General features: G+C 40.8%; 1 protein-coding gene across 1 annotated transcript; it reads left to right on the top strand.

The window, feature by feature from the left end:
• The first annotated feature begins 8,123 nt into the window (after nucleotides 1-8,123).
• LOC148033471 (uncharacterized) lies at nucleotides 8,124-48,683 on the top strand. The gene is made up of 8 exons (XM_087681386.1): nucleotides 8,124-8,261; nucleotides 43,439-44,546; nucleotides 45,993-46,080; nucleotides 46,170-46,306; nucleotides 46,453-46,549; nucleotides 47,346-47,486; nucleotides 47,576-47,654; nucleotides 48,308-48,683. The coding sequence occupies exons 2-7, from the start codon at nucleotides 43,633-43,635 to the stop codon at nucleotides 47,597-47,599; spliced, it is 1,401 nt and encodes a 466-aa protein (XP_087537512.1). The 5' UTR covers nucleotides 8,124-8,261; nucleotides 43,439-43,632; the 3' UTR covers nucleotides 47,600-47,654; nucleotides 48,308-48,683.
• Nucleotides 48,684-72,089: the final 23,406 nt, after the last annotated feature.

Genomic DNA, 72,089 nt, shown 5'->3' on the forward strand with positions numbered 1-72,089 from the left:
GTAACTTTGGTACATTAGGATTTATATCAAATAAATCAAACATCCTAAGTAGATACAAGCACACGAATTTCTTTTCCAAGCAATATTTCTATACAAATAGAGAGGTAATCAGAGTAAGATCTTGACTTAAAGACAATTCTTTCCAACTTAATCTTATTCCATTCTTAGATTTCTCCTAATTTCCCTTCAGATTTTCTAAGTCCCCTTTTGAAATCTAGATTCTAACCAGTCTTCTTTCATTGGATCTTTCCTTGGTTATTATTAATTTTCCTAACTTGTTTTAGTCATTGCTCATAATCATCCTCACTATAACCCTTATTGAAGATTGATCACTTGATCTTATTACGAGTCTTGACTATTTTTCTAGACTTCTATGTATTGGGAAATGGTTAGAATTTGTCTTAATTTATGGAAACTAAGTTGGAACCTTGGAATCTTGATTTTTACTTTAGAAGCTACATAAGTCAACAAAGCAAGTATTTTTCCTAGGAATTTTGGGCTTATGTTTTCTCAAAGGAGAAGGTTGCTTCATGACCTAGGGCCTGTATTGGCAAAGTGAGTTGATTTGAATATTGGCCTATTCACTTTGTTATATAATAACTGATAGCTACATATGTAATTCAATAATTTCTTATGGCTATGTACGTAATCTGATAATTTTGAATTAATTAATAACAATAAAATTTTCTCTATTGAAGAGGGCACTTCTACTCGAGAAACTTAATGATCTACTTTTAATTATCTTAATTCACTTTTTTCTATACTTATATAACTCTTAAAACTAAGAAAAATATTTATCTATGTTTACATGATTATAAATGTCAAGAAAAACATTCATGATGCAATTACTTGATTCCTAATTTGTTGTGGATTTTTCTAATAGATATTTTCTAAATTAAAACTTGATTCATTTTGATACACTTTGTTTATATGTGGCTAAAGAAAGAGTTAGTGCATTGCAATATCATGCAATTTATCCTACCTTTCAAAATTTGAAAATCTAAATTAATAGTTCCTATTTCATTCTAATATTCATTTCTTGTCGAATCCTCATTTTTTCCTATTTGTTAATCTACAGATTTTTTTCGTCAAACATTGAAATATCTTTTATTTATGTTCCTAATCCTTGTAACAACAAACATTAATTTATGAAAGAACTTGGTTTTGTGTTGTGTGCAACAAAGTGTTGTCCATGTTCATGACCACATTTGTAGCTCCTAAGTATCATCTCTTCAAGATCATCATGAATATGAAGTTCTCAAATGCTAGTTTTCGAGCTTTGTCAATCTTGATTGGAAACCTCGAGTGGCTAGGAAGATTTCTTACAAGACAAAGACCTTGTGGAGAGATGAAGGAGTTGTTCCCTAATGCTAAAGGCAAGAGGGTGGATGAAGTTTTCGTATACTGGAGAGGCGCTTCTTATGCAATGGATGTCGATGATGATCATCTCCTCTTGCTCTTCTTTTCTCTTTCTCTCACTCCTCCTATCTTATTTTCCTACTATTCTCTTCTCTTACTCTTCTTCTTCTTTCCTCCTACCTTCTCTTTATTTTTCCCTTCTTCTCCTACCTCTTCCTTCTTCTTTTTTCCCTCTCACTTCTCCTCTCTTCTTCTCCTTTTCCTCCTCCTCCTCCTCCTCCTCCTCCTCTCTCTCTCTCTCTCTCTCTCTCTCTCTCTCTCTCTCTCTCTCTCTCTCTCTCTCTAAGAAAACAACTAGTGGCCAATTATCAAAAGAAACATTTGCTTTAAGCCTTTGGTTAAGGCTTTATAGCCTAAGCTATGGCTATTGGAGTTATTAAATAGCATCCCTTCCTATTGCAAGATATCAACGAGGCTTCTCTTGATTGCGTAAGTGTTTGGCAATTAGTGAGGCTCAATTATCCCAAGGCAGTGATGACATATCCTAGGAGATGGTTGCGATGTTGATCAGTTTAAAGGCGAGCTTTGACGATTTTTTTTTCTTTTTTTGATTCACTAAGGTTTAATGACCTTATTAATTTCCCCTTTAATCCCCTCTTCATGCGCAATTTTTGGATCCTCACATCCTTTCCCCCTTAAAGAAATCAAGATGTCCTCATCTCAAGGGAAGCTAGGGGTTATTGGTTCTAGTATAAGTGGGGATTGCAAAGTTTGTGAGCTAGGCTCTTTCAATGCTTCTACTACACTACTTTGACTACATACAACATTGAAAGATTTAAAGCAATGTAGTGATTACAAAGGCAAGATAAAATAGCCGTTGCAAGGTAGTTCCTATTAAAAGTGTAGGCCTTATTATATCTCACAAATTTCTTTCTAAGATTTCTAATCATCTTCAAGATTTCAATGTACTCTAGTCCTTCATTATGCAATAAACTAGGGGTGTTGTTTATATAGAGTATCTTTGTCCATCCAAGTGGCATTCTCTTCGAGATAGTCTTTCCACTAGATGAGATACACGATGATTCTACTTCAAAGGGTACATTCTTTTACATCAAGTATTTTGTTAGGTTGAATCTCAAGGACTCCTTGGTTGGGAATTACAACTTGTTGATCATCAAGAACATGATCAGGATTAGGCAAATAATCTTTTAGTAGGATAACATGAAATATGTTGTGAGCTTTTAAATTTCAAGAAGTTGTAACTTGTAAGCATTGAGTCCCAGATACTTGATAATCTTGTATGGTTCACAATATCTTGGGCTTAGCTTCTTGAATTGCCCTATATTGGTGGCCATCCATTTTCCAATATGCATTTGTGTATGTTAGGAGACGTGATACATATCAAAAACATGATTATAGGGACAATAGAAAGCATCCACTAGCTCCCATTATAGCTATACTACTATTTGAGAAGTGGGCCATTGATTTCATTGGACCTATACATCCTTTGTCAACTACATGAAAGCATTATATCATTATGGCAATAGACTATTTTATGAAGTGGTTTGAAGCTTGTGCTGCGATGAAGGACAATGCTAAGAAAATAGCTAGTTTTATTTTGGAATAAATTGTTTGCCATTTTGGTCCACCTAAGGAACTTGTGTTTGATCGTGGGACACATTTTTTGAATAAAGTGATTGATGCTTTGATAGAAAGCTCTAAAGATTAAACATAATAAGACTATGCCTTATAGCCCCTTAGCTAATGGGAAAATAGAGAGTACCAATAAGTAGCTTGTGGGGATTCTATTCAAGACTATATTAGAAGGTAAGTTGGATTGGAATAAGAAGTTGTATGTGGATTTTTGGGCTTATAATACGACATTCAAAAGAGATACATGCCATACCCTTTTTAAATTAGTGTATGGGGAAGAGTGTGTTCCACCCTTGGAGATTGAGCTGCCTACAATAAGGTTCACTCTAAATCATTCCTTGGAAGAAGCAAAAGCGTTATACGAAAGGTTCATCTCCCTTGCACATCTTGACAATAGTAGATTATACGCCTTGTTACATCAGGAAGTAGGGAAGAAGCGAATGAAAATGCTTCATGACCTTTGAACTAAGAATTATAATTTTGCTAAGGGTCAATTGGTTTTATATCATGATGTCTGTCATGAGCTTTTCCCAGGCAAGTTGAAACCCAAATGGGATGGTCCTTATAAGTTTGTTCATATAGGAAAAAATGCCTCTACAACCTTTTTAGCAGACTTGCAAGGGATAAAGTTCAATAAATTGAGGCCTTATTATGTATAGGGACTAACGTCAAACTTGGTGCCTTTGTAGGTCCTTCAATATTCAACTTAAACTTGTAGAGGGTATCAAGACTATTAGATGGGAAATTTTATTCCTTATCTTGAGCATCCATATTTAGAGCTATGTTACCACCAAGGCACAATAATCTAGTGGAGTAAGGGTTATCATATTATTGAGTGGCAAGATGGATATTTTATGTGAAATATTAAGGTTTATTTCCACCATTGTCATAGGGTTGTTACCGGCATTCCTATTGAGTTCAGTGAGGAAGGAGGGATTGTATCTCTCTTACACCCTCTCTCTTGATTGGATTTTGATGATCATAAGTACGAGTAGGTTGATTGCCATGGTAGATTGTATCAATGAAGTCTAGGTTTATACATTATATTTTGATGGAGCTTCTCGAGGACTTGCTAAGCATGCGAATGTTGGGGTTATCATAAATGATCCCCCATCATTGAGTCGTTTTAAATATGGGAGCATATTTAGGCACTACTTTTATAAATAACATGGTGGAATACAAGCCCTTGATCGTGGGGTTAAATCTAGCTAGACATGGTAGTATTTTCTGGTTATTAGTGAAAGGTGACTTGAAGTTAGTGATCAACCAGTTTAATGGGACCTATAGTGCGAGAGATCCCATTCTAAGAATGTACTATAGTGTAACCTTGGACGCCCTTGAGATCTTTAAGGTAGTGGCTTGTCAGTTGATTCCCTGATAGTGGAATCACTTTGCAAATTCCTTGGCTAATTATGCCTTTGTTGAAGATGTCTTTCTTAATTGTGGTCCTGAGGGATTTTAACAATTGCCTCCTAATTTTAGTCTAGGGCTATTGTGGGGACTGCTTGGCTAATATATCATGTTTTGGTCACCAATGGGGTTGGTATAAGTTATGAGTTAGGTGGCAATTGACCATCTTCCTATTCTGTCATGGACGCATCGGATTGTTCAACAACATATTCGTAGGACACCCCTTGCTATTTATGTAGGGGTTAGCGAATAATTTGATGCATTTAGTGTAGGGCCCGAGTAGGCCATCCCCTTGGTCTAGTTTTGTGTTTCAATATGGTTTATGTGGGGGCGCAGGGTTTATTTTTAGTAGTAGGATGCTGAATGGTGTGTTTTATGGGTTAATTTCATTAGGCTAAGATAACCCTTTATTCTTGTAGAAAGTTTGTTGGATCTCCTGAGCCTAAGAGGATTGTTCTCATTGGATTTAATGTTGGATTTCATTAGGTCAAGAGGGCCATTTATTTGTTTGGTGCAAGTATGGTTAATGGTTTTTTGTTTTAATGCTACATTAAACAAATTCGACGAAGTACCTGCAGAGAGTCTCTTACTGTGTAGAAGCTTCTTGTGGCTAAGTCTAGGTGATATCCTTCCTTTACAAACTCTTTCCCTTTATGCTTTATGGTTATATGTATGTGGGGAAATTTTTTCTTTTTGGTGAGGGATCGGCATACAAGGCATGAAGTCCCAGGTTTAGGTTCAGCGTGTTTGGGGATTAAGGGGAAAATTTTTCAAAGAGCAGATAATCACTACCTTGCAAAGGCCTAGTAGGTTCCTAGGGGGAACGAGTCCAATGCCTTGTCTTCCTAGGGGTGGCATCTAGCCAAAAAAAAAGTAAGAATGGTTGGAGCAAAAATAAAGGTGAGCTGAAGAAAAAGGATTTAGTGTCACCTTGTGAGAGCTTGGTAGGTTCTTGGGTATCGAGACAGGACCTAAGGCCGATGCCCTATTCTCCTTGGGTCACAACATACTCAGCTCCCTCCTTTTTACACGCTCGAGTATAACAAATTAAAGGAAAAATGTGATCAAATGAAAAACATATGTGGCTTTTTATAGACCAAGCTATAGAAGTCCTTGCCTAGTATGAGTTCTTGGTCTAGTTGTCCTAGGTTAGGTAGGTAGGTCAGACCACCACTTAGGATGACTCCTTTGATAGTTCTTTTCAGTGAGTCTGTGTTGGAGAAATTGGTTATTAGCGACTAGTTTCAAATCTGTGTCAGATTATTCTTGGCCTATCCCTTGTGAACTTCATGCTTTGATCTTGTCAGGGGGTAGGGTGAGAGTTGTGGTTATGTTTTGTTGAGTATTCTTCTTTGTATTAGCTTGATGCTCTTTATGGTTTTTGTTTGTGTAGATCAATTCATGACTTTGATAGGTTGAGTTGCCCTATCTTGTGGTCATCAATGAGAGTAGATTTTAAAGCTAGAGTTCAAGTGTAAAATAAGTCTAAGACCCATAAAATAGGCATTTTTAATACAAATTAAATGGTTGCAGATCAAGGAGCTAGAGTTTTCCTAGATGCATTGTGACACTAGGAATCTAATGCAAGTATTCGTTCGTCAATTGAAATCTGTTTAACCTCCCATTTAATAGCCACAAGGTTTGGCATTATGAAGCAGCTATTGGATCCAAAAGTCGAAAAGCATGCGATAGAGGCCAAGGTGATAGATTTTGACACTAGAAAGTGGCCCATCTAGTCGTTGGGATTGCAATTCCAATACTGTTTTTCCCTCAACTTGGCTGAAACCACTTGTAACCAAGTGTAAAAATGACAAACTATGAAGTAGATAATTTAAAGCTATGATTAATCATGCTTAAGAAGAGCTTAACTTCAAGAATTGGAACGACATAAGAGGGGGGCATTTTTTTCGACGCCTCCTCCATCCCCCAAAAATTTGGATTTTCGAGATTGCAATCATTCTCTTCCTACTCTTGGGCATTGAATGCTCTAATTTTTTGCTCGTCAATGCTCCGATTATCACGAGGAATGATGTAGTATTCATCAAGGTAGAAAACGAGTCTTTCTGTCTCCTCCTTGTTCCTTGTTCATATTGTTGCTTATGAAAAAGAGAGGGAGAGTTGATTTGATGAATTTGAGATGGAAAATGGTTCAGAAGTATAGTGAACATAGATCGGGTGATTTGGAAGCATCAATCGCTAGGAAATTACATACACAGCTCCATTTCCTCGGCATACACATGCAAATTTTTGAGTAAGCGATCTTTATTTAGTTTCTATGAAAAAATAGTTGCGAATGATTGAAACATGTTTGTTGATATATACAATGTTAGAAAATCATTCATTTCCTTTTTGTATATGAAAAACAATAAAATCGCAAAACTTGAAATACGAGATTTAATAGAAAATAGTGGATTTCTTGGGATTTATGGATCAAATGATATTCATATGGCATGAAATTGAATATGTCGATGGATGACACTTCATGTCTGTCATACAAATTAGAAAAATAAAAAAAATTAATAATTTTTGTTGAAATAACTGAAAAATTTCATGAAAAATAGTCAAAAGAAGGAGAAAATTTCGAGAAAAATAGTTTATGCATATTAAAAATAATGAAAAATTAGGAGAATATTTGTGAATATATAATAAAGGTGAAGCGTGAAGTTTTGCCTCAAATTTCCTTTATTCATGTATTAAAGTGTATGTTTTAGGGCTCGTTTCTACGAAAAATTATCACGAAATCTCTCTACATTTGCACAATTTGAATGGTAGAGGGTGTGGGTCTAAAATGGAAAGATATCTGATTATATTGTTGGTTTCTTTACATATCTTTGCATATAGGATATGGTTTATACAAGTTTAAGAGGTTCAATGACACGGATTAGCCCAGTGCTATTCCTTAGTGATGTTGCACGACGAGATTAAAAAGAATTCATTAAAAGATTGTTTGTGCACTCCACATTGGCTAGTTTCTAGTTAGGTAGGAAAAAGACAATTGATGCCTTAAAGACCCTTAATATTCACTAATAACTAGAGCTTCCTTTGTTGTCATTGCAAGGATTCTAAGGTCCCCGTCCATTGCTTACTCCATCCCTTGCATGTCCACAAGAGGATCTTTGATAATGCCAATGCCATACACTTCCATTCCCTCCACAATAGGTCTATGCAATTTAACAATGTTCTCAGCAGGTGTTGCTACACCCCTTGCACGTAGTTAGCACACGTGTTAGTTTGAATGTTGCAGACTAGTTGCCACTTTTTCATTAAGCAATTTGTTCACCATCAACTTTTGAATAATTCTTAGTCCATAATTGAAAAATCTCTCAATTTCCACCTTTAAAGAGTCCTAGCCCCCTTTCCCTTTCTTCATAAGTATGGTTCCTTTGTCTCTTCAAGATAGAAAAAAGGTTATAAACATATCACTACTAGGTGAAAGTACATTTGCTCAATATAGTCTTATGTTTAGGGCCTACATGTAAGATCAAAGAGTCACATTTTGGCAATTAGGCAACATAAATCATGTATGATGATGGGACCTTTTCCGAAGGTGGGGCCCTACTCAGACATAGTAATCATTGGCTGGCAACCGGTGACAATCTCTTATACCAAGGCCTAGTCATACATCGCCTTTACTATAAAAGGCACATGGAAGCTAAGAGAGAGAAACGCTACTTAATTGAGTTGAGGGGTGACGAGAGATCTACTTGGCGGAGATCTACTTGGAGGGGAGGATCCCCATTGGTGGTGGTCATAGCAAGAGAAGACTACTTTGTTGGAGGATCCCTATCGTTGTCTATTGCGAGGAGCCTGTTTGGAACGGCCAACAAATGTTTTCTCAGGTATGCTAACCTCCTCCTCCATTCTCCTGTTCTCATTTTTGCAGAGAGATCTTTGTATTGATAAGCATCATGTGTTGCACAACGCAAAACTTTGCTAGGATGCATGATAGTCTCAGGATTCATTTCATTAGTGGCCTATTGCAGAGTGCTTGATCGAATGCTTTATTGGCAGGCATGATTATCTCCATGAATCGATGATACCATGTGTGTGTGATTATACATATGTGAGGACCAAAATGATGATGATGAGAGAGAGAGAGAGAGAGAGAGAGAGAGAGAGAGAGAGAGAGAGAGAGAGAGAGAGAGAGAGAGAGAGAGCCTATGGGAACCAAACAATCAATATGATTGCTAGTGTTGGGTCATCAATGAAGAACAACAAATCAAAATGAGTGACAATAAACGAACTGACTGAACTCACAGTTGTATGAACTGTAAGTGTAACATCCTATAACCAAAGCATGAAAAATTGATAAAAATTTAAAAGTATGTAGAATGCTGATTAGTTAGAAAATGAACTGATACTGATCAGTGGGGCTGCTACCATCTCCAGTTGTTGAGGATCTACCTCGTAGGGTGATCCGAGATAGATAGGCCACTGAAATGAGGCATGTGTCTCCTGTGGCAGGTAGTAATTACTCTGATTTGATGAAGGTATGGTGGTTGAGGGCAAGGTCCTGGTGGTTGTGGGTGATATGATTTGTATAAGATAATAGCCTGGTTCACTATGACTCCCCTATGCTGTGTCTGCTGTCCTATGGCATGGTTGATGTGGAATTGGTAGTAGGTGGTGTGCTGACTGGAGTGCTTGAAGAAATCTGTGAGGGTCCTCTGTACAGGTGGGTCAACATCTGCTCTCATGTCTTTTACTAGACTATCCTTGTACCTCTTGATCTCTGAGAGGAACAGACCCAGGAATGTCTAATCCTCATACTCCATCACTCTGAAAAAGAGGTAAAAAAAACCCTCTCAGACTTGACAGTGGTATCTACCTCTGATCTCAGAACATATTGTGCATCAGCATACACAAGGTTCCCATTACTCTACCTCCTCATGTCATAACTAGCAAATATGGTCTGCTACAGCTGCATGTATGTGGCAGGCTATCTCTATCCTCGACTGGTGCAAAGAGATGTGGATTTATCCATTGACACTTTGTATCCCATGTGAGAGGTGTACATCTGTGTATGTGGGCCCAGTGACAAACCCATAATGTGAGATATGTAGGAAATGGTGCTGGTAATGAGAAATCTTTGGAGCGGGAGAGGTGGATCCATGGTATTTGCCCAAGCTCCCTAATCGGCTATTCCAAGTAGTCATCAATCCTATGTGCTGAGATGCTTTGGTCCTCCCCCAATGGTGCTGGTAATGAGAAACCTTTCAGTCAAGTGGCTCTCAAAGGCTGATCCAAGTTTTCTCCATATCCAATCTAACAACGTCCATCCTAATGACCACGTTCCTTTTGGGGGAGGTGAGCTCCAAATGTGGGCAATCCAAGCTGCTCTAGAAAGGTGGGAAGTGATCAACTTGTAATGTATGCGCCCCAGGCCACATCTGTATTTGAGCATACTAGCAACTGGCATCCCCTCCCTCTATTAATCATCTCAATGAAATCAATGCCAATTTAGGGTATTTGTGTTGCGGAGCTCCCAAATTCTTGTATGCATTTCATAGCTTGAAACAAAGCCTCCGTGATCACTGGAGTTGTTGCCAACTTTGGTCGAATGATTTCATGTGCTATGGATGACTTGCTCTATATCATGCCAAGTAGTCCTCATAATGAGTGGTCTCTCTATACTCATGTATCGTAATTTAGGCCCAATCAATAGTTGCCTCCTAGCTCATACTGGGAAGGGCATTTGCATATGTAGTGTGATTGTTTCTCCACCCCCTCCATTTGGTATCCCTAATGCATCTTCTCCCATGTCTCTTTGAAGTATCTCTATACCTCAACTCGAAGCCATTGTAAGGGAGTCCATAGATGATGTACAACACATCTCACATCCAAGTGCCCTAGTTCGATGAAGAGGCCATCATTTGAAAGTAAGGAATGATGTCCCTTATAGAAGGCTGTCTTTGTGCCAAGTGCTACTGCTAGTGGAATTCATGTCCTTGTAATGCCTATCTTAGTAATGTCTATTGTGATAACTTAGTTTGGGTTTGTGTGGCTGAGCTGCAATGTAGGCGCACTTAGTTTATTTATGGTCTAAGTGGTATTGCATCCATCAAGAGGCCATAGTTTCTAAAACATGTGCTATTATGTGCAAACCATCAACTTGTATCTTGTATTGCAAGCTACATGTGAGAAAAATAGTGCCAATCCAAGAAACTTGTTTGGGTTCAGCTCCTATGGTGTGTGATATATATGACAACATAGAAGAGAGAGTCTCAACTACCATTCATGTAATAGCTAATTTTGCTCATATGATCTCATGTCGTATAGATGTTTGTTGTGTCATCTTGGCAATCATCATAACTAACGGCCTCACCATCCTTGGCCATATGCTATGAAGATCAAGTCCCTTGATAATAGCTCCATACCTCATGATCGAAATGGTTAGTATGTAAAAAAATCAAATCTTTGTTGGTGGTTCTAGCAATTGGATATGGGTAGATTGTCTCCTAGGGCAATTAGCGCTGCAAACCTCCATGCGTCTATCTTTGTAGCTCTCCTCATGTAGAAATCGGGTCTAGAGAGAGTGACCTCAAGTGGACATAGAAGGATACTTGCTTCGTTGTATTGCTAGTCGGTAGGTGAATTGAGGTGCCTAGTTGGCAAATCAACTAGCAAAGGTATCAAAGATTATGACCTTGGTGTTTTGTACATTCACGGTTAGGTCCTCTTTTAATATTAAAGGCATGTAGTGTAAAGAAATACTCGTCTATCGTCTATAGTTAACAAAAACAATAGTACAACAATGCTTACATTGATAAAAGAACTTAGTAGGATTAGGGTGACTTAGAGACAATGAACACTGAAGATGAATGAATAAATGCAATGCTCAATTCAGCAAACACACTATGCAAGGGGCATATAATATATTGAACCTCGAACTCCCTTGTCTCTAGGATGGGGACAAAGAGTATGAGCTAGAGAGTTTGTCATACCCTGAAATGCAGTAGACAACATCCTAACGTGTTTGATAGCAGCAAACCTAGATCAAGGAAGTTTGGATTAGTGCTAGACGAAGCTGGAAAGCTTGAAACAATAGGCAGCTGGCTGAAAAAGTGTCAGATGATGCAGACAACAGCAGCTGGAGTGAAGACGCAGCCGTCAGTGATGATGTGGCCATTTGAATGGCAGCTTGGACAGCAAACACATATCGGTTGATGACATCAGCTGTAAATGTATGCAGATTTGGAGTGAACAGCAGTAGGCGATAGTTAGAGAACATTGAACACAGGCTGAAACAGGGTAACAACAGCAAATGCAGCCAAATCAGCTGTTGTCAGTTGTAGAGGAGTGTCTAAAGGCAAGCACTGGTAGTAGAATGTAGCTTGAATTGAGATATTCTCCATAGACTTCTTGAAGAACCCTCTCCCTCTCTCTCAAGAGTCAAGCCTCTTACTCTCCCTCTCCCAAGCCTCTCTCTCTCTCTCTCTCTCTCTCTCCATCAGCATCATGACGCGAGAATCTTGAGGCCTTTAATTTGCATGCCATCCATGTGGAGAAGGACACAAAGAAGTCAAACTCCCACCATTGGACGTACAAGTGTTATGAGAAGTGCTATACAAGTAGTGTGACCTTACTTCTCCAACATCTTTCCAAGATGGAGGGGCAAGTTGCTCTATGCAAGGAAATCCCTCAAAATATTGTGGACGAGATTCTTGCCAAGATGAGAAGGGGATTCACTAGAGGAGGAGGAAGTGGCATATTGGCATAAACACCTATCCCTACTCATGAACTAATTTACAGCAAAAATTAGGGTTTGACAACTCCAAGGAGCACAGGGGAAGGCCAATTCCCTAGCAAATCAAAGGACAAATTGATTTGAAGTCTTGTTGGTCATTTATGACAACAAGAGGCACTTGGATTAGTGGAGGTTGAAAAATCTCATTTATATTCCATTCACTTGTAATACAAGTTAAAGAAATACTATAAGGGGTGCCAAGTTTTGTGACCAACTGGGTTGGCTGTCCAAGATAAACTAGTAAAGTGTATATTTCATTTTATGTAAGTTTGCTTTTTGTTGTAATTAAGTGTTAATTAGGTCATTACCACCCTTTTGAAGGAGGAGCGTTGGTTTTATGCGGGCTTGCACAGTGATCAAAGATAGATAACATGCACACGTTCTAGAGATAGCAGAGAGAAGATAGGGATGGATGTATAAGCCATCCATGGTTTTGTAGCAATGGTACATTGAGCCTACGAGTCACCGGCCTTCATAGATGATAGATAGCTCTGTTTGTGGATGACCACAATGAAGTGCTAGAGGAACTAGGCTACTATGTAAATTAGAGAGGGTACGTGGCGTTTACTTCTTCCACTTGTTAGAGGAGAGAGTCACTTGTAAAGCATCTCTTTTAGTGGCAGAATTTTGGGTATGTGCTGGAGCCTCTTCAATCCTTGGCCATGAGAGTTCTTGCTTAGGATGCTTTTCGGGTGCATTTGAGAGAAACTAAAGTACCTATTCTCTTATTCACACAAAGATTTGCAATCAGCTTAGCACATGATATGAAGGGAGTGAGCCTTGAAGTGGAAGCTCGGAGTGGAAGCAAGAGCTACGGTGGAAGGAGCAAGAGCAAGAGAGAGAGAGTGTGTTATCAGGACATGCATTTTTGAAACCTCAATTATCATGTGGATTAATTTTTAATCACATGATTAAGTAAATGTTGCACATGTGGGGTGCAATTGGGGTTAAAGTAAATTTATGAGCTCGGGACCTGAAGAAATCATGGGATGTCAAAGGGAAAAGTTACTATAAGTTATGCTGCACAGATACTTGGTGGTATCTCATACCAGTTGTTGGCCTAGGTCATCCATTTGGCCATAAGTGTTAGTTGGTGACACTAGAGAAGTGGTGTTTAATGGTACCTAACGCCAATCTGATGGTCAAAGATGGCGTAGAGACACTCGGGATTGGAAGTTGCCTAGCCAATTTAATTATTGGCTAATCAGATTATTTTTCAGGGCATCGAAATAATTATTAGATTAATCTTCAGTATTCAAAGACTAAAAATTAATACTTAATTATGAAAAATGCTGAAAAAACCATTTGGGAAGGCTGCCACTTGTCAAAAATGCCCATGCAAGATTGAAAAACGTCTTTAGAGGCTAGAGAGAGGCATTTTTATAAATTCAGTCTGCAAGAGAGAGGGAGGGGAGGTTGCTGGTCTGATTTGCAGCCATTGGAGGACCTTCTGAGGCTGCCAAGGACAGAAGAGGACCAATCAATAGCAGGAGACAGCATCTATAGGCTGTTGAGACAGGGCAGCAGCAGTAAATGACTGATTTTCTTCAGTTCTTTGCATCTACAAGCTGTTGTGGCAGGGCAGCAGCTGCATTTGACTGATTTTCAGTCATTCTTCACGACAAAACTCTGAATTTTCTCTCTCTACAGCTTTCCCTCTCATCTCCCAGCCATTTCACACCTTTGCTCCGAAGATCTCAGCATTTGGACCCTTGGAGGCTGAGAAATTTCAGATTTCTCTGTTGTAAACTCAAATTTGCAGCAGAAATTAGGGTTTAGCAGCAGCCTTAGGAAGCGTGCCAGAAATTGGAAGCTCTGAGACTTGGATTCAACAGGGCTGAAGTTGTTTTTAGCCTTTTCAAGTGGAGTGACTAGCAAATAATTGAATTTGGGACATTTTCATCTCCATCAAAGCGGGCAAAGTGTAACGTGTCTACCTATCTATTTGCCGAACACGCCTTTAGTACTCCATCGAGAGATAATCCTAGAAGACGCCGCCTGGTACTCCCAAGGAATGACACAGGGTTTATTAGCTAGAGTCTCCGGAATATGTTTCGCAACGAAACGTATCTAGGCGTCCCCACTAGGACCGACCTAAAGTCAGGGTTCCTAACAGTCGGGTCTCCTAACGGACGTCTAGCGTCGGATTTCAAATGCCCTACTTTGCGCAGAAACTCTTGAACCGAAGCGGATCCATGCGCACTTGGTTCAAGGAGAATGGGAAACGAGAGAGATGTGTCACTCAACCTCTTTGCCCATAAGGCATAGTCCCATTCCGATTCCCTAAAACAGCATGAATCGGGTTTTAACTTACAAGTTTTAAGGTCCTTGTCTATCTAACGTTCGCATCGATAAAATCCATTGAGGAAAGCTCTCGGCTAACCGAGACCACCCTTCCGTACGATGGACCCGATGGTCACATCCACACCTGACGGTCACATCCACTGTGCTTTTCTCGAGGTCTTGTGGCTGTCACTGCATTCTCGAAGGAGGCGGGAAGAACAGTGCTGAAGAGCCGTTCAAAGTCTTTCACAAGTTGACGATACTCTATTGCTAGTCCGGGAAAGAGTAGGGTGATCGGTGTCTAAGGAAATTGTTGTGGAGCGCGAGTGCCTTCACTGTGAAGCCACTGTACCAGGGAACCATATGTATGATCCCCTTCGCGGAGGCATAGGGTGAGCTAGCTAGTAGCTCCTGTGCTACGTCTGCTGAGGTGAGTTGTACCATGAAGATCCCTTGATCCATTAGGACCGCCTGCCGATGCGCAGCGTGGAGTGAAGCCAATCTTGAAGCTGGACCCTGGATGGGGAATGTCCTACTACCTGACCAAAGATCACTGTTTCTTTAAGCTCCAGTTCTGTGGCACGGACTGCTAAGAGTTGTTCCTCAGAGAGGGCGATGCGCAAGGTATTTGATTGGGGGGCACTCGTAGAATGCATCGGCGTCTAACTAGAGGTTTCCATTGCGCGCCCCTGTAGAGGACCTACCACTCACGTTGCTGTGCGGCCCGGGGGGGGAGAGGGGATGTTGCTGCAGTCGAAGGGGCACTCGTAGAATGCACCGGTGTCTGACCAGAGGTTTCCATTGCGCGTCCTTGCTGAGGACCTACCACTCACGCTATTGTGGAGAAAGGGAGCAATTGGAGGGGAGGAGGCCGATGGCGAGGGGGGGGGGGGTGAAAAATTCTTTTTACATGGTGGGGGAGGTGTTGGACACCGCTATAGGCTAGCTCGCAACGGGCAAATGCGTGTGTTAGGCCTGTCGGACAGAGTTGGGCCTTTGTACAATAAAAGGCGAAGGGGCAGACGGTGGAGGCGGAGGGGTTAGGGCGGAGAGGCGGGAAAACAGCTCCTCAGGTGGGAGGACAGGGCGGGATCAGGCGGGGGGGGGGTGGGTTTCCAGGCGGAGGTGAGCAGGTGGCGTGGGTGAGTAGGCGGGGACGGAGGCGTGGAGCAAGGGTGGAGGCGGACGGGGGAGTAGCGGGACAGATGTGGGGGGGAATTGGGGCAATGGCGAGGGTTGGAGCGTAGCGAACGCGACGGCAGGAGCCCATTTTTTTGTTCGGTCGCTCTACTTAATAGGATATGCCCAAACTTTATGCGTATAGTCATCAATAAAAGTAACAAAGTACTTCGCATCACCTAATGACTTCCAGGGCATGGGACCACATACATTCAAATGAACAAGAGTCAATGGCTCATCCATGCGTGTCATACCAAACTTTTTATACATATTACATGTTTACGTGCCATATAAATTATGATCACAAGACTCAAAGCACTAATAGTCAAGGGATGGAAGGTACTACAAACGAGTAAGCATTTTCATTCTTTTCAAGGATATGTGCCTAAGGCGATGATGCCAAAGAGATATATGTAGAATTGTATCCACTGCCAAAATATGATCAATTGACCCAGATACAAGCAAGGGGTAGAGAGTATTGGACTTAGCACCATGTGCGATGACAAGATTCCCATGGGTAATCTTCCATGAGGAATCACCAAAAGAAACCACATAACTTGCATCATCCAAAGTGCTAGTAGAGATAAGGCTCTTTGTGAGAGCTGGTACGTGACGTACATCATGAAGAGTAAACATGCAACCTGAACCAAATTGCATGGATATCACCAATACCAACTATCTCCAATGCTAGGCCATTATCCAAATGGACAGAGCCAATTAAATTGCAATAGAAGTGAAACCACTCTCTATGAGGGGTCACATGAAAAGAAGTCCGTGAGTCTATCAGCCAACATTGAGTATATCTTAACAAAGCATCAATCAGCTGTGGAGTATCAAGAGAAGAAGCTGCAAGTATGAAATCATCATCATAATCACTCTGTATAACATTAATCTCTTCAATCTTAACATTGGACTTGCTAGGGACAATGCTGCAATCATCATTTTTGTCCTGTGCTTTATCCTTGCCCTTTTCTTTGTGCTTGTCCTCGTGCATCTTATGGCATTGTGGCCGAATATGCCCTGCTTTCCCATAGTAGTGACAAGTCAATGAGGACTTATGGCCACGGGACTTATTGCGAGACTGTCCATGTGACTGAGAGCGAGATGGTCCACAGGATTTACTGTGAGACTGTCTATGTGACTAAGAGTGAGATCGTTCAGAGTCTCTCCCACGGCGGTCATTACCACTCCTATTATTATTGCCTCGAATTGTCAAAGCACGAGAGGTGCGGGGAGCATCGGTATTTTTTTTGTTAACCTCTTCAGTCAAGGGTGCACCCTCTACATCCTACAATTGTAACCCATCAGTAGGTATGTTGGCACACATAGCAGTACGAAATGCGTCCCATGATTCAGGTAGTGTAACTAAGAGGAACAAGGAAAGAAGAGTGCCCTTGAATTCAATCCTCTATGAAGACAAATGATTGATAATGGAATGAAACTCATTTAAGTTTGTAGATATAGAAGTCCTTCATGCGAAGGTCCATGAGTTGCTTCAACCAATACATTTGAGAAGTGGGGTTTTGCTTGTCATAGACATTGTGAACCTTTCCCATAATTTCCATTCGGATTGCCCATTAGAGACAACATTATAGAATACTTGCTTAGAGAGGGATAATATGATGGTGGACTTACATAGTTCATCTAATTTGCCCAATCATGTGCATCGATAAGTTTGGGCTTGACCCTTATGTTTCAAAGGCCTAACCTACATTTTCTGCATTAAAACTTGCTAGATTTGGGCCTTCCAGTAGTTGTAGTTGGTGCCATTCAACTTGTCAATATCAAAGATAGCACTATTAGTTGAGCCACCAGCCATAATGAATGCAAACAAGTACACAAACTATCAAAGAAGGCTGCTGTAATCACTACAAACAGCCCTTAAACCATTGCCAAATCAAGCGGAAACTAGGGGTACTGACCAAGTAATGAACTGTCCACGAACTCAAGGCAAAGAACTGTCAAATGAAGGTGATTGCTTGCATAAACAGTGTAGTAAACTCTAATTACAACATGTTGAAGATGAGGTACATCAGTAAAAAATCAATGCGAAAGAGGGGCAATCATTGATATAAGACAAATTGCAATTGCTAGGGAATAGCTCCAACTAGTAGCGAGTGAAGATGTGATTGACACTGAGAATTGTCAAAGGATCGGGGTGTCAGATTGAGATATATCCCATAGGCATAACCATCATGCATAGAGTGGGTCTCACGGGTAACGGAGGAGACCAACTAAAGGCACAACGAACTGAGCAATGTAATGGAAGCTTAATACATAACCAACCAAGATGTATACATCATTAACAACATCGTGACATAGTTAGGTGTAGGCCCAAGAGGAATGTGAGATCAGCCCACTAAGCATCGACTCTGTGTACATAAAGCATGACAAGAGCATGTACATGTCACTAAGTCCCACGGTCTCACTGTGAGACTCTCAAGCTCAATTGCATAACCAAATGCTTAATGTAACATCCAAGTATTAAGTAGCGGCTTCCACTGGAATAAAAGTCGAATGCAAGATGAGCAAACAAAGCTCAAAGCATCATGTGGAAGGCATCCATACATCCAAGATCCAAGTAGCATATATCTGCGAGCATCCAACCCAAGTAACTTGCAAAGCGCTTATACTGGAGCATCAAATAACCATACATAATAGTGAATGACAATCAATGTCAATATTTAAAGCTCCAATCTCAGCTCAAAGGCAATCTGGAAGCATAACCAAGTATATAATATGAACCATAAGCATTGGTACATCACCTTGAATAATCGGTAAGCACCCAGGAGCAATAGGCATATGTTTCACTGATAAAATCACACTTAGTCCTGCTTATTACAGCAGTAAAAACCTCTGTAATTCCATAGCATTCCAATAAATTGGCATAACATCCCTTTATGATTCGGCATCGAATAGACATCTCAAGAAGCAAAAATGACCTCTTGACAATGAGTGAAGGACTGTCCAAAACTGTAGTACAGCAAACTGTCATAAACTGTGAGCTAATGGTTGAACCCAAGAGCTCCAAGTGATGCGCAAACTCATACCAAAGATTTCGGGAAAGATTCCAAAGATTGCCAAGAGCCAAGAGGAGTGCTAAGAGCTGGAGGATGGGGCAGACTGATCAGGAAGGAGGGGGCAACAAATAAACACAAATCACGCTGATGTTGCTGCTCCTATTACTACTCCTGCTGATGGTATTGAGGTTTTGGAAGCACTCTAAGGTGCTCAAATGAACTGAGTAATGCCCTGGAACAAGTTGCAAAGGGAAGGAAGAAGCCAAGTAGAAGATAGAGCTAAATGCATGCCTCAAGATGAAGAATCCATGGTGGTTGCCATTGAAATTGTGAATTGAAGCTTTTCTCCACAAGCTGTGAAGTAATGCCAGGTCGGCGGGCTTAAGCTCTCAAGGAAGATGGCTCTATCACCAGTTGAAGAGAGTGAGCCCTAAAGTGGAAGCACGGAGCGAATGCAAGAGCTATGGTGGAAGGAGCAAGAGCAAGAGAGAGAGATGCACAAGATGTGGGAACTCCAATAGTCATAATGTGTGACTGGCCTTCCCTTTATTCAAATGCCATTGAAAGAACGAAGAATAAAGTGAGAGTGATGGGCGCTTGCCACCTGCAGTGTATAGGTGTGCGGGTATGGGGGTACTGTCAGTGTAACTAATACATGGGTGGCTAGGTACAGGCGCCTTTACCCCCAATACGATAGTTAGAGCGGCTAGTTTATTGCCACACTAACTTATGCATGATGAGGGCCATGACGAGCATGGATAGTCCAAAGTAGGTAAACACTTAACCATAAATCATGATTCATAAATTTAAAATGATAAGTGAGATTTTGATTTGTTGTTTTGAACTTTATACTTTACAATTTAGTATTTACAATCTTATGTGCATTGTGTAGGTGAATGTTGATACATTCAAGTTGATGGGCGACAGTCTTTCAAGTGTATATTAGGAGATTGATGATGATGAGGAGATGATCTTTGCAAATTTCTATAGAGAGTTTATAGTAGCAGATACTTGTGGCACTTATTACACTCAGTGTGCTCATGGGCGAGGAGTTCAAATAGCTAGCAACAAAGGCATGGTCATTCGACGTCCTTTGATATTGATGAGGAGTGGTTTGCAAACATACATGAGGTGGGGCTCTAGTAGCTCTTATCTTGTGTATCATGATGACATCCCCCTCTTGCCTACATAGCCATTGCCTAGGAAGCCATCATTTGATGATGATGGTAACCTCATCAGTGAGGATGAGCATGAGATTGTCTCATCATTTGATGCCGATGAGTCTATCTTTAAACTCTCTTGACGAGCACTCAGATGGTTGTGATGATAATGATGAGATAATAATGCCTCGTTATTTGTATCACTGTATCAACTCTTGAGTCGTACCTATGGTCTACGATCCATGTATGATATATGTTATTGTACTGCATGTTGCGCATGTAATTGTGATGGCTTAGTATATGCCAATTTTTGCTGTTAATCTCATGTATTCATCTTATTTTATAATGACATATTTTCACTTTAAACATGTGTTCTATCTTTATAGTTAAACAAAAAAAAACAAGTTTTTTTAAAAAAAGTATCAATATTGTATCATATCTTATAAAATTGTAAGGTACCATTTAGTACCACATTGTATCTTTCATATCTGACTATAGAAGTGTGGATTCTCCCAAATTAGGATGGGGCATAGACAATCTCTAGGAATAGGTCTCTTTCTAATGGAAGTTTGGGAATTTTGAGTTTTAGGACTGTAATAAGAGTTAATCCGCCTCGGATGCTTGTTTTAGCTTTATATTCCCTCTCAAGCCTAATTATCCCAAGGCATCCCAATGGCCTATCAAGACTACAGAGGCAATGGTTATCTTACCAAGGGAGCCCAAAGGGTCACCCTAGAGAGGGCAAGGCATCGAATAAAGGGTTATCAAGATCTCCAAAGACAGATGGAACCACCTTGAACCTTTTTCTTTGGAGTAATCCTTTGTGTCCTATCAAGCATCAATGTCCCTTTGGGAAATGAGAAGGGATGGTTAGATCCAATACACCATGAAATAGACAAGCTATCACGATTACTTGTGGATGCCAGTAAAAAAGGAAAGGTATAGGTGGTATGTATATAGAGCTGCCATAGGGACTGCCCAAAGAAACTACCATGTGAGCTGTTGTAAATATGGTGGATTGAGAGTCGACCACTCTCCTCTCTAACCAAAGAGGGATAAATACACACAAATGCATGTTTACAAAAATAGGTTATCAATGCATGGGATAATACAAAGGGCAATACAATATGTCAGAATTATGCAAAATGCTATGCAATGGTGCCACTTGGACAATGCCCTTGTAGGATAATTGTTGACTTGTCTAAGCACCCTTACAATCATAATCATCTTGATGAGATGGATAATGATGCAAAGTACAATAGTAATATCCACGAAGCAAAATGTTATCAAAACCCCCCCCATCCCCTCCCCCACCCCCCCTCGCCCCCTCCCAACTCTCTCTCTCTCTTCCCCCTCCCCCCCCCCCTTTTTGTAATGGGTCCTAGTCAGGGGGTCTTAGGGGATCCAACATCCCTCATGATAAGGTTTCAAGAGCAACACCTCCCACCAAGGATATAAAGGAAGACCCGTCCAAAGACATCATCAATTTATCTTTCACCAAGTCAGAGTTCATCTAGCTATCCTTCCATTTTACCTTCAAAGTGGAAGCACATGAGTGCTTTTGAGGTTGTAGTAGGAACTTGAGCCGTGGGTGCATTAGAGAATACGTCTTGGCAATGGGAGTAAGTGCGGAGGGGATATTTGAAAGTTAAATTGAGCTAAATAATTGGCCCATTGAATATGCTTCTTAGAAATCTTTGGTTGGTTAAGAAAATGTCTCAGATTGTCACGGTTTGTCTTGATGAGAAATTCTCCACCTAAAAGATAGTGTCTCCAATCTTTTGAAGCTTGAATAATGGCTATTAACTCCTTTTTATAGGTAGTAGCATTCTTTTCTGCATTTTGCAACCTTTTGCCTGCATAAGTAATTGCCGCCTTTCCTCGTTTAAGAGTGCACCAATGCAATCTCTTGAAGCATCACATTCCATAAAGAAAGGTTTTGACAAATTAGGTGTAATCAGAATAGGTCCTTTGTTGATATAGAATTTTAGAGCTTCAAAAGCTTCTTTCTCTTGTTTGGTCCACTAAAATGCCACTACTTTCTTGGTTAAATCATGCAATGGTCCATCAACCACTACAAATCATTTAATGAATCTTCTATAATAAGAACATAATCCTAAGAAACTTCGAACTTCATGAACACTAGTCAATTCTGGCCATTCTACAATAGTCTTGACTTTTTCAAGATCCATCTGAATTCTATCTTTAGATACAATATGGCCCAAGTAGTGAATCTCTTCTAGGAAAAATTCACTCTTTTTTTCATTCATGTAAAGTTTGTGTTTATGGAGTTCTTGGAATACTACTTTTAAGTGTTTCTTATTCTTTTTTTAATCTTTTGAATGAACCAAAATATCATTAAAGAAAGTACCTGTAAACTTCTGATGTGCTCTACAGGTTCTTTCCATCATTCTATTAAAGGTTGCAGGAGCGTTGGTGAGACCAAATGGTAGCTCAAGAAACTCATGCAAACCAAAAGTTGTCATGAATACTATTTTATGAATATCTTGAGGAGCAATCCTTATTTGGTGGTAGCTACTCTTGAAGTTGATCTCGTTGAATACTTTGGATTCATCCAATCTATCTAAGATATCATTAATTCGTGGAATGGGAGACCTATTTCAAATTGTTATTTTATTGAGGGCTTTGTAATTTACGCACATGTACCAAGATCTATCTTTCTTCTTCACTAAGAGGACCGGAGTGAAAAAAGGTGAGGAATTGGGTCTTATTACACCCTTCTCCAATGACTCATTCACTTGCTTGATAATCTCCTCTTGTTGTATTGGACTCACATTGTAGGGTGGCCTATTTGGAGGTGAGCTTCCAGGAATGAGATCAATGTGATGATCTTTTGGCCTCCCTAGAGGTAACTTGTTAGGTAAAGTGCTTGCAAAACAATCTTCATACTCCTTTAAGAAACTCATTCGTTTCTCATTCATATTTGAGATGGACTCTTCAATCGCTTTACAAAAATCTTTGAGAAAATAGACTTTTTCATTGCTTTACAAATTTGTACATGGGATAAGATGAGAATAGAGTTCCCTTTGACTCCCATATCAAAAGATACATTTTTACCCTTGAAAGAGAATCTAAACTTATTTTGATTCCAGTCAATGGCTGGATCTATTCTTTTATGCTAAGGTATTTCTAATATAACATCACAATGACCAAGATCTTCCATGATAAAACTCTTATGATTTGCATAATCTCCTATCTCAATTCATAGTTTCCCAAGAATGGGAGTAACTATAGATTCCATTCCTTAAAAATCAACACCTGACATTTCTGGTGTTTTAAACCTCTGCTCTGGTAGATATAGAGCTTCAAAAATCCGAGGATAGATATAATGATATGTAACCGTTGTATCAAAATGAATGAGAACAGGTTGATTATCAATCTTACCCCAAGCCATTAAAAGCTTCCTTTTCTCTGACAGAGTTTCATCCTATTGCAAGGATTCCTTAGGTATAACATTTGCTTGAGGTGTCTTTTGGGGCTGGTTTTCCTTCTTTGCCTTATTAGGATATTGACCAGCCATGTGTCGTTTTTCTCCATAAGAGAAACATCGTCCTTCTCTTGTATATTCTACTAATTGTTGATACTATAGCTTCTTTTTGAATGGCAAAGGTGGTATACTTCCTTCCTTATGCTTTAGTTCTAGTTTATCTGACTTCGTTTGGTGAAACATCTTGGTCTTCTTCCTTTGTGGTTCTTCATTTGAGGCTTTACCAAGCATCCATAGCATATGGAGTCCTTCAGCTTTTGGAGCCGCATCTTGGGTTGCTTTCAAAGTATCAGGCTTTGTCATCTTGATAGCTTGCCGTACTGTTGAATGTAATCCAGGGATAAACTTTCTCATCTCCATATTGCGAGAAGGGACTTCATTAAGATATATAAATTTAAAAGAAATTGAAGCCAACCTTCCTTCCGTGGATGGGTGGTAAATCCCTGATTACAACTTAATTACAGCAGCAAACAATAAATGCAAATCTGAAAATACAAATTTACCTATTGATCTTGGATAATGCACACTCGATTGGCCCCAAAATTGGCGCCCCTTTCGGTATTTCTTTAGCTTTATTGAAGAAGAAGTTGATTTACAATGGGATTCTCCCGATCCCCTTCGCAATCCAAACTCCCCTTGCTGTTCAAAGTGACAAGCAAGTCTTCAATTTGCTTTGCCCCTTGATTTGGGCACTTAATTTGCTTTCATCCACTTCATAGATGATGGAAATTCCCCAAATTCAATGGCTGGCTAGTCCTCTAGCTGAATTTAGCTGAAATTCACATTCAGCCTTGAAAAATCTAAGTCTTGGAGCTTCCAATTTCTAGCATGCTTCCTGAGGCTATTGCTAAACCCTAATTTCTGTTGTAAATTAGGGTTCACAGTAGAGAAATTTGTAATTTCTCAGCCTCCAAGGGTCCAAATGCTGAGATCTTCGGAGCAAGACTGTGAAATGGTTGGGAGATGAGAGAGAAAGCTGTAGAGAGAAAATTCAAAGTTTTGTTGTGAAGAATGACTGAAAATCAGTCATATGCAGCTGCTGCCCTACCACAACAACATTAAATGCTGTTGTCTATAGCTAAGACATCCAAATCGGTTGTCATCTTGTACCTGGATGCAATCGCCTAGTTGTGGAGGGTTGAATTTACAATCGCCTCCTCAAAACTCACTCGTGGCTGGCTACAATGGTTGAAAATAGGCTGGCCATGGTTGCTCATAGCTCTCCCACATTTGCTATAGCGAGAATGATCTCGTTTTTCCTCTTCTTCCGCCTTTTACCAGCCTGTATGGGCAAGTTTGCCAAGTGGTAGCCTTCCCAAATGGTTTTTCCAATATTATCCATCATCCATCATCAAATATTACTTTTCAGCCTTTAATTACTGAAAATTAATCTAACAATTATTTCAGTGCCCAAGAAAAATTTTGATTGGTCAATAATTAAATTGGCTAGGCATCTTCCACTCCCGAGTTTCTTTGTGCCATCTTTGATCATTAGATCAAGGTTAGGTACCATTAAATGCCGCATCTCTAGTATCACCAACTGACATTTATGGCCAAATGAATGACCTAGGCCAACGATTGACACCAAATGCCACCAAGTACGTGTGCAACATAACTTGTAGCAACTTTTGCCTTTGACATCTCGTCATTTTCTTGGGTCTCGGGCTCGTAAATTTACTCTAACCCGAGTTGCACCTTACATGTGCAACATTTATTTAATCATGTGATTAAAAATTAATCCACATGTTAAGTGAGGTTTCGAAAATACATGTTCTCATAACAAAAATAGTTGCAAATCTATTAATATATGCTCAAACATTGTCTCCATGGCTTTGCTTCAGCTCATCCCATTCTTATTGCACATAAGCTTAAAAGGATGAAGGTAGAAACTTCTGGTTAAACATCTCTTTGAGCCACCAATTTAAAGCCGCATCCTTCAGATGATTTTTAACCATCATTATCTTTGATTTTTCTATATAATCTTCATCACCAAAAGTAGCATCAAATTGTCTAGTAAAAGACGACTTTTTAAAAATGTCTTACCATAGAAAATGCCAAACTTGACGCTCTTCTCTCTAGGCTTAAAGCCTCTTTTAGCATTGTTTTTCTTTGTTAAAAGCATCTTTGGAGATTTGTCTACCATAGAAATAGTAGGTTCTTTGACTTTCTCCTTGCTCTTCTCCATGGAGAGATTCTTGGGATAAGAGAAGAAAGCTTGTATATGATGAGAATTTGAAGTCACTGCTTGGGTGGATACTCTAATGATAGGTGATGCAACCTTTCATATACTTGGTTGCATCAATAACATTGATACCTTTCATGCTAAGGTTTCATATACTTGGTTGCATCAATAACATTGATACCTTTCATGCTAAGGTAGGCCTTTGCAGCCGTAACACCATTTGTCTCAAGAGCCTTCTCCGTAAGGAAATCTTCAAAGATCTTCGCTTCAACCCATACTTTATCCCTTCTCTCTATCAAAGCTTGAATTTTTGGATTGGCTTTCAGCTCCTTGTATCTTTGTATCTTCTCATAATCAGAGTAGAATATAGATATAGAGTGTTGAGAGCTTTTCGATGGTTCACCAAAATTCTTCTATTTGCCTCTTAACATGGTGAGAAAATTGAGCCCAAAGATCTTACCACCTTAGAAAAGTTCTTACAAAGAAGAAGTCCTTGCTTTGATGCCAATATAAGCGTGGAAAAGAACATGAAAATGACAATACTTTGAACTTAATCAACTTGATTAATTATCACCATGAAAATTAGGTATAGGAGAGAGAGAGAGAGAGAGAGAGAGAGAGAGAGAGAGAGAGAGAGAGAGAGAGAGAGAGAGAGAGAGAGCGGATTTGGCTCCCCCGTGACCTGGCGACGAGCCTCTTGTGCGCTGTGGGAGATCTTCCCCCAGACCAGCGTGGCGTTCGTGCTGCCCTGATGTCCACGTCAAGCCTTGCCCTCGACTTCTTGCCCAGCAGACTTGTGGAGCCTACTGCCTTTCGTCTGGTACCCTACGTGCCTGCACCGTTCAACGTACCTCGTCGCATGCTGAAGCTAGCTCGTGTGACCTTATCCGACCTGGTATACGACCTTGGCTGTGGAGACACTTGCCTTCTCATCGTAGACTAGCGCAGGGTCTCGTCTTCCCTGTCTGCCACTTCAAATCCTGTCCTGGCCATCCAGAGGTTCATTTTCAGTCCTACTCGCACTCTGTCTCAGCACACCTGTCTATCATTATCGATCTGATCTGCATCCTCACATTCCTTTGGCACCCTGCCCTGTCTCTGACGCCGAGGATCGGTCTGTGATGCTTTGCTCTAATCCCAGAAGGAGACGGATTGTGTTAAAGTCTGTACAAACAGTACCGCAGAATATAGATTTGTGCAGAGGACCTGAGGTGCATCAACCTGCGCAGAGACAGAGAGTGCACCCTGTAAATAGCTTCAGATCTCTTGTTAAAGTGGTGATACAACATGGCTGGTCTGGACACGGCCTTTATTGACCAAACGGTTGCAGCCCTTGGTCCGGATTCTGAAACAGAGGAACCAGAGGATATGGTTCCTTGCACAAAGGAGATGCCACCTGTTCCTCACTTCCAGCCTGCGGGCAAATGCACCAAGCACACTTTGGAAGACTCAATGGATCATCAGGAACGTTCTTATGCTCAGGTTGCTTCTGATTCTGTGGATTCTCAGGATGTTGACTGGGAGCATTTGTTGGAGTTTGCCAACACTCTGCTTGGTGATTATGTTCAACATAATCATGAAGCGTTTTTTGGCTCGGAAACTGAAGATGTTCTGGAAGCCTCTGTGGATCCTAAAAATGTGTTGCGCTCATTCTTAGTGTTTTATGAACGTGCTGTTATACTTTTCTTCACTGGTAGGATTCCAGTGCTTTCCTATATTCGCCAGTGGCTGCAAAGTCTACTACAAGGGGAGTGTGTTGAAGAGATTTTTCTTGGGCCCCGAGGCTTTTTTGAGGTGTTGTTGAAATCCGAGCAGTATCGTGCCGATCTGCTGACTAAACTGCCTTTGTTCTTTGATCGCCGTTTGGTCCATGTTGTGTCATGGCGCCCAATGGTAGATTTTCAGCGTTTGCTTCAACGCGAATGCCTGGTGTGGATTGAAGTGGAAAACTGTCCGGCTATCTATTGGCCATTGTTAAAGGATGCCATGGCCGCTGTAGGCACTATTTTGGTTCCCCCGAGCCTAAGGGCCACGAATCGCAACCGTTTGTGTATGTTATGGGACACTGCTTGGAAAAGGCCTGCTTGGTTACGTCTTAATTGCTCTGGCATGCATCCTTTGCACTTTTGTTTGAAATGGGGTAACTTTGCAGGGCATTGTTTTTCGTGTGGTAAATTGGGGCATTTTATGGCCGAATGTCCAGCGAAGCAACCGACTTCAGATGCTGAGCATATTTTGCCTCCTATGGAAGATATGGTGCTTGATGCTTTGTCGCAGGATGCGACCCAGCCACCTAAAGTTTTGGATAAAGGCAAACAACATGTTTCGGGTTTGGATTCCCGTGACAATGACTGGATCGATGTACGTGCCAAAAAAGGTAAAAGGTTTGATGCTGGTATGGTGGATACTGTGCCTAATGCTTCACAAGATTCCTTGCGTACTTATATGCGCAGGAAAGACATGTTGCCTTCAGAGCACACTACTCATGCTATGGTTTCTTCTGGTCCTCGCAATCAGCCCACTCGGAAAGTATATACGGATGGTCCGAAGGGCCCACCTGCTAAGTTGGCTTTTGATGCTAGAGGTAACGTGATTATCCCATGGGATTGTTGTTATCCCCGTTCCTTCTCCAAGACAGTAGATACTCCGTCTATCTCTAAATCTGGTCGTCGAAACTCTTTTGCCGTGTTAGCTGATTTTTTGGATGAGGGAGTCCTTGACATTCTAGCAGAAAAGGTTAAATCGAGGCAAGCTTTGCCTCGTTCTTGATTTTTGAATACACATGAAGATAGCCACGTGGAATGTGCGAGGCATTTGTTCTCGCAATAAGCAATATGCCATGTGGAGTTTATTGCATGAGAATCAGTGGGATGTTTTGTGTGCTGTTGAGCACAAGAGTCACGGTGAAGCAGGCAAAGTTGTGGATTGTCATGGGTTTCGCTTGTTTTATGCAGGGACACATGCCATGCATTATTCTGGTGTGCTTATGATTGTACATGAGAAATATCAGCCTGTGCTTATTAAAAATGATGTACATGGTCGTTTTGTAGTGATTGAAGTCTTATTTGAAGGAGAAATCTTATGGTCCCGCCGGGATCTTTGGAATACTTTGCACACCTCCTTGTCACTTGGTAGACGGGGTTTTTTGATGGGGGATTTTAATATGTGTGATGCTCCTTTACAGTTCACATCAGAGCATTCGGTGATGGACACTCCGGAATGCCGTATGTGGAATGCGTTTGCTCTTGCCGTACTCAAGCAAGATCTCTGGTCATGGCTACACCCTTCTTCTACAGGGTTTACTTTTCATTCTGCGTAGTATACTACTACATGGTCGCGGTTAGACCGCATGTACATCATGCAGGATGATGCTTTTCTTCCTGAGATGTTGGAAATGAAAGTGTTGTAGCAATATGCCTTGTCGGACCATTTTCCTCTACAGCTGGAGATGATTGCACAACCCATTGCACCTTTTAAGCAATTTCTGGATAGACTCCCTTTGCGCTTCAATTCATCTTATTTGAAGCATTCAATCTTTTAGGGTTATATGCAACAATTGATTGATAGATTTTTTTTGGATTTCTCCTTTGAGGGCAATGCTTTTTTCGAATGATTGCTCTCTAATATGCAGCGGGTTGTCCGGCAGTACGGGATTCATCATGCCTCCCTTTGTCGGCGGCGTTGACAAGCAGTGGAGGAATTACTGGCTTTGGTTCGTTCCCTACTGGTGGAGACTCCAGATGATGCATTTTTGTTGCCATTGGCTATGCGCTTGGCTGATCTTATTAAAGAGTTTTAATTGAAATCTTATCAGCAGGCTAAATTGCAAAAGTTGACTGAGAATTTACAAGATAGTGCTTGTCAGACTCATAAGTTCTTTCAAGCTCTCTATGCATCCCCTGCTCGAGAGAATATGACTAGGCTCCATGATGCAGAAGGCCAAATGGTCACTGATCCTCAGACTATTGTGAATATGTGTAGGAATTATTTTCTAGACCTTCTTGGTTCTACTTCTCCATCTTCTGACCAAATTACTCATGCCCGCTCAGTTTTCTATGATTTGGTCCGCAATCAGGTTTCGCATGATATGCATACTACATTGGAGACAGATATTCGTGAGGAGGAGGTTATGGATGTTTTGTTACACTTGCCCAATGATAAAAGTCCTGGTTGGGATGGTCTCACCAATGAATTCTTTGAGGTCTTTGCTACCCGCTTGGTGAAACCATTGACGGCTATGTTTCAGCAGGTTTGGGAAACGGGGTTCACGCCTTCCTCATGGAAAGGACTTATCAAACTGCTTCCAAAAGTTCCTTCGCCATCTATGTTGAAACAGTGGCATCGAATTTCTTTGATGGGTTCTATGTATAAAATCTTTTCCAAAGTGATGGCGAATTGGCTCCACAAGCATCTTCCCACCATTGTGCATCCTCTTCAATATGGTTTCATCAAGGGCGGAAACATTCTGCATAATGTCTTAAATATGCAAATGGCTATTGACTATGCAAGGCACTCTCATTAGAAGGTGGTATTGATCCAATTGGACTTGGAAAAGGCTTTTGATTAATTAGACTGGTCTTTCATTGCAGAACTTATGTCTACTATGGGCTTTGGCACTCAGATGTCTCGTTTGATCTACACCATTAGTGCTATGGCTTCTTCGCGAGTTATGGTGAATGGTGGTGTTACCAAGCCTTTTGTCCTTGCACGCTCTGTGAGACAGGGTTGCCCTTTGAGTCCTCTCTTTTTTGCCCTTGCGACTCATCCAGTTCTTTCGATGTTATCCCATATGGCAGCTTCTACTCAGATGGCTGGATTGTCCCTTCCTTTTGGACAGCACTTCATTGGTCAATCCTTGGCTGATGACAGCTTTATGATTTTGCATGCGGACAAGGATAATCTTCGCAAAGTATTAGATGTTTGGACTCTCTTTGGTCATGCTTCTGGTCTTCATATCAATGCTTTGAAATCAGCCATTCTTAGTTGCACGGAGTCAGATTTGCAGTCATTGGACTGGTAGGGAATTGTTGTTTCCCGTGGTTTCATTGTCACGCATGTTGGGTACCCTTTGGGTGTTGATGTTCGGCCGAAGCAACTACTAGAGTGGATTTCACAGAAACTGGCAGCTAAGTTTCTGTATTGGAAGTCACAGGCTTGGCCCTTTCATGTTCGCCTCAAAGTGGCTCAGACAATTATGTTGCCAATGCTCACATATTTCTTGCCATTGCTGCCTTGGACTACTACTACATTGAATGCTCTTACTCAGTACATTCGTTTCATGTTATAGAAGAAGGACTCCTTGCATGCAGGCATTTCATGGATTTCTTAGTCGCATGCATGTACCCCCAAACGCATGGGTGGTGGGGCTATTTTGGATGCTGAAACTCATATGCTGGCATTCCGTTGGTCTCTTTTTCGTGCCATGTGCTTGGATCATCACCCATGGGTCTTTATAGCCCGTTATTTTCTTGAGGATCATGGGCTTGTGCATGGTGATACCCAAATTCGGAGCTCTTGGTGTCAGAAGTGGAGCAGCGGTGGAAGCATAAACATGTGCTGAAATAAACTGCTGAAACACAAGACAAAAAGAAAAGAAAGAAAGAACACGATACAGATGAGAACTCAAATGTATGCATGGGAAATGGAATCCATATATCTGAATACGAGACAGTCGCATACAACAGTGAGTCACTGACTGCGTGGACACTGGCACTGGCAATGGCTCTGGCTCCTCTCTCCATAGAGTCTGCAGATGGTGAAGATGATGATTCTGACTGAGGAGGAGCACTGAGTATAAATAGGCTGAAAAAGTGGGGAGCAATAATGCTGGTCAGACAGCATTAATGCTGGCCGACTGGTGCATAAAATGCTCCACTGGCATAAAATGCCACACCAGAAAAATACCTAAAATACCTAATAAAAATGGCCAGCCCAGATCAAGCTCAGACTTACACATGAGCTGACAAATACTCTGCTAACACCCTCTCTCAGATCATCGGTGAGCTGATACAATACAATAGGATAATGAAAAGGGATCAGAAACTATACAATATAGAACCACCAAGTAGAACCATAGATACCCAAGCAGTGGGTGATCAAGCCACCACCAAGGTGCCTCAGAGAGAACCTGATGTCGATGTCGATTGTACCAAACACCTGAAAATAGAGAAGATCATAGCATGTCTCTGTGTCCATCATCAATGTCTCGCAGTAGCATACAAGACCATCCTGTCAAAAATGCCCCTGAACATAGGTGACCATGGATTCCCCGCCTTTGGCCGAACCGCCAAAGTGTCCCCTCATGTGAGCTCCAGACGAAAGCCTCCCGCTCTCTATCAGATAACCAGCTCATCATGAACCTGGATGTCAATCCCAGCTCCAAGATTTGATTCCGCCAGACTGAAGGCGATGCGTCAGGGACGTCCCTCTTTGGAACCTGTGCACCTGTATAAAAGTATAGATGAGGTGCGGCTGCCCCATCTGAACACCCGCTCACACTCCCTCTCTGGCACAAGAGAGTCGTGAGGGACGACCTCATCACCACCACTAGAAAGCAGCCGAGGAAGAGGCCACCAAGCCCTTCCCGCAATCCGAAGAAGAGGATCCCTTCCGTGCCTTGGACTTCACCTTGGTCGGAGGATCTGAGTCGGAGTCTGATGAAGGAGAGAACTCATCGGTAGAGTCAACATCCCGCTTCTTCTTGTGCTTCTTCTTCCTGGAAGCCGCTAATGTCTTGTAGTCCTTCCGCAAATGTCCCTTCTTGCCACAGTGGTAATATTGGGCCTTCGACTTCTTCTTCCTGTCACCCCTCTCTAAAGCTACATAAGCCTCACCTCCATAATGTGCCGGAAGCCGCCCATGTAATCGCAAGGATGTCTCATGCTCAAGAAGCATCGAGGTCATATGTGTAAAACTGACAGGAGTCGATGATGTCTGCGCCCGCAAAGCATTGGCCACTCCATCAAACTCCGGGGGGAGCTTGTAGAGGACCGTCCCGATGAGATGCGCATCGGGAAGAGCAGATTGCATGTGCCGAAGCTGGTCCTGTACCTGCGTAACACGAAGAAGAAAAGACTGAATAGTATCTTTCGGCTCAAACTTCATCTGCTGGAGCTGGCCATAAAGTGTGACTGCCCGCATGGTGGAAGGTGCCTCGTACATCTGCTGCAACTTCTGCCATATTTCAGGAGATGTCCTACAGAAGGTAACCGCCGGTAAGACCGCTTTAGAAATACACCGAAGCAACGCCGAGTAAGCACGGGCATCTTCCGAGTCCCATGTAAGCACTGCTTCCTCATGGTTGCCCTCATCAAAGTCTTCAGGAAGAGGAAAAGGATGGAGAGGGCGAGAAAGAGCTCCACAGACGATGTACCATAATCGCTTCTGCACAAACCAAGCTTTCATGACAGCACTCCATGTGAGATAATCAGGTCCATGTAACTTATCATCAGTGGAAGTGCACGGAGGAGCCATATGGAAGGTAGAGAGGAAACACAGCCAAAACACAAGCACAGACTGCAGAAAATGAGAGTTCACATGCAATATAACCCAAAATCTGATCAATAGAAGACAAAATCGGCTGCAGAAAGTAAAAAAATCAGTCAGAAACTGCCAAAAACAGCAAAAACGGCCTGAATTAACAGCCACCCAGCCACGAGAGATGCTGAATCAGCAAAACGCAGGCTGTAAACAGGAGAAAAACAGGTAGAAAATTGTCACCAGCAGCTGCAGATGAAAAACGCAGGCAGCAGAGGGTGCGTAGGCAGCAGACGATGGCAAAACTGCAAAAAACGCAGGCTGAAAACAGCCCCAAAGCAGGTCGCCTGGCTGCGACAACAGTCGTCTGATCAGCAGGGGTACAAAACAGTCCTGAAATCAGCAATAAAACACAGCAGAAACACAAATCTGAAAACTGATACCATGTCAGAAGTGGAGCAGCGGTGGAAGCATAAACATAGTCGTAATGTGTTGATCTCCTTTCGTATAGCCAGGAGGCTTTTCAGGATCCCTCGTGGATACTGTGATTTATGGGGACAACTTTTAATGGTGCTCCAGAGCAGACAACCCTTTCCTGCCCTTGCTCTGGATCATCCTTGGCAAGATTGGGACCTTGTAGGCCGCTTGAATTTGGAAAAGGCCTCGGCTAACCAGGTGCATCATCTTCTGATTAAAGATCATCAATGGCTGGCTACTAAAGCTAATACTGTATGGGGATTGCGTAAATCTCAGTCATGGTGGAAGGTAACTGTGATGGAGGGCTGGTTGAACAAGACACCGTTCAAATGCAAGGTCTTTCTTTGGAGGGTGATGATTGGTGGTCTTCCTCTTGCTTCAGCCCTTTCCAAGCGTCGAATCTCCAACAGCAATTGTTTCTTTTGCATCACCAGTCTGGAATCGGCCCGTCATTGATTTATTTCTTGCCCTCTCGCTAAGAAAATCTGGTCACTCTTGTTAGCAGTTTGGCGAGGGGTGGTTGGCTTTGCACTAAGCCCTTTTGATTGGGTTTTTGCGCGGCCTAAATTCCCCACACTGGCACAGGCGCATATAAAGATATTGTTTCACTTTCTTAGATACTGGGGCTGTTGGCACAATTGGACCATTCGGAATGCTTTTCTTTTTGATTCAGCCGCTAATGTACAGGGACATATTACTAGGCTTAAAGGTCTCTTGCATTGGCAGATAGATCTCATTCGGCACTCTGACTTACTCTCTCGGGAGGACTTACTTCCCTGGCATATGGCAATTTCCTCTGTGTCTTTGCCATGACTTTTGTAACTCTTTTGATGTTTAGTACTTTATAAATATAACATCCATTACGAGAGAGAGAGAGAGAGAGAGAGAGAGAGAGTCGACACCACCTTGAGACGGGAACCCGCCTCTTCCCCTTTATTGGAATTTTTTGAAGCAAACCATGGACATTGTGCTTGAACTATACACAAAAGGATTGATTTGTTGCACTTTTGAAAATTAGGATTTTTTACATACTTTGGGTAACAAGCTGATTTTCTTCCTTGGGTGCTTGAATTATATCAAACTAAGTAGAAAGTGCTTTTTGGATGAGAGAGAGATAGGAGAGTACAAAGCATGTGTGAGAACTATTCGAAATAAAGAGAGAGACCTCCAATACATAGGTGCGGGCTTGGGTGCTCAAAAAGAAGTTAGAGCCTACAATGACAAGTGTTTGCTGAAAATAACAAGTGTAGGGACACTAGTCTCTTCAAAATGATACACGTTCTATTCTAGATGCCACATGTTACTCTAAGAAGCTTCTAAACCTTGCACTCTAAAAATCCCCTAAATGGTTAAGAATGTGAGATAGCCGCTAAAGACAAAATTGTTCCTTCTGAACTTCTGAAGCCTTTAACATGAACATAATTTCCATTTGAGCAACTTTAAAAAATAATAACCTTTTAAATTTTAGGAATTGCTAAATTTAGATTCTAGAGAGTTTCATTATATAGGTTCACTAGTTCATGGTTTGTTTCTTTGATCATGAGCATCTAGTTTCACTTTTTGAAACCACTCATTATATGGGCTTCTAGTCAATGTGTCTATTCGAGTGTAAAGTCTTAGTCATCTAAGCTTTTAAGTCAATTTGATCGCTTGACTAAACTTTTAATCTCTCTTGGGTGTCTCGTCAATGACGACCCAAGTATAATTACAGGGTGTTCTAGCCATTGGCCACTCTTGAATAGAAAGGTGGACATTTAATCATATTTTAAAACACTCAAATAATAAAACTTGGCTTTCAAAATATATGAGCATTAAATTAATTTTAATTATTGAGCCAATATGTCTTGGTAACAATTGATATACAAAAGGTTGGTTACATGCTGTGTAGCCTTAGCACTAAAGTGGGTACACTCTACTGCCTGGTGCGCAAAGGGATGGCATTGCAAGCACTGACTAGGCTGCCCTATCACAATAATCTGTTGTCTAAAGGTGTGCATGCTAGCCCTGATCTCTAAAACCTTGGGTATTTTCTTGGTATCTTTCACTGCCACCTGCACTTTTGGGACCCTTATAGTCGTTAGTGTATCAACAAAGGGGGAAAGATTGTGCTGAAGAGGTGCCCAAAATCCTTACCAATTGTTGGAACTTGATTGCTAGTTGAGGGAATAGTAGGGTGACCAGATAACGGGGGAGTTTGTCGTGGAGTACGAAGCTCTCAATAGTGAAGCCATTGTACCACGGGACCATGTAAATGATGCCTTTCGTGGAGGCTAGAGGGGAGCTGCCAATTAGCTTGAGAGCTACCTCCATTGAGGTGAGTTAGCCCGTAAGGATACCTTGATCCATTAGTACTGCCTCTGCAATCTGCGCAGTGCCAAAGCCAAAATCAAAACCCAGTCATGTGCACAAAACTGAATCCTCTAGTTTGGTACTGATGTATGAAAAAAGGGTGTCCTTTCTAAGGTTTAGGAAAACAATCCTATCTTATTTAGAAGTGCATTACTTGGAATATCCTTTCTAGGCATAGATCTAGATTCTACATGATCAGAAGTATATGTGAAAAATATAAAACTCTGAATTTAACTATTACATGATAGTGAGACCATCCCCAATATCATTGTGTACAGTTTTTGGCAAGTTGAAGCAATTGAATATGCGAGTGCCCTTCCTCTACAAAAAGAAAAAGGATTCTTTATACTAAAATTGGAATTTTATCAATATTTTCTTTTGTTGAGAACTAGTTATGAAATATGTAAATGCAAAAGATTTTCAGCAATGAATGTCCAATCTAGCCTAAAGTACATATTTGAATGATATTACAGAACTTAGTCATGAAAGCATACAGTTCAAGCAGTGATAGATGATCCATAAAGGTTAATAATGCAAAGAGAATTGAGTCATAGTACTACATTAAAAAAACACAAAAATTGGCTTTTGATTTATTGGATAGATATCATATCATTTAAAAGTGCCAATCTGGTCTACATAAAATTACTGACCAAGAACTTATTTGTTTAGTTCCCAACTACAATATACAAAAAGAATATATTATACGGTCATTTTTAAGTACGGTTATGACATCCCTCACTAGAGACAGCAACTCACCATGTTTTTGAACTCCAAATTGGCCTATAATATCATGTGCCTTGTAGTTACATTAGCATGAATTTTGATACCACCAATGGGGAAAGGAGTGCTTCAAACTAGTCACATCTTACAAAAACTATATATTATACAGTTATCTTTCAAGTATGGTTATGACACCCCTCACTAGAGAACTCAGCAGGCTTTTGACCTCCAAATCAGCCTATAATATCATGTTCTCTGCTATTAGTTACATAAGCATGAATTTGGACACAACCAATGAGGAAAGAAGCTGGCATAAAAATCATGTTTAATCCAGAGCATCTCATAGAAGCTATGTTGCACATATTGTTATGTAGAATACATTAGTTGATAGTATTGTTAGCGATCAGAGCACCTAGTTGGGCAGCCAGTCGGACTGTACAGTCGAACTGCCACATGGCAGTCCGACCTGTTTCTGCACCGACCTGCATTTATTGGGCGCCTGGTTTTTGGCTATTTATAGCCGACTTTTCAGCAGTCTTCAGTCACTTCAGTACGCAGGTTCCAGGCTGGAGATACGTGCAGATTCTGTCTCTGTTCGCAGATTTCAGACAGGAGATCGTGCAGACTGCAGCGGACTTCGAGGTGAACAGCAGGTTGCATCGTCGAGGTGGAGAGACACAGTCCAGCGCACTGCGCCCGTGTATATATCTGCATATCTTTGTATACAGCACACTTATACAGCAGATCTTCATCTTCCACTGTCTCTTTCTCTCTCCTCTCTCTACGTTCTCTCTCTTTCAGTCTTACGCTTCTACATCGCTGCACTCTGACATGGTATCAAAGCAGTAGAAGGGCTGGCTGAGTGAAGAACCAACCTGAAGAGGAGTTTCCATCGCGACACAAGGCTGCGTTTCCAGCGTTTGAGGGCGAGTGGGAGGGCTGCGCCTCGGAACAAGGCTGAAGCGAGCGTGGGCGCGCGGGAAAGGAGTCCAGTTGGTGGATTTGCTGCTGTTTGCTGTTGTCTAAAGAGGAGGAAGGCTGAGTTTTCAGCTTTCAAGTGCAGGTTTTGTTTTTTCATCGCCTCCGGTGGGTGAAGAAGGTTCGGGACGCGGAAGAAAGAGCCCTAGCAGGCTGCGTTTTCACAGTCAGAGGGGGCTACTTTTGCGTTTGTGAAGGCATTACAGGTGAAGATGTCTACAGAGATTGACTTGGAGTTCCAAACGATCATGAACCGGAAGGTGCCTGTCTTACTGGCCCTTCCCGCAGATCAAAAGCTCGATGGCGACAATTAGCGCATTTGGCGCGTGATGATGTTGGCCATCCTGGAGTCCTACGATTTGGCGGAGCTTGTATAGGAGGAGATTGACCGGCCCTCGGTGAGAGATGAGTCCAAACTCTCTTCCGATACTTGTGCGGAGTTGGCCAAGGCACAGTCTCACTGGGACAAATTGAATGCCCGGATTTGTTCTTTCCTTTTTTCTGTCTTGTACTACAGCCGTGATAGTCCACATCGAGCACTTGACGGTGGCTCGGGAGATATGGTTGGAGCTTGATCAGATGTATAACCGGATGACCCTTATGAAGCGGGTTTCTTTGGAGGTGCAGATGCGGACCTTGTCCGTAAACAAGTCTTCTTCGTTGCGGGAGCACATCAACAAGCTTAGATAGCTTCAGATGCAGGTTCAGAATGCGGGGAAGCCGATTTCCTCCGAAGACATGGCGATCACACTTTTGTCCCAGTTGTCGCCACGATTCGGTGCTTTCTACTCTGCCCTTATTGCTTCGGGGCGCGAGTCCACTCTTCGGTGGGAAAAGCTGATTCCTATGGTCTTGGACCAAGAGGAACAACTGAAGGGACAGCATGCTTCCAAGTCGGAAGCCTTGACAGGTCAAGCCTCTCAGAAGAAGGGGAAGGACCAAAAGAAGAAGGAGGACAACAAGTCAAAGAAGGACAAGGACAAAGAATCCACATGTCATATTTGTGGAAAGACTGGCCATTGGAAGAAGGATTGCCCTGACAAAGACAAGAAGGACACCAACAAGAAGGATATGAAGGATTCTGGAGCGGTGGCTGCACCCTCATCAGCTGCGTTTCTTCATCTAGCTGTCATTGAGGACTCTACACCGAATGCTTTTGATACTGCGATAACAGCTCCCCAGACTCGAGAGTGGATCGTTGACAGTGGTGTCTCCCGGCACATGACTCCTTCATCAGATGGTGTTGCCCAGTTGCGACCTTCGCGTGGGCAGATTCTCATTGGAGATAGCTCTTCGGTGTCTATTGCAGGACGGGGTGAGATGCAGCTTATTCCCGATGGACGTGGTGGTACCCATACCTTAGAGGTCTTGCATGTGCCAGGTTTAGGGTATCATCTACTTTCGGTTCACAAGATTTGTTCCCTTGGACTTTTGGTGGAGTTTGATAGTGATTCAGTGCGAGTCCTTGATCGTGGGCCGAGGAAGGTTCTCTCATTAGGATATGAGAATGGCATCTACAAACTGACGTCTTCTACCGCCCTCCCTACTCTTCTTCTTACCTCTCAGACACAGTCAGAGCTATGGCATGCTCGGTTTGGTCACCTCAACTATGATTATCTTCGGAAGGCGTCACGTGGACAGCTTGTTCGAGGATTACCGGACATAGTGGTGAGCAAGCAGCCATGCGTCTCCTGCATTCGTGGGAAATAGCATAGGGATACGATTCCCAACAAAGCTTCGCGGTGGTCTACTTCATCGATGGAGCTTGTATCTACGGATCTTTGTGGCCCTATGAGGAACGAGTCCCTGAGAGGGAGCTCGTACTTCATGTTGATCGTAGATGACTACAGCAAGATGACATGGGCCTACTTCTTGGCGTTGAAGTCAGAGGCTTTCTCCCACTTCAAGGATTGGCTTCTCTTTGAGGAGAACCGATCAGGCCGGTGATTGAAGACCTTGCGATCCGACAAGGGTGGTGAATTTGTTTCTAATGAGTTTGCTCGTTTCTGTGCAGATAAAGATATTCACCAGGAGTTTGCTAATACCAACACTCCTCAAGAAAATGGCATTCTTGAACGGAAGAACCGAAGTGTGATCGAGATGGCGCGCACCATGATGGAGCACCGACAAACATCTCAGTTTCTGTGGGCTGAGGCTGTGGCTACTGCAGTCCACATCCTTAACCGATCCCCCACTTCGGCCGTTGATGGGATGTCACCTTTTGAGGCTTACTTTGGGACTAAGCCCAATGTTTCTTATTTTAGGGTTTTTGGGTGTGATGCCTATGTTCACATTCCCAAGGCTCATCGTGATAAATTTGAAGCAACTTCCCGAAGACAGGTGTTTGTTGGCTACAGCTCTCAGTCCCAAGGCTATCGTTTGTATGATCCCGTCAAGCGGGATGTGTACACCAGTCGAGATGTGCAGTTCGTGGAGGTTCCGGCCATAGCAGCAGGTGAGGAGCATCCCGTACTTGGAGATCCAGGGGAGAGTTGGGCTCCCGAGACAGTTCCTTTGGAGCCCGCGCCTTTTGATTCCGATTCTGTTTCCGATACAGAGTTTACTGTTCCACCGGTTACCCTCGAGGAGTTACCACCGGTGGATATCCCAGAGTCTTCAGCTGATGGAGAGAGACGAGGAGAGGTCCGGTCTCCTCCTCGTTGGGCCCGTGACACACTCCGTGATTCAGGGATCGAGGGGTTCCTTGAGGAGTGGGGACCGCAGGATGGTCCGGGGCAGTCACGGAGGCACGAGGCACATTCTACGGAGCTTGTTTGCTCTAACTATTGTTTGATGACCCGTGTTATAGAGGATCGAGAGCCCACCTCCGTGAAGAAGGCTTTACAGTCCGCACCATGGAAGAAAGCTGTGGAAGCCGAGTTGGAGGCTATTGAGAGGAATGGCACTTGGTATCTTGTGCCTCGCCCCCCGAATAAGAAGGTGATTGGCGTCAAATGGGTCTTCAAGACCAAGTACCTTAGCGATGGTTCTTTGGACAAGCACAAGGCTCGCCTTGTTGGTAAAGGTTTTACCCAGCGCCTAGGGATTGATTGTCATGATACTTTTGCCCCCACTGCTCGTATGGCGACTATTCGAGCTGTTCTTGCCTTGGCTGGCCATAGGAGATGGCCTGTCTACTAGTTGGATGTAAAGTCAGCCTTCCTCAATGGTGATTTGAAGGAGGAGATCTATGTAGAGTAGTCTCCTGGCTTTGGATCTTCAGATGGAAAAGTCTACAGGTTGAAGAAGGCCTTGTATGGCCTCAAGCAGGCTCCGCGTGCATGGGACGAGAAGATTGATTCGTTCCTTCAGTCACAGTTGGGATATCGGCGTTCCAAGGCCGATCCGCAGCTTTATATACACACTTCCGAGGCTGGTTGTGTGCTTTTTGTGTTGTATGTTGATTTGATTGTCACAGGTGATCATGCACAGAAGGTCAAAGAGACGAAGGCAGCTTTACATCAGACGTTCGAGATGACGGATTTGGGTCTACTCCATTTCTTCTTGGGCCATGAGATTTATCAGTCTCAGAGGGGGATTTTCATCTCTCAGCAGAGATATGTACAGGAGCTCTTGGTTTCTTTTGCAATGGAGGATTGTCGAACCATTTCTACTCCTATGGATCTGAACTGGAAGGCCACTTCACATTGAGCTTCTCCCATGGCGGATGCTTCCCGCTATCGTCAGTTGATTGGATCATTGATTTGGCTCCTCAACACTCGTGTTGATCTTTGTTTTGCTGTTGGGCTCTTGGCGGGGTTCATGAGTGACCCTCAGACGGTGCATTGGCAGGCTGCCCAGAGGATACTTCGGTATTTGAGGGGGACATTTGATTTAGGGATTCATTATCCAGCAGGCACAGGTGGTTCAGATCTTGTACTTGTAGGTTGGAGCGACTTGGATTGGACTGGTGATGTGGACCACAGGCGGTCTACGACAGGTTACTGTTTTACCTTGGGTGCAGGTGTTATCTCATGGAGTAGCAAGAAGCAGCCCACGGTAGCCCTTTCGTGTACTGAGGCAGAGTATCGGGCCGCGTCTTCCACCACATGTGAGGCTGTGTGGCTTCGGAGATTGTTGGAGGAGCTTGGCTGCCCCTAGATTCGTCCTACTTTGCTGCAATGCGACAATGAGAGTTGCATTGCCTTGGCACGGAATCTTGTTTTCCATGCCCGGACGAAGCACATAGAGATCCAGTAGCACTTCATCAGAGAGAAGCTTTTGGATGAGACCATCGCTGTGGAGTACTGCAAGACGGAGGACAATCTTGCAGATTTGTTTACAAAGGCACTTCACCAGGCTCTACTTCGGAGACATGCAAGATCTCTCAGGCTTTTGCCCCGCCCAAGCTCTGAGAGGGGGTGTTAGTGATCAGAGCACCTAGTTGGGCAGCTAGTCGACTGTACAGTAGGACTGCCACGTGGCAGTCCGACCTGTTTCTGACAGTCGGCTGCATTAAATGCAGCCGACCTGCATTTATTGGGCGCCTGGTTTTTGGCTATTTATAGCCGACTTTTCAGCAGTTTTCAGTCACTTCAGTATGCAGGTTCCAGGCTGGAGATACGTGCAGATTCCGTCTCTGTTTGCAGATTTCAGACAGGAGATCGTGCAGACTGCAGCGGACTTCGAGGTGAACAGTAGGTTGCATCGTCGAGGTGGAGACACGCAGTCCAGCGCACTGCGCCCGTGTATATATCTGCATATCTTTGTATACAGCACACTTATACAGCAGATCTTCATCTTCCACTATCTCTTTCTCTCTCCTCTCTCTGCGTTCTCTCTCTTTCAGTCTTACGCTTTCGCATTGCCGCACTCTGACAAGTATATCCTCAAATATGTGTCGTAAAGTAAGGTAGTTTGTATGCTGTATGAAATAATAGATCTCAAGCCATTCAAAGTGGATGGAAAACATTATAAGTAGGAGTTCTGTCATTGTGGCTGTATTCTGTAAAACAACCTCTTATTTCAGTGAAATTTTTGCCTTTAAACTTTTGATCAAACTACCGGTCAAAGAGGTAAACAATACTCAAAAAAAATCCTGAGCATTTTTCACTGATAAGAAGGTCATCAATCAAACCAGAAAATCATCATACTAATATGCTAAAACAATTCTAGGAAGTTGGTTAGTTAACAGGACATAGATTTGTCAATATCCTATTGTCGATATAGTGCTAAACATGTTTCTTTTGGTTGACATACTTTTTATTTATTGAAATCACCTTGGCATTCTGTGAAAAATTTGGGCGAAATTGTTTCCCCAGTTTTGAAACGTATTTCCATGCACTTCTAGGATCTAGAAAACTTGTGCCATGTAAACACCCTCTTTTATGCTGGAAACTCTGAAACACCCTTTTTACATCTTTGAAAGCTCTTGAAATGGCTGTTTCTTAAATTCCCATCAGCAAGGAAATGATTTTGTTACCCATATAGAGACTTGCTAGATGATGCAATCAGTTTTGGCATTATACCATGAAAGTAAATATGCATCAGAGTTGAATGCCTTTCTGTTCAGAGGGGTGTAATTTGTAAGGAGATAGGTTTGGTTTGAAGTGGCTAGAAAGGAAGTGCAGGGGAGAAAAAAGGACTTGTTTGGAGGGGAAGGAGGGAAAGAGAGCAAGTAGAGGTGATGGGGAATGAGGTTTATCTGGAAGGACAAAAGATCATAGGCAAGGAAGGAGATGAGAAGGAAGAGGAGGCAGGCCTCTGTGATCACAAGAGAAGGCCTACATTACTTACCAGTAGTGTAAAAGCACATTTCACACTCTGCGATTGTTTCTTAATCTTTAGCATCAGACTGTTTGAATGTGTTTAAGTCAGTATAGTAAGTACAAACTCGTAGAGTTTAATTCTAGTTACCATTGAGTTGGCTTTACATAACAAACTTACCTTTCTCTGTATGGTTCATGTTCTGAAGGAATTGATGTATTTGCTGTGCAGAATGGAAATGGAAGTTTGCTTCCTTGGGTCGGAAGCTTGATGGTGTCGTCTCATCTTTAGCTAAAAGTTGACCATCACCATTTTATTGTTGGTTTGAGTTCTTTTGGAAGAAGTGTGAACAGTTTTGTACGCTTTTGTACCTGGAGAAAGCGGCCTGTCTTCTGCAAGCTGAAGGGATACATTGTTAACAAACAATGGGCTCAATTTCCCCATTTTGTTCGATTCAAGGACATATAGAGCAATCCACTCCTAAGATTACTTACGAGCAGATTGAGAAAACTGGGTCCATTGAAATCAATGTATCACAACAGTACAATGATCTGTATACACCAAACAAGGTCAGAAAGCAAGCCATAAGACAGATTGGCAAGCTGCCACGTGGGGTTTCAGATGTGCCAAACCTGAAACAGAAAAAGGCCACTCAATCTGCGAGAAGGGCAGTCTCTAAGGATCATAATTTCACACTGGTTGGAGAAGTCCAAAATAATGCTGCCCTTGTAAAAAACGAGAAACTGGAAGAGAGGGGAAATGGTACAACAGAAAACAGTCTAAGAGAAGAGAAGGATGACATGATGGTGAAATCTATAGTAGTAGTTGGAATCTCTGAAGTTGATAAAGGTATCAATGGGGAAGATGGAGTGCATGTGCACCAACATTGTATGTCTTTGCTTAGAAAGTATGGCATTATAAAGGAGCAGAATCATTGCATTTCTTCAAAGTGTCGTGAATGTGCTCAAAATCCAGGGTGTGTTGGTGATGGCTCACAACCAAAAATCTGTAAGATTTGTGGTCAGCTCGAAGATGCAAACAAGACTGTCATTTGTGATGTGTGTGAAGAAGTTTTTCACTTGTCTTGTTGCCAGCCTCCTTTAAGCACAAATTATTTCTTAAAAGAGGAGTATTGGTTGTGCTGCCCTTGTAAAAACCAGAAAAGACAAACTCATTCAGGGAAGCATCATATGAAGACTCGTTCAAGTGGTGTCATAGCCAGCACTCTTGAGAAAAAGCCTGAGAAAAGGCACATAGCAAAAGTAGTGAGGGTAGGCCCTGCCTACCAGGCAGACGTTCCCCTTTGGACAGGCAGTGCACAAAGGAATCAGCATTTCTGGTAAACTTCTAATTTCAACTTTACCATTGGAATTATTTTGTGCAATGTGTTTTTGTAATCTTTACAATATGCATTCTGATAGTTTTAGAAACCAATACTTCACATCTCAGCTACATAGTAGGCCCTCAGAGACTGGATGGAGTAACAATTGCTGCTTGGTCAGCTTCCTAGGTTGCATGCTTGGGATCACTAAGTTCTCCCATGGGCCATTACCCAATTTATGGCAGTAATAGCAATGATGGTATTGTGATAGTATTGCTGTTATTTTGTGGTACAGGAAACCTTGCTGTGTCCATCTTACCTTCTCATTGGTTGTAACAATTGGTTGGTTGGAATTTTTGAATAGCTCTGCTACCCTTACACTATGGCGACCTACCTCGTTAGGATCACTCTCTTAAACCTACTAGACTACTATGGCTGTCTTGTGATTCTACTTCGTTTTTTTTGTCTTGGTTACTCATTGCATAAATAGTTGAGCACTCTCAACTGCTCAAGAGCCCTTTGATATGTATTCAGTCACTGATGCCTGTATAAAGTGGTATGTGGCTAAGGATACTTCTCTCCATCTGATATCACTACATCTATGATGTGTTCAAGGAAGTGGTGCAAACTATTGTGAAAATGCATTCAGAGGAGAAGGGTCATTTTTATGGAACACAAGGTGTTTGTCAAATGCATTGACAAGATGAAGGATCAATATTGTTTATCAAACATAGCGAAAGCTGCAGGCTGTACTGTTGATGAAGAACTGGGGATCGATATTACTTACCGACCATAGTGAAAGGTGTAGGCTGTGTTGTTGATGATGACTTTGAGATTGATATCCTCTATCAAACATGGTGAAAGGTGTAGGCTGTATTGTTGATGATAACATGGTAGCTGTTTGGACGCATGGCATCACATGGATCAACCTGGTGGCTTTGGCTTTGCCTTATTTTCTGCAAGCTGGGGTTACTGTTGCTCTTGTTGGAGATGCTCTTGCTCAGCCGTGGGATCAAGGTGGAAAGACTCTTGCTTCCCAGTTTTCTGTTGTTGACACCTATCCCAAGCATTATGGTTTCACTGTAATGTAGCTATCTCCTTAGCTAGGGTCAGCTTGTTGTTGCCACTCCAGATTTGTAAAAGACAGCTCAAGATGGGCGCTGGAGGTTTGGTCCCTTTCAGTGTTCTTTTTAGAGATCATGACTGAAATTCAAAAGGTCTTCTTCCTTGTTCCATGTGAGCTTCTTTTGGAGCAATTGCATGAACTCATTTATCTCTTTACACAGTAGCTGGATCTGGATCGATCACAAATGCAACAACTGATCACCTATGCACAAGCTAAAATTGATATCTTCTAGTGTTGGCAGTAAACTAGGTTGATAATGTTTTTGAAACAGTAATTTAGTGGGTGGCAATGTATCTGAAAAATATACCCAATTTTGTTGTTTGGCTTTGCATGAACAGTTCTGTAGATTGTCCAGGCTCAGAAAACCCTTTTTCTCAAGAACAGAAACAAAATGAAAAAGATGAGATTTTGAAAAGATTTAAAGAGGTAATTTGTACTATAAAATACTCAATTTTTATTGATTTATTTTTCCCAGAAATGGGATTGAGCAAATTTGTTGTTTGCCTTGGCTGCAGAGTGTTTGTTCTGCCTCCAAGCTCTTGCCAAATGGGGCCCTTGAAAATTGGATACAGTGCGAAGCAACAATAAGGGCAGAATACAAAGATTGCCATGGTCACAAGCATGCGAAGGTTATTTGTGGCAAATGGAGGAGGTATGTAAGGATCACAGTTCCAGTTGGTCTATTTGGTTGAGAATTTTAAGCATAGTATGCTTGGGATTTATTTTACATCGTAAGCCGTAGACCTTTTAGGTGTAGTGTTTTTAAGACTTCACATCCTCTGGGTCAATGTATTGTAGGGTGCCTCTAGGTTTTGATGATTCAGGTGATAAGGAGTGGGAGTGTTTCAATGGCATGCAGTGGGATCCTATGCGTGCAGATTGTGCCGTGCCTCAAGTAAGTGATTTGATGGTTGGCGTTTAATTTTTCACCTTATATACATCCCTGCTTAACATTGTGGCTTTGTGTTTTTTTTTAGTTTGCGAATAAGTTGATTGCTTGTGCATTATGAACTGCTTGTTTCTGCCAATTCTATGTACTTTATCCACATCTCAGGGAAGTGGAAGAGGAGAGACATAAGAGACCTATGGTGGATGAAGTATTAAATAACAACTTCTATAATAACTCAGTGATGCTCTATTACAAGGCTTCAAGGTACATTTAATACATGGCCCTTGCATAAAGACTCCTTGGGTGGTTGAGTTGACTCCATGTAGTTGGATTGCTACTTGAATTGGTACATTCTGCTTCTTTGAGTCAAGATTTTTCTTGCACTTGAACCTGCATCCACTTCACAAAATGTGCCTTCTTGCCACACTGATATTTAGTTGCCTTTTGTATTGCTTAACTAAAAGGTTGCAACTCTATAGTGGTTATCTCTGTATGAGCTAGAGATGAGAAGATTGTCTACATGCTGAGTATGCAGTTTTTCTTCTCGTGTGTTTTTCTTTCCCCTGAGATAAGACAAACACCCGAGCACCCATAAGGGTGGACACCTCCTCCCCTTCAAATATTAGCCAAGAGGGAAAGCAAAATCCGCATTGGCATTGCTCCTATGCAGAGATAGGATAGCTTGCAAGCCGAATGAACAGCAGAGCTTGCATGCACTGGGTGGGACCTTCCTCTTTGGTGAGCCTACCAGGGAGGACAATGCATCTTGTGCTGACATCATTTGTGATTTTGAAATGATCAGGAACTCCCAACGGAAGAGGTGATGGCACGGATACAATGGAAGGTGGGTGACAAAACATGTGGGGAGAGTCAAGTGAATAATGCAGCATCTGAGAAGAAACAAGTGGGTGATCCAGCATCTGAGGTTAAGGCTAAGAGTCAGGTCAGCTTTCTTAGAACAGAGAACCATTCAATTTCAATTTGAAACACAAGTTTCCATATTGAATAGTTTTTCTTATATAATCTTCTCAGGTTGGGAAAAGACGAAGGTCTTAGAACTTTTAAGTCTTAGAATGCTGAGACTGCAAGCAAGCGGCCATGTATGATGCAGGTGATTTCACACAATCTCTTGTCCTCTTAATTAAAATTCCTGTCTAGGAAAAGGGATTTTTGTAAGTGCCAAGGATGGTCATATTGCATATTAGCATTGCCCACAAACACATGCTGTAGTGATGGCTTTGTGCACTCTCAGTTGAATTACCCTATGTTAACCAAAGTCTACTAGTGGGTGTGGTGTTTTTTATCTGTTTCATATTGCTTCTTTTCTCAGCTACTTTCTCACATCTCTTTCTCTCTCTTTTGCTTGAATGTTTTGTGTGTGCGCGTGCACACGCATGTATTTACTTAGCTATAGACAATTTGATATGTTTTTGCCTTAATGCTTATTTTAATGCTTTTGATATGTTTTTGCCTTAATGCTTATTTTAAAGGTCATCTTTCTATGCCATGATCGATACATCTTTGTTTACTTTTAGTTAGTCTATCTATGTGCTTGACACAAAAATTGCTTCCAGATAGTTGTTGATTCATTTAGTCGTGCACTGTTTGATCATGCATGCTACATCCTTTTGTTTATGTCACTAAATGGATGCTTTGGCATCTAGGTGATAATGCATTAGTGAGGTGCTTTTGGCATGCTTGACCTATCATTATGTAGGCAAGAGCATCTAAAGACATTCTTTGCCTTTTGGTTGTGTCTATCAGATTTGAAGACAACACAAGCATTCGAGACAAACTTTTTGGGTAGTCTAAGTCTTGTAAATTAGTTCCAAGTAAAGAATGAGTTATTCTCGCAAGCCATATGCAATGTCACATATGGACACTCTCTAAAGGATTTTTTTGTATATATCTATTGGACACAAGCCAGGTGGTGAAGGATGCCTCCTACTTGGTCATGAGAAGATATGAAAGAAAATTAGTTGCAAAGAGGTGTGAGTCATCGATGATATGGGTGTGTGTCATTGATGATATGGGTGGACTGACACCATCTATCTATAAATTAAAGGGGTGGATGCCACTGTTTATGCCAATTTTGAATTAATTTACAAATGCCTTCAATTAAGGCGTTTCAAGAATGCATTTAACTTTTTGCAATGGCACAACACATCTTATTGAGCTCAATTTAGATTAACAACATGGGGGCATGTAGAAGGTGCATTTCCATTCACTTATTGTTGTTAGAACTCCATTTGTGCTCACAATTTTGAGCAAGTTTTCCCCATTGCCTTCTCATATGCTCTAGTATGTTTGCATGCTAGATTTTCTTAGTCTATTGTTTTCAATCTTTGTTTATTGCCTATCTGATTTCTTAAGGTTTTGGCCAATGGTTTTTTGTTCTTTCTCAAGCAAAGGTTCCATGTTAATCCCAATTTGTGTTCCAAGTGTGTTCAAGTGCACAATGCAAAAACATGCTCTCTCTTCTTTTAAACAATTTGTGATTTCAAACCATAGTAACTTTACAACACCTTTTAGACAATTAGCACATAAGTTAACATTGTTTAAGTTTTGGTTTCAAGACATTTGGTGAATTTTTACTAGTGGATTCTCTTTTAGCTCTCAATTATTGTGATTTGACCACTTGGTGTATGTTCAATCGTCAACCTCTTTGTTCAAGTGCACTCCTTGCTTTGTTAATGTTTGTGATTTGTGTATACTAGTTGTGTGCATGAGGATGTATGTGTGCAAGTGTATGATGATGTGTAGACCTATGTATCCTAGTGCCGCGGGGTTTTGTGTTGGGTGGGTGCATTAGGAAGGTGTGCTAGTGGTTGTGCATGGGTACACTAGGTTGTGTACTTGTGTTGAATCTATCATATACTAGACATGTGGATGTAGGCATCATGTGCTAATGTTGTTACATCTCTTTTGCAAAGTGGAGGAAGGACTCTTGTACATATTGTATAGTCTTGTCTTTTTGTAATAGATAGGAAGGTATGATACATTAGGAAGACAGAGTATATAAGATTGGAATGCTTGTAACACTTGTTTGCATGTAATGTTAGTTTGTTTATCAAAGTGTCCAACCATCAGGGCCAAGATCTTAGGAAATGATGTAAGTTTCAATTTACTTTTTAGTGATGCAATGAGGCCTTAGGTGCAATAGCATTTGTAAGAGAAGAGGGTCAAAGGAAATTCAAAGGAACTTAACCTTGGCATGGCAATTGTAATGAATTTGGATTTACTTGGGGTAGGATATTACACCCATCACAAGGTAAGGCCTTTGTTGTGGGCTTATGAGTTATATGAGTGGTCTTATGTAAAGGGGGTTGTATACATTTAAAAGAGAGCTTTTACTAAGTCTTAGAACATAATGAGTTGCTTATATCCGTGATGAAATAAGGAGACTTCTTGATGATCGAATAATCAATGCCTTGCACCAAAATAGAATGATTATCCTTTTAGTTTGTTGGAAGCTAAACAAGATGAGTATGAAGAGAATTGATAGCTTGTAAGGTGGTTTGGCATTCTTGCATGCTCACCACATGGTGATGCTTCCCTACTTTCTTGGGCATTGATACGATGATACATGATTTAAAAAACTATTTAAGGAAGCCATCTGATTGATAGCAATGCACTATGGAGGGTCATCATGATGTTCCATTGCTTCTTTCCTCCCTTTTTATCATCACTATGATATTGGAGTATTTCTCCCTCATATCTTATAATCTATACTTTGAACCTTTGAAGAAATTAAGCCTTATGGCCTCTTTCACATGGATCATTGTCCTTTTGAAATCTTTCTTCTTTCACCTCTTGAACCATTAACATAAAACCTTTTTGAAAAGATAACTTTGGAGGTCTACCTCATGAGCAATCGCATTGAAATGGGAGTATTTGTTCTTGAGGAAGAACCACATGCAAGGAGTGAAGGTTAAGCATACAAGCTCTTCTTAGGCTAACTTGGGAACTTGTGTGGCTTTTTTATGTTTTAGTTTCTCACTTGCTTTTATGGTGAAGGCTAGGATCAAAGATAAATTAAAGATTGAAACTTCCATTGGTGGTCAAAGACCCTTTTCCAAAGGGTCATTGCATCACTATAAGATTTCAAAAAATCGATCACGAGGCTCATCTTGGTTTTGAAAGAAAGTCTATGTTGTATGTTGTATGTTTGGATCTATGGGTCAAAAAAGTTTATGTAATAGATGTTTCCTTTTGAGTTTTTGTATGAGATATGTTTTAAAAAAACTTTTGAAAGGTTTATTGTAATACACACTCTTGCTCATATAAATTACATATACATTAGGAAGGCTATGAATAGTAGCCTTATGATTTCTCCATGTTGATTGCTAGAAAGTGTTATGGGTGTGGATATACTAAAAGAAAAGGTTGCACAAAACCTTTGACATGAAGAGCTTAGAAATTCTAGTCACATTCTTGGCATGCATATTATATGGGATAGAGGGAAAAAGATACTTTATTTGTCTCAAAAGAAATACATTGAGAAGTTATTAGAGTATTTTAATATGGAGAGGGAAAGGGCAGTTAGTGTTTCGTTGCCTTTATTAATGAAATCTAACCAAGAGGACAACCCCAAGTTAGGTAAACAGGAGGTTGAAATGGTCAATGTTTCTTATGCATTTGCAATTAGTAGCTTGATATACACCAGGGTTGCCACACATCCAAACGTTGCCTATGCCATGCGTGGTTAGGAAGTATATGGTAAAACCTACCAAGAAGCATTGAGAGGCAATAAAGAGTATCATAAGATACTTCAATGGTATTTGGGCTTTATACATATGCTTCAAAAGGAAGAAAAAGTCATACCTTGGATATGCAAATGTTGATTTTGCTGGGAATATAGACACTAGGAGAACTATTACACATTTTGTCTTTAGTTTCATAGATAGTGCAATCTCTTGGGTCTCTCAATGGCAACCATGTAAAGCTTATCTATCACTAACCAGTGAGACTAAATATGTTATTAGCCACTAAAGTACAAGGAAGATATATGGTTACTCATCTAGTGGAAAACTTGGGTGTTACAATAGAAGTATCTACATTGCACTATGATAGCTAGAGTATTGCTCGGTTGACAATGCATATTGGAATAGAGCATCACATCATTAGGAAGGTGATTGAGAACAAGTACATTAAGCTTGTTAAGCTCCATATAGATGATAACCTTGTAGGTCTTCTTACAAAGAGATTACTTTCTAAGTGCTTTGCACATTGTAGAGTATTGATGGGCATTGGATAGTATCTTCACTTTCTTCTTATACTCTCATAAAGAGACATTGGGAGGCCAATAGCAAATAGCATTTGAGCAGGCATGCTTGTATAAGTACATATTGTATAGTCATATATAAGTAAAGATAACAAGAATATGGATGCCATTCATTCTATCAACTAAACTCTCTTTAATGCTTTTCTCTCTCAACCTTCTTACACTCCATAGCTCTTGCCTCATACCCCACCGTTTGTTCCCTCTTAGTGCCTAAGTATGAGTGTTCTTCTAATGGCTTTGATATCTTCTCTCTATAAACAAATGCATGTTTTTATCCTTTGGTTTATTTTTAGTAAGTATCATGGCTTGCATAGGTGGCCTTAACTAGTGGTATTATCAAGGTATATGTATTAAAAGTGATGGCATGGAGGAATCTAGTTGTAAGTCCTTGGTACCCTAGATCCATCAATTACATGCATAATGCTCTTAAGTAAGAAAAATATTCCATAATAACATCAAGCCAAGTCTCCTATAGATTGTTGTTGAAAAGCTCTTTAGGCCATTTTGGTAGTGCATCTAGTATTGTGTATCGATAAGCTTGGATATTATCATGGTCTTGTTAGTCTTGGGAACCCACTTAATCTTGGTTTTATTGTAGTGTTAACAATGAAGCCCTTGGAGTGAGTGTGCTCTATTTAATTTTCATATCAAGAGTAAGGTTTAGGTGCATGTAGATGAGGGAAGAACAATCATATGGTCCCAAAAGTGGGAAAGTGAAAACTCTAACCCTAAAGATCATGTATAAGAAGGATGAAAAAGAATAGAAGAGACTGCTCATGTGTGTAAACTTTTGGTCCTCATCTTCTTACTACTCTATTGTCTATGTGTGAGGGGGAGTGTGAGGGATAGTGTTGTGAAGCTCTTTGCATTCTTTTCTCATCTTCTTCATTCCATCCTCTTGGTGAATTGAGAGTGTGAGCATGAGTGTGTGAATTAAAGAGCATGACGGATGTGGCAATATAAAGTTCTCTTCTTTTCTTCATCTTCTCAAGCTCATTGGCAACAACTTCTCTCTTCACAATGTCAAGCATTTTTGTGTAATCAATAAACCCCTAGTAAAATACCAAGCAGGTAGGATTTATTATGTTTGATTGTTTGCGTGACTTTTTGTTTTTTTGTTTTTAAGCTATATTTTGTGTGTTTGATTAGACTAGGATTTGGTTTTGTCATTTTCTTGGTTTTTTTGTGCTTGAAGACTTGAAAGTCTTGGTCGAGATTGGTAAATTTTTGGACAGATTGGAGCAAGATTTTAGCAGATGGGTATCCTGAATCAAGTATCCTTTATTGTTGCTATTTTTGCACATAATAAGGATTATGGATTCACAAGCACTTCACGTTGCACTTGTTGGATACATTGCACTCGGGGGTTATCTCTTGATTTTTTCAATTACTTTCATGCCATGGATTGGGTTAATGCACTTATTGCAACATCATTGAGCACTAGCATGGTATGATGCCCATTGTAGGTAAATGTAGTAAAACTTAGATGCATGCGCACTTGAGAGAGAACCTTCCATTGTGCATGCACTATTCTTTGCATGTACGAGAGTTGGGATTTTCATTACCAAATTAAGAGCCATTGAATGAGTGGGATAGATGGTTGGGTGAGTTTGAGGGCTACGAAGGACACCTTTAGTTGAGAGATGGGTTGTTTATTTGGACAATGTCATGAGGACCACTATTTACCTGAGTGATTGTGAGATTTGGATGGGTGGAGTGGAGTGCAACACTTTTTTTTTTACTGAGTGTTGAGAGGGGAGGTTAAGGATTATAAAATAATCACGGAATTGTGTTCGTATCTTGCATGATGCATGGGCACTTGTAGTTAGGCTAGGTACTATTTTTTTAGTGCATCCATTTTTTTGTGCATTGCATCATATTTTTGTGTATTGCATCATTTGTGTGATTGCATGGCATGCATGGGCACTTGTAGATAGGCTAGGTACTATTTTTTTAGTGCATCCATTTTTTTGTGCATTGCATCATTTTTTTGTGTATTGCATCATTTGTGTGATTGCATGGCATGCATGGGCACTTGTAGATAGGCTAGGTACTATTTTTTTAGTGCATCCATTTTTTTGTGCATTGCATCATTTTTTTGTGTATTGCATCATTTGTGTGATTGCATGGCATGGATTCCAACATTACACCTCTTTTTAAATCATGTGTGATTGAGCACAGAGTTCATCTTTAAAAGCATACTTTTTATTAAAACACATTTCAAAGCAAGTACATTTGACAAGTAGTTCTCTATCAAAAAAGGAGGTTGAAAGTTATTATTCTTGGCTGCTTCACGTATAAAATATTTGTTCATGTGGAGTTGGATGTGCATAGTACACAAGCCTAGTGCATAGTGCATAGTGCACTAGCCCATTGCACACGTGCACACACCTAGTGCACTAGCACATTGCATAAGTGCACTAAATCCATCCTTGCACCAACATAACTAGCACACTCACTCAAAACATATTGTAATTACGTACTACCTAGTGTACTAGTGCACTACACTAGCGCATTAACACAATGCACACATGCACTACTCTATTGCATTGTATAACAATGCAAACATGTACTACTTCCCTCCACCTAAACCTTGTTAGTGCACTTATCCTCACATATCCCACACATAGATCACTGCACATAGGCACAACATTTGATCCCAATGTGCACTATGTACCTCTAATGCACACGTGTACTAGTACACCCACTAGTGCACATGTATACCTCATCAAAGTCCATTCCCTTCTCTTGGGGCCACCAATCTTACCTTGTACTTAAGCAGTGTTGTAGATGGAGATATCTTGAACTTGTTGGCCCACTTACATAGTAGTACATGTTTGCCCTTAGATGGTAAAGGAATTAACTTCAAAGTAGCATCTTTCACCAAAGAACCCATCTCTAACTACATAGCCATCTTCCACTTATGATAGTCATTTCTACCCATGATGGGACCTGAAATGGGCCGGCACTGGCTATAGCACTAACCGGACCTCATGCTCATGACACACAAACACCCTCACGGCCTTGCGGACTAGGAGCGTCAATCTAATGCTAAAGGATAAACCGCCCTAAAGCTTAATTCATGCGTTTATAGTTTATAGTCCAACATTTCCCTTAAACTCCTCAGAGGGAGATCTCAAAGTACTTGGGCATAACACCTCGTTACACACATATAGGAGGCACTCCACCAACTAATAGTTGGAGCCCCATTGCAGCTTTCCTACATCGCAGGGATTGGCCCTTTGATGCGCTGCTAAACATATAACACAAACGAACACAAACTTCTCTCAAGGTACCAATATTTTATGTTCCAGGATATACCATTCCTCACAAAAATTTCCCTTTTAGGACCCAAGGACTAACCTACAGCTTGGGACGTCCTCTCACGCTCATCATTGGTCACAACCTAAGGAAGATAGATGCCATGCATCTAGGAGGTTTTTCTGATACATTTTAATTATTATGCTTAATGCAAATCGTGTATGGCTATGTGCTTAGACAAAAGAAAAATCAGCATCATGCATGGTGCATAAAGCATTCTTTCCATGAATTTCACTAACACATGCTGCGTTGAAAGGAGGCACCGAGCCATGTGCTCATGCTACCATCCTCTTTATTTAAACCGTTTCCTATTTGCCAAGTGTAATGCATAAATCAAATCTTTTCTTATCTTTCAATGTTTCAGCCCCTTTTCATCCAACTCTTAGCATTTTGCATCATTGATCAGTTAGATAGGGTTTCTATGCATTTTTCCCGTTTTAAAAGAATGATAAATACGCACAAAACATAGAAACAGGGACAAACCGAGGACAACCTCGTGCTTTGCCATCTTTATACATTGCACAAACATAGATATAATTCTCCCTAATTTTCCTCAGTCCATTCCCTATTTTTCCCTAATTTTAAACCAATTTTTTCCATTTTTGGGTATTTTTCTCTATTTTTCTTTAATAAATAATGATTGAAAATAAAAATTGATTGTGGGCTATGGCCCTTAGGTTCGTTGATAGAAAAAACTCAGATTTAGTTAGTGTGTCATATCATATTTCTCATTTATATATCAAAAACCCCAATTTTACCCTTAAAATGCGTGTTTTTCATGTATTTTAACACTAATTCCGGCCATGTAGCCTTATATTTTCTGATTTTCAAGTTGCAAACAGTTGAAACTCATGGCAAACAATACTATAATGAACTTTCATCCCATATGAACAAGGTTTCATGAAGCAAATAGCATAAAAAGATCATTTTTCTTCATAAAAATAGCATTACCGCTTATTTTCAGGTCTCGGTTTCTTGGTCTTGATTACGAGACTGATTTCCAGCATGCATTTAATGCTCAGCATCTTCAAGAACAACACTCTTCATATCTTCATCCATCCGGAAGCAATCCAGTCTCATCCGGACAAGCTTTCTTCCAACATTCTTCATTGTCTTCTTCCACACAAGAACAACCCCTTAAGGGAGAGAGAGGGAGGAGAGAGAAAGACTAGAATCAGAGATCTCCATCCAGGCCACCATTTGACAGGCGAGAGGCAGCGATAGAATCAGCATCCAGAGGGTAGACAAGGCCCATGATCAAATGGGTAGCTTATTTGCAGGCAGGAGATTGATCTCCATCAACATAGGGCGCAATTTTCGGGTGCAAACAGGCGCCTACATCTCCACGTTTTTTTCTCCCTCAAGAATGCCATGATTTCATGCTACACCCAAATGTTACATCCGCCCCCCAAAGGTCATGACCACTTGCCAAACTTTGGTCCACCCCTTCAAATCTTGCCCATTTGTTGCCCATCCGGTGTCCAAATTGAGTGCTCTAAATTTCTACACGTCTGGCTTGACTTCCCGCATTGGCTGGTAGCTCCTGACAACCCGCACGATAGTCTGAAAAATTATCAAAAATCAACAAGTGTCGCTTGGGCGCCTTTAAAGCAATTGACGCTTAAAATCGTCCTAGCTAGAGTCGTTGCCTTTGACGTTGAATATTTTTCCCTTGATATCCGTAATTTTTAGCTATTTTTAAGCACTTCTCGGCATCAAAACTCCACTCTCATTGCCGACTACGGGATAGGGCGACTCAGCCCGTCGAATCCCACCGTAGATCTGCACAAAACAACCAAAGGAAGCATCAAGCTGATACAAAATAGATACTAAAAACACAGCACAGTGCTCACCCTACCCCCTAACAAAACCACAACATGACATCCACAAGGAGTAGGCTTAGCATAATCTGATAGAAGGTCCAAAGCTAGTCACTAACCAACTGCTCCAACACGGCCAAACTAAAAAGAACTATCAAAGAGGTAGCCCTAAGTGGTGGTCTAAACTACCTACCTAACTAAGGACAACACAACCAGGAGCTCCTACTAGGCGAGGACTCCTATAGCCTGATCAAGAAGTATTTTCTTTCAGCACATTTCTTCTTTTAGGGTTTTATGTTTCCATATTCAGGCATGTAAAAAGGAGGGAGCTGAGCGTAGTGACCCAAGGAGAACAGGGCATCGGCCTCAGACCCTGCCTCGGTACCCAAGAACCTACCAAGCCCTCACAAGGCGACACTTAATCCTTTTTTGACGCTCACTTTTATTTTCGCTCTAACCTTCCTTACTTTCTTCTTTTCCAGCAAGACACCACCCCTAGGAAGACAAGGCATCGGCCCGGGGTCTGACTTGTCCCCAGGAACCTACTAGGCCTTCGCTAGGCGATGATCAACTGCTTATAAATTTTCCTTTCTTTTCTTTTCTACTTTTATAGGGGGTTAGAACCCCTTTTTACACACCTTTGTATATATTGATTATCTTTTGGGATATTTAGGGTTTCTTTTCCCCTAGCATCATTATTTTTCTTCTAGCAGGCTTCTCTAACTGCCTCACAACTAACAAGAACTCCTAGAACGGCTGCCTAACAGGCTAGCAGAACAGGGTCACCAAGACTACCTTCTAAAATAGGTCTTATGATGCCTGACAATGTCTTTACAGGAGGCAACGACTACTCAAACCTCCCTCAGACATACATAACCTAAACCGGGAACTTCATGCCTTGGATGCCGGTCTCTAACAAGAAAAGAAAATCCCCTACAAGTATACAGACACATACAACATAAAAAAACGTTACTCGTAAAGGAGAGATATCACCTGAATAGGGCCACGAGAAGCTTCCACGCAACAAAAGGCTCCTTTCAAGCTCCTCTTCGAACCTGTCTAGCACAAAACTAAAACAAGAAACCATTAACCGTACCTGCACTAAACAGACAACTGGCCCTCTTGGCCTAATGAAATAAAACACTTCACCACAAAACTTAATCGGCCCTCTTGGCCTAACGAAATAAAACACTCAAAACCTCGCAAAACGGGCCCTCTTGGCCTAACGAGATCAAACAGAATAGCACCTACACAACCCTCCCTGAAAGAATCCAGATATACAATAATAGGCTCCTTCCTAAGGAGGAAAACACAGGGCTCGTAGCCCTAAACTAAATGTATAAGGTTATGACCCATCCCTCCTGCATATATAGCAAGAGGCGTATGCATAATATGTTGTCTAATCAGCCTATGGGTCTAGGATAATAACGGTAGATTGGTCTCAGATACTCTTTGCATCACCCATATCAACCATCGTCACAAGCGGCTGGGTCTTGTTTCATCATTGATCACAATATCTAGACTAGGACCACAGTTAAAGAAAATGTCTTCTTCATAAGCAAGATTTGCCAGTGAATCTGCAAACTGATTCCAGTAACGTGGAATCAGTTGAAAAGACACTCTCTCAAACTCTTCAAGTAAGGCCATCGCAGTCCGATGATACATACAAAGAATGGGATTCCGCACTGTGTATGTCCCATTTAGCTGATTCAGGATCAACTGGGAATCCCCTTTTACTAACAACCAACGAATGCCACCTTGTTTGGCAATATGCAGTCCCATAATCAAGGCTTTATACTCCGCCATATTGTTAGTGAATCCTACCCCGAAATAAGCAGCTAACTTCATTGTAACTCTACGTCGGGGATCTCGGATTACCACTCCAACACTCTCTTTTTTATTAGGGCCTCTCGACGCTCAGTCAAAATATAATGTGTACGTCCACAATGGGTTTACACAGCTTGCCATCACGAACTCCTCTATTCGTAGTTATGATAATCAAAGTTTAGCATGTTGAGAGGATGAACTGACAGCTCCATCCCACCTTCTTCATTAATTTCAACAGGGATACTCATCAACAGTCGTAACCAGTGATGGCAGAAGACTTTGATCTCTCACACAAAGGTTCCGTCTTCTTGCTCAATCACTTTGTATCCTTTTCTCCACCAAATGAGTTTCCCCTGATGGTATCTCTGCTCCAGATATGGGTGCTCCAAATAAGGAATTAACCACCCCATCAACCAGCTTTAAAGCTCTTTTGCAGGTCTCAAATCATCCCCAGCATGGACCTGCAATGCATTTTCTTTGTATTAGCATACTTAGAAATAATAAGGTTTAATCTTATTAAGATTAACCTTATTTGTAATCTCTACTCCCTATAAATCAGCTAATAGAGCCGTAGACCTATTTTTCTCGAGCCTCACAATCTTGTAGGGACTATCCCATTTAGGTTTTAGCTTCCTTGGAAACAGCTCCCTATGTGCATCGTAATAGAGGACTAATTGCCCTTTTTTAAAGGTATATTTCTTTGCTCTAAGGTCATGCAACTGCTTCATCCGACGCTTGGCTACCTCCTGGTGTAATAAGCTCTGCAACTTCAGCTCATCCAGGTGGGCTATGGTCGTGAAACGTTCAAAAAGGGAATCCTCATCTCCCAAGGAGTGGTTAATTGCAAACCGTATGGTTGGCAACTCGATTTCAAGGGGTAACACACACTCTTCCCCATAAACCAATTTAAATGGAGTATGGCCGGTAGCTTGCTTGAATGTTGTATTGTACGTCCATACTGCCATATACAACTTCATGTCCCAGTCTCGTTTCTTCTCAGAGACTATCTTAGACAAGATACCCACAAGCTGCTTATTAGTACTTTCGACTTGTCCGTTTGCTTGCGGATTATAAGGAGTCGTTTTATTGTGCTTGATTTGCCAAGCTTCTGTCAAGCTTTTGATCACTTTGTTCAAAAAATGGGTTCCACGGTCAGACACTAATTCTTTCAGTGGACCAAATTGGTAGATAATCTGGTCTAAAAGGAAACTTGCAGTCTCTTTTGCATTGTTCTGCCTCGTCACCCACGCTTCTGACCATTTTGTAAAATAATCAGTGGCTAATATAATGTACCTCTTCTGGGTAATAGATGATGGGGTAATAGGACCCACAAAATCAATGCCCCACTTCTCAAATGGAAGGATAGCCATGATAGGCGTAACTGGGCGTTTCCTATTCTCTCTACTGTCATGTCTTTGACATGTATCACATCTCTTAACATACTCAAAGGAATCTTGGAAGATGGACGACCCACCAATACCTAGCTCTTAAAGCTTTCTGCGCCGTCAACCGTCTTGCGAAGTGCCCTCCACATGTAGAGTCATGACACTCCTCCAAGATGATAGGAACCTCGTTAGGCATCACACATCGGCAGTAGATATCATCAATACCCTGCCGATATAGTGTCCATGCGCGATCAAGGAAAACTTCAATGCATGTTGTTTGATTTTCCTCTTTTCAGACTTATGATAGTCATTTCTACCCATGATGGGACCTGAAATGGGCCGGCACTGGCTATAGCACTAACCGGACCTCATGCTCATGACACACAAACACCCTCACGACCTCGCGGACCAGGAGCGTCAATCTAATGCTCAAGGACAAATCGCCCTAAAACTTAATTCATGCGTTTATAGTTTATAGTCCAACATTTTCCTTAAACTCCGCAGAGGGAGATCCCAAAGTACTTAGGCATAACGCCTCGTCACACACATATAGGAGGCACTCCACCGACTAATAGTCGGAGCCCCACTACAACTCTTCTACATCGCAGGGATTGGCCCTTTGATGCGCTGCTAAACATATAACACAAACGAACACAAACTTCTCTCAAGGTATCAATATTTTATGTTCCAGGATATACCATTCCTCACAAAAATTTCCCTTTTAGGACCCAAGGACTAACCTACAGCTTGGGACGTCCTCTCACGCTCATCATTGGTCACAACCTAAGGAAGATAGATGCCATGCATCCAGGAGGTTTTTCTGATACCTTTTAATTATTATGCTTAATGCAAATCGTGTATGGCTATGTGCTTAGACAAAAGAAAAATCAGCATCGTGCATGGTGCATAAAGCATTCTTTCCATGAATTTCACTAACGCGTGCTGCGTTGAAAGGAGGCACCGAGCCATGTACTCATGCTACCATCCTCTTTATTTAAACCGTTTTCTATTTGCCAAGTGTAATGCATAAATAAAATCTTTTCTTATCTTTCAATGTTTAAGCCCCTTTTCATCCAACTCTTAGCATTTTGCATCATTGATCAGTTAGATAGGGTTTCTATGCATTTTTCACTTTTGAAAAGAATGATAAATACGCACAAAACATAGAAACGGGGACAAACCAAGGACAACCTCGTGCTTTGCCATCTTTATACATTGCACAAACATAGATATAATTCTCCCTAATTTTCCTCAGTCCATTCCCTATTTTTCCCTAATTTTAAACACATTTTTTCCATTTTGGGTATTTTTTCTATTTTTCTTTAATAAATAATGATTGAAAATAAAAATTGATTGTGGGCTGTGGCCCTTAGGTTCATTTATAGCAAAAACTTAGATTTAGTTAGTGTGACATATCATATTTCTCATTTATATATCAAAAACCCCAATTTTACCCTTAAAACGCGTGTTTTTCATGTATTTTAACACTAATTCCGGCCATGTAGCCTTATATTTTCTGATTTTCAGGTTGCAAACAGTTGAAACTCATGGCAAACAATACTATAATGAACTTTCATCCCATATGAACAAGGTTTCATAAAGCAAATAGCATAAAAAGATCATTTTTCTTCATAAAAATAGCATTACCGCTTATTTTCAGGTCTGGGTTTCTTGGTCTTGATTACGGGACTAATTTCCAGCATGCATTTAATGCTTAGCATCTTCAAGAATAGCACTCTTCATGTCTTCATCCATCGGGAAGCAATCCGGTCTCATCCGGACAAGCTTTCTTCCAACATTCTTCATTGTCTTCTTCCACACAAGAATAGCCCCTTAAGGGAGAGAGAGGGAGGAGAGAGAAAGACTAGAATCAGAGATCTCCATCCAGGCCACCATTTGACGGGCGAGAGGTGGCGATAGAATCAACTTCCAGAGGGTAGACAAGGCCCATGATCAAATGGGTAGGTTGTTTGCAGGCATGAGATTGATTTCCATCAACATAGGGCGCAATTTTCGCGCGCAAACAGGTGCCTACATCTCCACCCCCCCAAAGGTCATGACCACTTGCCAAACTTTGGTCCCCACCCCTTCAAATCTTGCCCATTTGTTGGCCATTTCCGTTTCCGGTGTCCAAGTCGAGTGTTGTAAATTTCTGCGCATCTGACTTGACATCCTGCATTGGCCAGTAACTCCTGACAACCCTCACGACAGTCTGAAAAATTATCAAAAATCAACAAGTGTCGCTCAGGCGCCTTTAAAGCACTTGACGCTTAAAATCGTCCTACTGGAGCCGCCGCCTTTGATGTTGAATATTTTTCCCTTGATATTCGTAATTTTTAGCTATTTTTAAGCACTTCTCGGCATCAAAACTCTGCTCTCAACCCATAACATTAGCATAATAAGAAGGCTTACCACAATTCATAACCATGACATAAGCTAGAGATATAATGAATCTATTTAATGGTTTAGAAACCCTCATAGGCCACCATAAAGCTTGCTCAATAGGGGCCTTTAGTTGTCTCACCTATAGATATAATGAATCTATTTAATGGTTTAGAAACCCTCATAGGCCACCATAGACTTGCTCAACAATAGGGGCCTCTAGTTGTCCCACCTATCTATCTTGTAAAACATGAGGTTGGTATGTTTGCATGTGGCACTCCCACCTCAATATTATTTTGTTGTCAACGCCTTGCATCATGTGGAATAGGCTATACATACTGCTTATGTGATGGTTGTCCATCCTCCTTGAATACTACCTTGTAGATGGTAAGTAGCTAACAAGTCGCATATGCATCTTCTCCTCATTAAAAATGACATCATGGCTATACATTATCTTCTTAGACTCATGATCTCATAAGCGATAGCCCATTTCTCCTAACTCCCCATATCCAAGAAAGATACACTTCTTGGACTTAGGATCAATCTTCCTGCACTTGTCCTTAGGTAATGTAGAAACACTTCATAGCCAAAGGCATATGAGTGAACTTGACAAGGCCTATTTTCATACCATAAGTTTAGAAATTTACCATCAAATAGCTTGCTAGGAGATCTATTAATCAAGTGTACAATTGCCTTTACAACTTTAGCCTAGAATCCATTAGTGAGACTAGTATTAGAAAACACAATAGGGACCCTTTCCTAAATGGTCATGTTCATATTTTTAGCAACACCATTTTGAGTAGGATATTTAGAAGTTATCAACTCTATTTTCATACCACATCTTGCATAAAATTTTGTCAAGGTTTGAAAAGTATATTCACCACCATGATCAATTCTAAAGAATCCTTTTTTTGTGATTCTCTGCAAATGCTAAGAACTTTTGGAATCTATCTATCACATGACTCTTCTTGTGTGAAGGGGCTAGTCCCAAACCTTCATAGACTTGGCATTATGCTGAAAATGATAAAACATAAAGCTCCACCCAATGAGATTATGGGTATAAGTCCACATAAATGACTATGAACCAAATCCAAGCACTTAGATTTTTTGTAATATAACCTCTCTTATGTGATAATTTAGTTTATTTACCAAAAAAGTTCACAAAAACTAAGATAAAACAAGTTAAAAAATGAAAGATAGTTTAAATGACACAAAGTTTCCATTCCAGTAACTAGCATGTGCCCAAACAATGATGCCATAAAGAAACCAATGGTTGTTTAGTAGCAACAACTACAACATGGTCTTTAACCCTAGAAAGATGCAAAGGATACAAAATATGAGATTTATGCCCCTTGGAAAAAACAAAATATCCTTTGCAATTTTTTTATACACCATCTCCAAAGATTATCCTATAACCACAATGATTAAGGTTTCCAATGCTAATCATACTTTTAGCCAACTCTAGAACTTGTTGTAGATTCCACAAGACAAAATAGATCCATTTGGTAGTGATAAATATACACTCCTAACACCCACAATGCTATATGCATAGCCTTTGCAAAGTCAAACAACACCTAAATTAAAATTAAACCAATCCAACAATTATGCAAAAGTGATGTTCCAACACTCCCAAAAGTATATGAATTTTCTATAACTTTTTCATATTGTTCCAACTATTTTCTAAACATTAAATAGCCATCCAAATCGAGATGCATGTAAAGACACCTTTGTATATTTAATGTAGCCAATATAATCATTGCAATGCAAGCATGATATAGTAAACACATATCTCCAAGATGATCAATTGTTGATACCAATGTCAACATAAAAGATGGCGAACTAGTTCGAAAGTCACCCAATGTGGACGGTAGGAAATCCAAAGGTTGAAGCCTTAGGTTTAAATGATTAAAAGCCTATTTCCTTATTAAGTACTTCATGGAATCGCAACATGTAGTGTTATACTAGTGAAACCTTCAATATGCTATCAATCTAGTCAAATGCATCAAGATGATCCTTTTACCAACAAGTTCTTGGATTTTGGAAACCCCAAGGCTCATAGCCAAATCATGAAAATCAAATCTTCAAGTTTCTCTTTCTTCTCTATTATAGACCCCCTACTTAAAGGTCCTACTTCATAGGCCTTGCTTGAGCCCCATTCTTAAATCCCTAGCTTACATCAATGTAAGCAGGTCCCCTACTTACAAATGACAAGCTTCTCCCCTGCTTAAGAGCACACTATGCTTATGTACATCCAAAGCATGCACTAAAACCTCTTTTTGAGCATCCAAATCCAAGCTTCTTTGTTTTGATTCCAACCATCAATGGTTGTCCAAATACAACCAAATTGGGCTATGGAAGCCCTAAGGTGAATCGAGTCTCAATGGCTCCTCAAGTCAAAACACTTATTTGACTTAGATGTAGAGCTCCATAATGAGAAAAATACCACTTTCAAAATGTAGATGACAAGCAAAAAAGTTGCAAGAAAGCTTGAATCCTCAAGGTTCTTGATGAGAAAGCTTGACTCCTTGCACTAATATGCATCAATTGTGCATGTGACATGGCTAAAGCCATAATTATATGATAGTAAAGCTTATTCTTTTTATGAAAATAATTTCAATATAAGTATGTAATAGTAAAGCTTATTCTTTTTATGGCAAAGCATGTGTAACATTTTCAATAGAGCATGGATGGTTGTTGCCATTGATGGTAATAACAAAACAACTTGGCTAATGAATATAGAGGTGGCCATGGAGGCCATTGCCACAAAAATTGATGCTTCTCTAATAGTGAAGAGCATATATAGACTATGGTATGTGGTCTAAATAGGATACAACTATCTTGTCAATGGTTTGAAGTTTTTGGAGTTTGTGGTATTGAAGACCCAGAGTTGTTGCTCATTGCTAATATTCCAAGTGATGGGAGTGTACATTATTTGCTTGAAAATATTGTATTCAATAAATCTAACAAAATTTCTCTCGTTGTTGCATTAGTGCATATCATAGTGAGCTAGGCCCTTTTTCGTTTTAATTGTGCATTGACAATCTAATGTTTTTCTCCCATCATCATGGAGAATTGAAGGAGGAAAATCCCTTCTAGCAATACTACATTGTCAAGGACACAACTGAATAGAGGAAAACAATGAAGTAGGATTTGGTCCCAATATAGGGAAGAGTAAAGTTCAAAGGAAAATGCAAAATGCCAGGCAATCGGGTTTATTCTGAAAGCTCATCACCTTCAGAAGGGTTGATCCCTTCTCTATCTAAGCTCAACCTGAGCCTAGTGTGAAGAAAATATCTTAATGGTAGCCTCCTCACGTTGCCTTTGGGAGAAAGAGTGTTTTTTTCATATGAATAAAGAGAAATCCCTAAGGTGTTGGGGGTAAAGGCGCCTCTGCCTAGCCGCCCATGTATTACTACACTGACAATACCTGTACCTGCACACTGCATGCGATGCTGTCACTTCATTCTTTATTCTTTCAGTGACAGTTGAATAAAGGGAAGGCCAGTCACACATTGTGACTATTGGAGTTTCCACATTTGGAGTCTCTCTCTTTCTTACTCTTGCTCCATCCGCCATAGCTCTCACCTCCGTACTCTCTTACTCGATCCTTCTCACCTTTTGAGATTAGAGCTTGGCTCTTCGAGGTCTTGAATGTGGTCGGGCACTCCTTCAACATTCATTCGAATAACTACACTATTGTCTTCACTCTTGGTAGCCATAGCCACACCTTTCGAGCTTCCAGTCAGCGTCATCCTTCTCCGGCAAGCGTTGGGCCTTCTTGGGCAACCTCAGGGCACTCATCTACATGTATTGGAGCTCTCATTCCACTCTTTATTTTAGTCCACTGGGTTTGAAGAACAGGGCAGCCATGGCTAGCCCCTATGAAGGTTTGGAATTGAGCTCTCTCTCTTCTATGCCTATTGAGGCCTCTTGGGAAGCTTCTTTGGGAGCCATAGAAGCTCCCTAACCATCAAGTATGCCTAGCTCCCTCAACAACATAAAAAATGTGATTTTAGTAGGTTGCCCCATTTTCTCAGCCTGTCAAAAACACAGCCTTCATCTCCAGCACCTCTTCAAGCCATTGGCACTACACAAAGGTCTCATTTGAGGCATAGGAGCATGCTTCAACCATGGCATTGACATTTGGGTCTGATATACTTTAGTCCAAGACTGTCATAACACATGCAATCATAACTAGTGTTACATTAGCATTTGATGTTTATGCTTGCTTGGTATCAGCTATTGATGCCATTTGGTACCCGAATCATGCCTGAATGTTATGGGAAGCTATGCATATGATATGCCATTGATTTGGCACTGATTTTGGCCTTTTTTATGCTTAGTTTGATAGTGAATTTACTATTGTAATAGAGCAAGGCTGAAGCTATTTAACTCGGGTTTTGTTATGCCTATTGGTCTCAGGTGCTTCCCAAATACTTGTTATTTGGATGCAAATGGAGGATGGCAAATGTCTTGGATGGTTTTGAAATGTGTTTTGAGCTTTGTTTGAGCTCCGTATTGATTGGAACTTACTTGACATTGTTACACTTGCATTCTTTGTGACAGAGGTTGTCAGTGATGCATGCTACCTACATTGTTTGAGCTTCTTGGCCACTTGGAGCTTCAATTGGGCTTGTACTTGGATACTTTGGAACATCTTTTGGATGTTTCTTGGCTTGTGAGAGATTTACTTGGGTTTGTACATGATGTATTTGGATGCTATCAGATGCTTGATTGCTTACATGCTCTTGGTGCTCTCATGATGTACAATCTTGGCTATGAGATGTCTTATGCATTTACATGCTATCTCTGAGCTTGGTTGCTCATTTGCCATCAAAATTTTGCCAATGGGAGCTTTATGCTTATGGTATTGGATTTACCCAAAACTTGTGGGTTATGCATTTGAGCTATTACTTGAGATTTGAGATTGGGATTTCTTACATGTCCTTGACTATGATATTTGCTTGGTAGATGCTTCCACGTCCACTCTTGGATGCTTATGAGTTGATTTGCTCCATCTTCATTGAGCGTACACCAACCTTTGTTAGGACTTTCCAATGGTGTGTACATCTTGCTTATTACTCAGGGGATGTATCGGTTGTACTGACAGACTCTCTTGACACATTTGGGTATTTGGCTCATGTTCATTGGCTGTCATAGTGCCTCTGTTATACTCGCTTGATGTAGGATTGGACTTGGTAGTCATCACTGTTGTCATTGGATCTCTTTTACCTCACACTTTGCTCTCATTTGCTCATTACTATCATTTATTACAAGAAGCTGTTCTATGTAGAGTGTGATGTATTTAGTGAGATTAATCAATGTCCTTTTGATGTACTTTTGGTATTATTTACCAGGCAGCTGGTCATTCTAGCAATTTCTCTTGTTTTTAGCTTTTTTTGGCAATGGTTTTAGCCTGTTTACTACTAATTATAGTAGGCTATTTTTTGCATAGTCTGTCTCTGATTCATTATGGCTTCATCTTAAAGATATAGCTTTGTTTAACATTGCCAAGTTGGATGGCACCAAGTATGGAAAAAATGATTGTATTTTTAGCTATTTTCATTGAATTTTTTTTATGGTTTTTGCTTAATTTTGCAGTCAACTGATTAGTTTTTGGATGGTTTGAAAGTAATTTGAAGTGTATTGAAATAGATTGAGTATGTTTGAGAAGATCATGATGGTTTCCAATTGAGTTATAATGTGCCTCTAATGTGCTGATTGGTTCTCTAGTGTGTCTATTTCATTCTAATAGATCTGTTTTGCTTCTATTTTCTTTATGTTGGAGAGGTTATGATTATAATTGAGTGGTTTGAGGAATGGTTGATAGTGTATTGGATGGTTTCTGATGGTTTGAGTTGGTTTTGATTTGAGCTATATGGATTTTGTGCCTTCTTTTCTATATGCCTTTTGGTGCCTTCTATATGCTTATGTAAGTGTTCTTCTGGATGGATGTTTAGCTTGTGGATGTTTTTTAATCTTGAAAAGAGAAGAGTGGAAGTTTGTAACATCTTGAAGAAGTAGAAGTAGTAGTTGTTGAAGACTTAAAGTGAAGATTGAAGTGACAATGATACTGATGAGCTCTCAAGGGGCACTGCAGTGTCTCTAGTGCCTCTTTATATTAGGCATACCTCTTGAGAGGGGTATCCATGACCAAGAGAGGATTATAGAATGGGGTTCTTTACTATTCTCATGTACTACTGAGATAAAGAATATGTGAGAGAGATAGTGTATGAGAGATAGTCAATTTCTATGAAGAAACATTATATCTACATGAGAGAGATTGAGAGAAAGACTATGAAGACTATGAAGATGATGAAATATGAATACTACCTGATATGTTTTATTCCAATTGGATAATTTCTTTGTAGTATTTTAATTCTTTAGTAGTTTATATGAAGAAAATGTTAAACTTTTGTTGTGATAAATCAGTGGGAGATTCACTATATGATGCTACATAAAGATTGGTTGTTCTTGGTATTCTTTTTTTCTTGTGGTTGATTAAAGTATGGAGAACATGCTTATTAGTGTGACAAGATATATTTTCTTGTAGTAGTTTCATCATTTTCTTGGTTTTTATATTGGGACTCCAAGTTTTTGGTGTGTAGTCACAGGGAAAACTGCCATAAGCACCAATAAAGGCTAAAAAGAGAAGTAATGGCAATGTTGAAGAGAAAGAAAAGCAATGGAAGATTTTAGAATTCTTGATACTATTGAAGAATTGGAGATCTTCATTTCCAAAGCCACTTTCTATAAGAAGCTCATTACTTGATGGCAGAAACATATCACTATGTTGATGTGGACTCTATGTGACAGACTGATCCCACTGTCTTCTAAAGCTATAGAAAGTTGTAGCACTATAGCCAGCTGTTTCTCACAAAATTGAAGAGAAAAACATACAGAATGAGTATCAATGGAAGATCAAGCCTTTATTAAATAATTTTCAAATATTATCAAGTGGAAGATTGTGAAGAAGCCTCAGGAGTCATGGTCAGTGGAGGTTCACAAGAATAAGAAGAAAAAGAGCTGGGATTTGTTTATGGATACACTGTAGCAAGATATGTGGGACACCTAAAGGACACTTTGTGTATTGACAACATTAAGATATGTGGGACACTTAGTGTCCTAACAACCTTTTGTTTGTCCAATTGGAAGCCCACTGGAAGCTAGTAGAGAAGGTGTTCTTCACAACTTTTGCTATTGAAACCCTTCAAAGTTGGTAATGTCAAGACAATGGCACTATGGAAATCCTTAGAAGAATGAATTTTAATACCTAAAAATTTGAATATCTTCCCCTCTATCATGGTGTGATAGTGGAATTCAAAGACATTGAAAAGCAAGAAATAGAAGAAACATTGGCAAGTGAGTCCTCCAAAGACTAAAGCCCCTCTGATTCCCTTTTATTGAGTACAAATAAACTGAGTGGAGCCAAATCCCTGATGAATGACATGATCAAGAGGTAAGAACTAGAATGAATCCAAAGGTACATGAGAAAAGAGAAGGAAAAAATCAAAGTCGAGAATGAGCTAGCAATAGAAGCTTCCTTTGATGCCCTTCTAACACTCTTTACAAAAGTCCCAATGGCGAATCAAGGTCCCCATTTCCAACCAGAGTAGTCCTGGAAATGTTGATGATAGGCCAACAAATGTAGTCCCATTGCCAATCTTTAAGGTATAATACAATGAAAACCCTAATCTTCATATAGCTAAGTTTATGGTAGTGTGTGTAGCCAATAATGCGAGAACCCTAGAGCATTGGTTGGTGATATTCCCCACCACTTTCAAAGGCACAATGTTTCAATAGTATGAGAGACAAGCAGTAGGAACTTTTGGCACATGGGATGACCTAAAGGTGGTCTTTCTCACCAAATTTAGGCATGAAGGTTTTGAAGAGAAAATGCAAGAGGAGTTCATGGACTTAAGTTAGTCCTCTAGAGAATAGGTGGAACCATATGTCTCTGGGAATAGAATCCATATTGAAGAGATGAACCAACCATAACTTAGATGAAGGCATCGAAAAGGGAGTGTTTCTTAGAGGCCTACAACTAGAAATTCATAAGTTTTTGGAGCTAACAAGACAAGTTAACCTGCAAGCTACAGTGGAAGGTGCAAGTCTATATGATAAAGTTGAAGCAAGGCTATCTATAACCTTAGGAAGAGGAGTCCTACCTCCTCTAATACTAGGAATGGTATACCCATCAAATGTAGTCCTAGAGACTATTCCTTATCACTATCCTTAGATGAAAATAATGCCACAATATAGTGCACCAAATCCATAGTGGCTGCAAATAGCAATGCCTCAAATGATGGTTCAACCACAACAATAGTGGCCTCAAATAGTTCACCCAATAGCACCTCAGTAACAACAGTGGAACCTTACCAACTTGAACCAATAAAAAAATCAATAACCCCAATAGAAGCTCTAAACCAAGATTAGAATATAGGACCTTCTAGATCAGCCCAATCAATCTATGTAGTGACTATAAAGACTTCCCAAAATCCCATTGCAAGTACTCTAGGAGGAGAAATTTTGAAGGACTACTTGTCCAACTCAATTGAGCTCAATTGCAAGCATCAAGAAAGAGCTTTGTGGATGTGATTATAGAACAATTGTAGACATTGAAACATAATACTGCTAGCATATCCAACACTACAAAAGCAAGAAGAGATGTGTTGCGATCAAATACATAGTACAAAAAGTGCCATCAACTCGGGCAAGTAGCCACTAAATGTACTTGAAAGCCAACTATCCCCATAGCATGCAATTCTTATTGCCTAATAAAAAATCATACAAATGATACCTACTCTCTGAGGGAAATGCATGATAGAAAGAAGAAAGATGAGGAAGCAAGGTTTGACTTGCTAGAATCCAAGATGACAACCCAAGATATCAGTCCAAATCCTAGAGAGTTTGATACTAATTTTGGTCAAAAGAGGTTTCTTGCCTAAAGTTATAGAGGAAGATAATTTGCTGGTGGAAAAACTGAGATCAGAAGTGGAATGCTATAAATGTGAAGAGAAGGGTCATATTTTCCCAAATCTTAGAAGATCCATGGATTACAAGCCCCTCTGTAGCCAATGCAAAGGAGAAGACCATACTACTAAAGTCTGTTCTAGCAAGGCTAATGCCATAGATAACTAATAGAAGAATAAGGAGCCTATCGGTGAAATTGGAAGTAGCTACAACTAAATGTGGCAAGAAAAGAAAACCAATAATTCAAAAATAGAATGTTCCACCTACCAAAGTTATCAAGTTCAAGCTTCCAATAGAGCCATAGAGCAACATAGTATAGGACAATATAGTGCAAAATAGTCCAATGTCACTGACGGATACAGAGATAGTCCAGGATGCAAAACAAGAGGTCCACAAGATAGAAGAGATGGATGTAGCTCTTGTGATAGAAGTAGTGATGTAGCTCTTGCTTGAAGTAAGAGGAAAAATGACAGTGGGTATCACCCCATTCCCTAGCCAATTGGAGAAGCTTGTGGATTCCATAAAAGAGTATGACTTGGTGAAGAACATGGACA

The sequence above is a fragment of the Lygodium microphyllum genome, chromosome 7 (assembly GCF_053477565.2).
Source record: "Lygodium microphyllum isolate KBCC chromosome 7, Lygodium_microphyllum_v1.1.10, whole genome shotgun sequence".
Taxonomy (NCBI): domain Eukaryota; kingdom Viridiplantae; phylum Streptophyta; class Polypodiopsida; order Schizaeales; family Lygodiaceae; genus Lygodium; species Lygodium microphyllum.

What these genes read in the sequence shown, in the direction of transcription:
- LOC148033471 (XM_087681386.1), top strand. Translation starts at nt 43,633, where the DNA reads ATGGGCTCAATTTCCCCATTTTGTTCGATTCAAGGACATATAGAGCAA. An exon ending in TTTTGAAAAGATTTAAAGAG is followed by an intron (nt 46,081 to 46,169) that starts GTAATTTGTACT and finishes CCTTGGCTGCAG; the next exon opens with AGTGTTTGTTCTGCCTCCAA. An exon ending in ATTTGTGGCAAATGGAGGAG is followed by an intron (nt 46,307 to 46,452) that starts GTATGTAAGGAT and finishes AATGTATTGTAG; the next exon opens with GGTGCCTCTAGGTTTTGATG.